The 72,089-nt window shown below is 44.4% G+C and overlaps 1 protein-coding gene across 1 annotated transcript; it reads right to left on the reverse strand.

Annotated features, from left to right (window-relative positions):
- Positions 1 to 1,875: 1,875 nt before the first annotated feature.
- Positions 1,876 to 31,865, reverse strand: LOC133340412 (uncharacterized). Its single transcript, XM_061548609.1, has 14 exons — positions 31,647 to 31,865; positions 26,433 to 26,698; positions 24,548 to 25,394; positions 22,757 to 22,956; positions 12,418 to 12,530; positions 11,464 to 11,532; positions 9,334 to 9,503; positions 7,981 to 8,116; positions 7,185 to 7,331; positions 6,499 to 6,594; positions 6,114 to 6,248; positions 5,425 to 5,536; positions 4,311 to 4,468; positions 1,876 to 2,975 (listed from the first exon to the last, which is right to left on the reverse strand). The coding sequence occupies exons 2-14, from the start codon at positions 26,554 to 26,556 to the stop codon at positions 2,877 to 2,879; spliced, it is 2,406 nt and encodes an 801-aa protein (XP_061404593.1). The 5' UTR covers positions 26,557 to 26,698; positions 31,647 to 31,865; the 3' UTR covers positions 1,876 to 2,876.
- Between the last annotated feature and the right edge of the window lie 40,224 nt (positions 31,866 to 72,089).

Below are 72,089 nucleotides of genomic sequence, written 5' to 3' on the forward strand. Positions count from 1 at the left end.
CAACATATTTTACTTTTATTAATTTTAATGTTTTACCTACGTGACTTTCCCGAAAAAACCTAAGAATATGAGCCCATTATTTGTTTATTTTTCAGAAGCGACCTGGCCACAAATGATAGCTCAACGAAGTGGCTTATCATGTGTAAATGTATAGCAGCCAAATAAATGCATGTTTAGATGCCCCACTGATTTCGAATGGCCCTCTTTTTTCACAACAGATGATTGAATACTGTACAGTCAACCCCCGGCTAACCCGGCTAATTGTTTTAAAAAATGCTCCATCTTTACAGAAGCGATTAGTGTTAACACATGTAACACCGTGCATGACGATTGGTAGCTTATGCAATGTGTAATTCCCGCCTATTATTTTAGTGCAGTATTTATAAATAAATGACCCTTCATAATCCTTAAATTTCTGAGATAAATGTTGAGTTGTATCCAACTATCTGTGTCCCTCTTTGCACATTGTGCAACACGCATGGTATTGTGTTCAATCGTGAGATTTCAGCAAGGGGTGCCTATTACACAATTTCCAGTGGCATGTAGTCGTTGGTTACGTAGGTCCTGTTACTTACAATGTACAGGACTGCACTTTGTATTCCAAAAGGGTTCTAATGTTATGCAGTGTAATTAAACAGTAACGTATCGATACATTGTTTCTATATTCTTGGGTCTTTCGGTAAAATCACGTAGATAGGTTTAAAGAAAAGAATAAAAAATAACAGAAAACTCAAGTTTTTTTATTTTTTCCTGTTGACGATTGCTTGTGTTGCGATCGAAACGTCGTAGTTTTTGGTTATTTTCTTTGAACCTATCTACGCGACTTTACCGAAAGACCCAAGAATATGAATTCCTGCAGTCACGAAAGCTGTGTCAACATTGTTTGTCGTCTATTAAGACCCTAGTTTACGTCACCTGCGATTGTGTAACAAATCATTAACTATAATTATCGTCGTATTTCAGAAGCTGAGCTGGGTTGAGCATGGTTAGTACGTGGATGGCAGATTGAATGCCAGGTGTTGTCAGCTGTGACTGAAAGATCACCAGATGGCAGCATAACAAGTTGAAACCATCTTTACAATCTTTGAGTGTCATCCCCCTCTGGGTACTTCAGTTTCCTCTCACATGCCACCGAGTAATGGAACTGGCCAAACATCCCAAAGCATGATCGTCCAAAAATGGCCTTGAGACTTGAGGCTTTTGTGAATGGGAATTGTTAGGTAAAGTACATTCATTGAGCTTTTTGAAGGCCGAGCCAGTACCCACCAGCAATAATCAATGTATCTTCCCTGGGTGTTACGACTCATGCATAGAAATGTGTTCACTGGTCACCGATCAAAAACCAGACTAAATAGTACACCACTGCCCACTTCCATCATGCCCTGGTATTTCAGATATTCATCAGGATACTCCTGAAGCTGTTCACCAACTAGCCAAGGACCCAACACACCAAGTCTCATTAAGTTATTTGGCAAATTACTATCACTTGCTTGGAGGGGGCAAAGATGGCAAAATAATCATTTTGGTAAATTTGGATTCCGATGCCAGTACACAATGGTCTACTATTGTGAAGGACAGATGACAGATGCTCCACATGGGAGCTTGCAGCATTCTGCCACTCGTCATGGCTGGAGACCACACATCCAGCACGCATCTTTCCACAGCAGTTGGCAGAATCTGGCCGAACTTCATGGCCGTTTGCGGCATTTCGATGCTTTAAACAATCTCCACATTGGCCTGCAGCCTTACCAGCTGAATGCCCATTCAGCCATGCGGATTCATTCAGCAACTCGCCAGTCCTCAGTGCAACGGTCGAGTGTTGGACTGAAGAAAAAAAATCTTAAATGCAGCACTCAAGTACGAAATTATCTACCAAAACATTTTATTTTTCATATTCAAGCACATTTCAAAAATCTCACAAAACTGTTATACATTTCAGTTTCCACAGATGGCACACATCCACTGTCAAATGCCCAGGCTTAACCCAATATGCACCTCTCAACCCGATTTGCAAACGCCACATTTCTTACAAGCAGCACTACACCTCCTTAAGAAAAAAAATAAACAATACATGATTTTTGTTAAAGATTGCCATCAAGCAATTTAAAACTATGTAACATTTACAGATTTAATAAAATGCAAAGCACTCAAATAAACACATATGGCAGTAATGCGTATCTATAAAACAAAGTGACCATGATTTAGCACTCCATCCAGCACTTGTTAAAAATTCTAAAATGTAGATTCATTGTGCATGTTGATTCATATTAACTTAATATTAAAGAGCCACGTATACATTAGATTTACTTAAATTCATGAAATATCCCCAAACTGTTGAATATGCAGCAATTCCCCACATACAAGCCTGAAAGTATTTTACAACCTTCAATAAAATAAAATACTGAACTTTAAAATAAAACTTGTCTTGGGTATGTTTAATTCAACAGATTATCAGTGCTTTCAACATGTGCTTCGACGAAACATGTACGTGTATACAAAGCTATTCTATTTTCCCTTTGATCATACAAAGAAAATGTATTGACAATCAAAATCAATGCTGGTATGTACATTTAATCTTGAAACATGTCATCACGGTATCTAGCATGTTGAATTTTGACAGACCATACATATTGCTTTACATTTTTTCATTTCTTACAATATAGTTTAGTAGTTGAAAATAATCTATGGTATCATGCACTGTGATGTGCCTTGAAATAAACACGCACATCCACAACCATCCAAGAGGATTTTACTTTACCTTAGTGTGATACAAAAATAATACTGGTTGTTAGCTATGGACAAGGCTGTTGTGGGAGACCATTTTATTTTCCAGTTGTCCAAGACTTCCTCGAAGCTCACAATGGGAGGAGGAGGCATCACTTCTTGTTGCTGTTGGGCGGAGTTAGAAGCATGCACGGTGTTGGAGATTCCTGCGATGATCTGCTCAACTCGAGCTGCAGGGCCTGTGCTCTTTCCTACAGCACATGTGGTGTGAAACGGACGGTACAATTTTATGTTTTGAAAATGAGTCACCGATAAAGAATGGAAACATTTTGCACTTGAGCATTCTCTAGTTACTGCAATATAGTACTATAATTGAAAGTCTATATACAATTTAGAGCAATAGATCAACTATTGCACGAAGGACCCTTGTAAATTGGGGCTCTATAAAGACAAATGCACGATTATTTTGCAAGAAAGGTATACAGAAAATCTACACAATTGGGGTTATTACCAGTAACCACATTGCAAAAACTGGTATAAAACCAGTAACCAGTTTACCGCACGCAGAAATGTGGAACAAACAAACTTACCCTGTGTTTGTCTGTCACCGTATATCTTTTTTAAATCATGTGCTATGAAGGGCCATTGGCCAAACGTTGCCCATTTCTGTACATATTTTCTTAAAAGTCCAGTGTTATTGACGAATGGAGCTGTTTGAGTGTAATGGTTAACACAATTGACTTGCAGACTTCAGGTGAACTACTCTTAGCCACAGTAATGTGGGAGACCAATTTTACTCTTATGAATTTGCCACACCACTTCGCTCATCAATCAAAACAAAAATCACAGATAAATAATCTGAGTAATGATGCGTTGTGCACACCAGGAAAGGGATCAGACAATAGCCATGGATAAACCACAGATATTTGCTGTCATTTAGCAGGCATTGACACTTATTCGTGAAAAATCGTGGATAAGTGAAGGTGCATTTCAGTATCTGTGGGGGGTATCGGTCTGAAGAGCAGAGGTGTTCGTGAACACTCGTACTGACAAACGTCTGACATGTGTCTGTGCTTCAGTCGCTCTCCATCTCCTGTATTTGTACTATACCTTCCCCTGTCAATATCTCCATATGTATCCGTTCATTACTATGTGTACCATGTAATGAACGAGTGAAGGGAATACATCGATACAGAATCCGGCACGAGAATACATTTTGGTGCCTTCATTCCTAACATTTCACAACAATGGTTGCTGGTTTTCAAGACATTTGGAACTGGTGTAATTAATGGTACCAACGGTTACTGGATTAGCAGTTGTCGTATAACAATCCAAAGAAAGCCCAAGTCATAAGGTCTTCTTTTCAGAATCCTGTAATAGTAATAAGTTGTCAAAATTCTATGTGAGTGAAGATGGAATATTTCACAATGCTTGTGGCCCATGTATCCAGCAGACTGAAAAGACAAAACTCAGAAATCTAGATTGCCTGTCTGCACAACAGACAGGCAACCTCCAAGATGTGACCTCGCAGTATCTAACCATTAGACAGAGAAAAAAATGAGACATGGGTGTATGCGGGGTCCCACCAGCAGCAGCATGCTGACAGAGTGCGTCTGGATGTTGTGTTGGTCCTCCTCTGGCACGTTCTTGAAACTCTTGAGCGTTGCCCGTGGAGACTCGCGCATCACCATGGCGAACGGCAGCGTCCACCGTACACACTCCTCCATCTCGTCCCAACGCAGCCCTGGGTCATAAGCGCAATGCATTTACGCTACTGTGGGCACGCGATGGTGCACCAATTGCGATGCTCACACGCTTATACTTGTGAGTGTAAGAAATTATCACTTTCATTTGTTTACAAGTACAGTCTTTTGATGGCATCCATGGGGTTATTTCAGCAAAAATCACCATGCTGGGCAGGGTGGGTTGCAAGTGAGAATCGTAGACATGTGAGTAGAGAATCACAGAAAAACAAATAGATTTTTCCACACGGACCTCTGCTGCCCACCACGTGCATTTCCATTTTGTCATACGCGGATACCCATCCAAGTACTATATAGGATCTACTCCATTTAGCATTCCGGGTCTTTTAGCCAAAAGCTCAATTGAATATGTAATTAATTTACTTGCTTATTGCAACTGTGAGAGGTGTTTATCACCAATGTAAAAAATACCGTCAAATATAAAGAACCCAAATGACAATTCATTGTGACGAATGGCAATCTGGCTGTATAGTACACTCATACACACCCATTAACATGTCACTGAGATTACACTTCCAATCGTATTGGTGTTTACATTTAAACAGAATTTAACATTTGCTATTCAAATCTCTTTTATAAAAAAACCTTCCTGAGGAACACATTTAAGATACGGTGTCATCAATTTAGATCAGTGTCATCATTAATTAAAGGAGGCTGAAATAATAACATATTTTATAGGCATAAGAATCCACTTGTAGAAGGAATAATTCTTCATATGCCAAATAGGTTAACACACATAGCTTTCCTTAATTTCCATACCATCTCCACGCCAAAAATAAACATAATTATATCCGAGCCATGGATATAGCGTTCTCAAAAAAAGGTATTTGGCAGCATAACCAAGTCTACCACTCAGAAATATGGTAAGAAATGACAATAACTTTATTGACACTGTTCAAATATACTTTAAAATATGCAGTGTGATGCTATCACATACCCGAAACTTTCTGCACTAGCTCCTGGCATGAGAAATGAAAGAGCACGGATGCAGCCAGGACACTATAGGAGAACTCCAGGCAACCCACATCCAGTATGCACAGGTCCAGCAGCTGGGATAAACACAAACCACAATGTAATTTCATTTCATTGACATTGGTGCTCCAGATAAGCAACGAAAAGGGAAATCTGCATCAACTAATTGAAATTACATTACAATAAAATGTAAAGCATAATAATACAACAAAAAGCAATGTTGATGCACAGCTTGAGTATGTATGAGAAAGACTAGGTACCGTCTTTAGTGTAAGACCAGTGCTTTAAATTCAAAAGCAACAATTCAATTAAAATGTAAGGTTCCAGTTAATGCATATGGCAGAGCATTAAAGACTGTACACTACTTATGAAAATGACTCGTGACTTTAAAGCATAATTGCCTTCTTAAAATACATCTTAAGGTGTAAAAATTTAAGCTAAACTACTCCAAAACCTTATCTGGAACGTTGGGTACATATGCATTAAAACCATCGATGTCAAGTTTCTCAAATACAGCCAACATCCCTTGAGCAAGCATATACACGAGATGGCATTTATGCTGAACTTCTTTCACGCTGCACGTAGCCAACCGTGCCAATCGGAGGTGCGGAAAAATCAGGTGTGGGCATTGAGGCAGGCAGCTTCAGTTCAGACCTGGGCTTTCTGTACAAAATCTTCCCGTGAGAACTGTGGTTCGAGGAGGTGTTGGTCATCAGCGATTGTGGCCACTTGCATGTAGAAGTTGAGCCAGAAATTTAAAGTAATGGGACACAAATTCCACTGCAATGCCTGCGGATATAAAGAGCAAAACATTTCAGGCAATACATTCAGGTGCTTGATTAACAGAAAAAAAATCACCCTAAATGCAAACATTCGTATCACAACCATGTAAGTTTAGCAAGATTGACCCTGGTTATTACTTGGATGAGAGACTGCCTGGTAAACCAGGTGCAGACCACAGGGTTGCTAAGAGATGGCAGTACTGCAGTGGATTTTTAATCCATCCCTGCCGAGCTCTCATCCCCTCTTCATCAGTTACCTTCAGCAGGTGAAGCTCCATAAGGATAATTTCATCTTCGCTGCAGGCGCCGTCTGTTATATAGGAAAATTCCACCAACTTGGGTGGATACATTTCCTACAGGGAAACATGTGTGTGCAGATATAGAACATTGCATTTACATAAATGGTATGAATACAGGGCGATCCATTTATTGAGATACCACACGGATTTCTAATAACTCCCTTCTCAATAGTTGATTTAATAATCTGAAAGCGATGGCTCCCCATCTTACTAAGGAGTGTTAAAATATGTTACAAGTATATTTATATTGGCGGGAGACAGAGGCTGTGAAATAAAACGTTTATATAATTTGGCCATTATTTAAGAGCGGTATTTATAAGTGGATCACCTTCTATTACACATTTCTGTACAGCATGTCCTTGCTTAATGCATGTTCACACGACACGTTTTTGCTATAATACAAGAGAACACTTTTCGCACAATGCGAAAATGTGCCTGTTACAACATGGTTTCTGAACGGTCGACGACTAACTACTTTTTGGAGCTGTGAGGCTGAGCGGTGCGGGAATTCGGGGTATACTCATGGAACGATACAGTAGACTGCGTACCCTCATTTCAGTTGTCCTGCCATCTTACTTAGCTAATATAAAATGTGAACCGTATGCTTCTTGACCAACCAAATAAAAAGCAACACGAATAGCTACCTCAGCCTTGGCCGCGATGAACAGAGCGGTTATGCCGATGAGCTGAAGCCGAGACTTTCCGACATCGTTCTGGGTGGACATGTAACGGTCGATGAAGTCCTGTGCCAGGTAGAAGGTCTCCCTGTGCATCTTGTACTCCTCGCACACCTTCACCAACACAAGACCCGTTTAACGGCACTCCATATATATACAGGCATTACGCCCAGAACGCACGAGTTTCTGAAAACTAGAATATAAATCGAAAGTACTTGAATCGAAGCAAAAAGATTGGATTGGAAATTAGAAACAGGTATCGCCAGACCGAAAATATTCCCTTAGAAACCATTTAGTGGGGCCGAAATGTTTGCAGTGATGGATAAGTATCATTTATAGGCCCTTTCAAATGGGTTAGCTTTATCTGCATGCAAACCATATAAAATAAAGTGGGGGGCTGAATACAGCCCGTGGGATATAAGTTTCCCTCGCCTGATATATACAAACTATACCTGGTAGTGGGGAACCACCCATTCAGCTCTTGTGAGAAGTAGGCAACTTGCAACTAACACTAAGGTTCTAGGGCAAGAGGAAGACCACGATCCAACTGGATGTCAAACATTCAACGTTTAATGGGATGGCAACTAGGTCAGTTGAAAGATGCAGTTGACGGGACAGTAGTGCAAAAGGTATTGCAAAGCGAGATATTCATCAAGTCATGACCCAACCGCCAACAAGGCCAAGGGACTAAAATAATAAGAACTGATACCGACCTATTGCTCTGGTGAATGCGTTGAGGAGACAGAGCTTGCAGTACCCTCACCTCAGTCAGCCAGTCCAGGAGGATGGCTCGCATCTTTGGTTCCAGCGACAGATGGTGTTTGAAAAAATCTCTGTCCCGTACGTACAGTTGCTCTCTCCCCAGGAGACTCGACCAAATCTCCCCACCATTGACCATGCTGAGGAAATGCAAAAAGATGTTAACACCAATTTTGCTACTCCAATTTTCTATGACTCCCATACCCTAGCCATCTGTTCTGTCGATTCCATACCCTGCTTCAAGTAAAAAATAATAATTGGGATGTGATACGTCTCAAAGAGCAATGCAGAAGCGATATAAATCCAGGTTCGATAGTATTATATATTAATTAAAGTCACTATCTATAAATGCTTGCCCTTATCTTAAGAGTAGCCTGTGAGCAGCAGGTTTTATGGGTCAGGACAGCTGCATAATATTAATGCCATTTATTTATCCAGAAAAGTCTCACCTGGGAATCAGACTCTTTTTCAGTGGCAATTCCATTATTATTGTTTTAAATGCAGATGAAATCGGAGTACATGGGGAAAGCCCCATCATGCAAGGGGCTAACACACCAAGGTCCATATGGGTTCACAACCTATTTACTGTGCTGTCATCTCATGCCATTCACAGCTCAATTCCGCACGATTCACAAACCTTTGCCTGCACAAAGTTCTGGGATTACGGACGTGGTGCCAACGTGGCTGATATAACTGTTACAATGCGCCAATGTTTTCTCCTACAGTTACAGCATCCACACTGGGGTACAGATTTCTATATTTAGAACCTTCTCCACTTATCTCTCATTAGATAGTGCACATGGTTTGGCAACTGCTCAGCAATGAAGATGGACTACTGGCAATTTAAGCAACATTATGGGGACCTCATTTGCCAGTAAAAATATGATAATTGGTTCTTTACCCTTCCATCTGGCAACAAAACTGACACCTTTTTGCAAGGAGTCATGTTTGCATAGACCGCAATACCTGCAGTCATAATACAAACAAAAGAACATAACTCTGATAATGTGCACTGTCCTTGAAGTTGATTGGTCCACACCCGAGACAGCTTTCCTTAGAGCCTAGTCTCATATGGGTTGGACCAGATGACGTCCAACCCATATGAGACTAGGCTCTAAGGAAAGCTGTCTCGGGTGTGGACCAATCAACTTCAAGGACAGTGCACATTATCAGAGTTATGTTCTTTTGTTTGTATTATGACTGCAGGTATTGCGGTCTATGCAAACATGACTCCTTGCAAAAAGGTGTCAGTTTTGTTGCCAGATAGAAGGGTAAAGAACCAATTATCTTAAGCAACATTGACAAACATATACGGTCTACGCAAGGGGTCGCAGACATTTGGAGTGAGGAGCTCTACCTGAGGATGAGCTGCGGACACGGCCTGCTGGAGGTTAGGAAGAGGTTTGCGAGGCGGCACTGGTCAAAGCGCGTGCCGGCCGGAGGAGTACAGTCCTCGTTCTCTTTTTGTGGCGTCAGCACAAGGCGGCAGACTCCAGGGTTGGCCGAGACCGCACCATCCCAGCATGCCTGAGCAGCACAGAGAGGCATGTATGAAAAACAACAAACACAGCCATGGAGCAGTGGAGATTTTTGAATTTGTGCCGTTTAACTCTTAGTATAACCCAAAAGCATATCGGAGGGCTACAGGCATGTTGTTGAAGTTCTCTAATTTACGGACAAATAACTCAACTCCGCTATAAACAACCACTTAAATTTAGACTAATTTGTTCGCAAAATGTTCGCATAGCTAGCGGAGACCGATCCAGCGTATGCATTCCGTGTTGGCAGGGCGAGTACGGGAGCCAACAGCCATTAGTTTACCAGTGTTCCTGGACTGCGTGCTCACGTATTTCATATTGTGGGGGAGGACAGCCTCGATGTGGCACTAATGAGTGGGAGAGGCAGCACCAATTAATTTCAGACGCTGAAGACAGGCAGTGGTTCTTAAATGGTGTGATTTTGATGTTTTATTACTTTAAAATCATAATTCGTATTTCGCGTGAAAAAAAGTTGTTCAAGAATGGAAAATTTAGGGGCTGAAATATAACTCAAGATTTTTTACATGGGAGTCAATGGGAAAACGACAATCGTTTAACGAGTTTTCGCTTACCGAGACATTTTCACGGAACGTATCTCGCTCGCTGAGACACGCCTGTATCGAAGAATGGATTCTTCCTATTTTCCACACTTTTGTAGATAAAGGAGGAATGACCCAGAATTTGTGGCAATGTCATCCTATTCACGTGGCGGGGCAGTGGGTGAGCGTACTCAGCTATTAAGCTGGTAAGACAAGTTAGATTACTGGTCTCGGAAAAACATAATTAAAGAGTGACATCTGAACTGGTCCTGGCACCGCCTGCAAAGCAACCCAGTGAACGACGTGAAGAATGAATAAACAACCAATGACTGGCACGGCCATCAATTATGAGACTGACAAAGTGATGTGAATTCAAATAAATGTTGAAGTGGTATCCCACAAGAGATTAATTAATTCTATTTGCATTATTGCAAGATAGCGATAGTAAATCAATCCTATTATCCATGGAGAACTATGCAAATATCTCGAATTATTTTTACACATAGGCACAGAGAAAAAAATACGATCCACTACCAGTGTCCCCCCATGTCGAAGGCGATAATCGGAGTTTCACTGCAGAATAATGGCGTTTAAAATAACAATGAGTTAGTCATACGAGAGTCTAATTGCTTAAACAGGAGGCCCAACTGCAAGCCACTGCGCACACCTGTTCTGCTTCATTGTGATGTTAGTAGGGCAAACACATGTCGGCACACATGCCTACAGGGCAGTCCAGTCCATTATTCATTAGTCATGCTTTCAACCCCCTCCTCTCAAGTTGTTAAGCACTGTATAGTTGTAAAACAAAAATAGGGTCCCATCCATTATTTTTTTCAACACCAACAGCACATGGAATATTACCGCAATGTACTGTGGTAGTTTACTTTGAAATCATAATGATCAATAATCAAGAGGTGTAGCAAAATAAGTAAAGCTTTCTAAATTATAGAATCAGCAGTCATTTCACATAACAAATTAATCATATTAAAACTGTCCAGGAAACAGGATGTGTGCTTTTACTTAAGTGGAATTATCCACAGCTCTCAAAACTTCAAGACACAAAAACGTTAGCATCGCTTTATGTGTTTAACTTCTTTCGCACCGTACATAGCCAACCATGCTAATCGGACATATATATAAAAACGCATAGTAATGTCCCCAGTACTACAGCACATTTCAGACGTATACCCTGCCTTCACTAACCTGCATTGACCAGTGCGAAGTATGGTCATATAACCCCCATGGTACATGGACATTGACAACATAGTTTATATGCGTGCAGAAATATAGTATACATCATTGGCTGTATTTGAAATTAATTTGCTTTGGGAAAGATAAACCAAATAGTGAAACAATATGCAACTCCACAAAGACTGAGAACAAGACACATCAAACACCATGCATTTTCACCTGCATTTCCAGGGACTTCACTTCATCATGGTCCTGTTGAGTGTGCTGTGTCCTGTGATTTGGAGGGGTCTGCAAAAGATACCATGTGGTCACATTACATACTCCAACACATGGGATGCTGTCGTGGTGTAATGGTTCGTACATTGGGACTTGCACGGTGCAGCAGTTGAAACTATGGGCAAGTTTTTTTTATATCTCACCCAGCAGAATAAATGAGTCGATGGAATCAGCAGGTCGCGCATGGTGCGGGCAAGTGTGGGCAACCCCCACTTCTTTCAAAGAATCCACCAGCATGGAAGTGGAGGCCAAAAAACTCTAGAGCACCCACTAAGTGTAGAGGCCCTTCCACCAGCAGTGGTGTGGGAAAGATATTGCATGGCTGCACGTTTATCTTTTTTACAGAACATAAGCCAATACAGTACTGTACACCTTTATCTGCAGCCCTTTGTCAATCCACAGCAAGATGAGGGCGTCTCCACACCATGCGGGTAGCTTGGGTTGTTTGACCATACCTCACCACATAGTGGCAACCAAGTTGATGAAGGCTGGGAGCATAGACAGACGTTGGGACATATACGTATAACAATACAGTACTGTCCCCCAAAAAATGCCAGTATAATACATAGCTCAGCTTTAAGAGCAGTAAGTTCCCAATTGTGATATCACAAGTTCTAATCAAAAAGGCAAGCTCACTCAATGCGATCACCATCCCTTGGTAGCCGATAAAATGGAAGTTCCTGAGGTGCATGGTGATATGGCTCAAAAATAGTAATTCTCGTTTGGCGAGACTGATTTGAGCCAGAGTAATATGTAATGGTCAGTCTGATTGAGATAAAAGCTCGGTATGGCATACACACACACACTCTTGGTCATATTACAAAGTTTTAAAAATAATAACTGATGTAAATATTGGGAGGGAAATGGCGAGTAGTGTTACATTTTAGCGCCACTCACTTTCCTCCTCCTCGCACGCAAAATGAAGGGCCCACTCTCTTCGGTCTTCTGTCTCTTGGCTTTCATCGGATCTTCTCCGACTTGCAAGCAGACGTGCATACTCAGATTGCTACCTGTACATTAAAAGAGACACAAGCAGAAATATTACCCCAATTGTTATGACGGCTCTGTATCGCAATAGTATTATTATACGCTCAGTAAAACTCGCTCCCGTGTCTCTCTCTCTCCCCTTCCTCATCCGAGTTCGGAAAATGTCGCCACACTTTTTTTTCCTCCGAGCGAATTCTCGGAGCAACCCGCGGAGTGCAAATCCCTCACCGCCCATCGCACACACACACAGACAGACAATTGGCGAGCACGACCCCCTCATCAGTAGTTGGGTATATTACACATCCGTGAGGGGGTATGCAACCCTACAGAGTTATGATGATACTTTAATGCGCACACAGCGCCCAGCGTCTGGAAGGCCACGGGGCTCCACACGTCACCAGGCCGCGAGGCCGCGCTCCCACTCCACAAGTCGACAACTTCACATTAAAATAACATCGACGAATGCCACAAACTACAACGGGGGCAGACGAAGCCCCGATGCTGCTACAGATCATCATTTGATCGGCATTTGTGGATGTAAAATTAAGTTTATATATTGCGAGCCGCGGGACCGGCCTTAGCGCCTGGTGATTTTTTGGCGCAATAACTTCGCTCTCGAGTAATTGGCGCGACTGCGAACGCCGCCGATTCAGTTCCCATCTCCCTCCAAAACAACAAAATGTAGTGGCACCGTTGACAACGACGACGATATCTCGCGGCGATAATTAACGTTGGTAAACTTAGCACAAAGCAGGCGCAGACATTTCGTCAAAAGGCTTTACCCGCCAACGTGGAGGCAGACGGCCGTGGTTCGATACAAGGCCCTGGGACAGGGCGCGGGTAATCCACGTAAGATTAAACGACTAAATTAGCCAAATAACCGATTACATAGCGAGCAGACGAGTGAATTACTTGTTAAGGCTAAGAAGGAATGAAGCCAAACGCTTCTTCGCCAAGATTAAACGGCGCCGCTTGCGACACCAGCAGCTGTCACTGGGAGCCTCTTAGGCAACTCTTTACCGGTGGCAGCTGCGAGACACAGCACGCTCTGAACGGGCGCTATTGTTGGTTTAATCCATCACAATCCTCGCATTTATAATACACAAGTCAAGCATCGCTTAACGTAGATGTGACTTTGCTTTAACAAAATCCAACGAGGACCACCCCCCACCACCACCACTTGCTTGCTTGCTTCAACACACGCTCCAGCCATTGTTAACACAGCAACAGCGGCAGCAGAGCGTTAATTACCCACCGATAACAACGACTACAGAGAAAACAACACACACATCTGCGACGAAGAATCGCTGTTGAGGAGAGAGAGATATGAGCAGATAAGGCGACGTGACCTACGAGCGCGAGAGACGAGCCCGTGGTGTAGCAGCAGCAGCAGCGGCAGCGGCGGTGACCTCCCGCCAAACTTCACTTCCCGCGTTTAAATCCCAGGGACCCGGCCCGTGACGTCACCACACTTGGGGTGGGGAACCTCCCCCCCCCTCCCCAACGCTACAAACAATTGTGTGTTTTTTTTAAATTCAGCATCGCGCGTGTCAATCGCTTGCGTCAATTTTCTCCGTGAATTAGCAAGAAGCGGATGTTTTTTGTTGTTGTATATTTTTTTTTTGGGGGGGGGAGCTTTGGTTTAAAGTTGTGGCGCACCAGGAGGAGGGGTTTGTAGGGGGGCGGAGCCGGGCCACAGCTGTGTCTGGATGCGGAAGTGCGCGGGCCACGTGGCTCGCGCGCGTAAACACGGCGACCTGAACGCCGGCTGCGGGCCGCGGGTTCGCAGCGCGCCGCGCGGAACGAACTCGCCACGCAACGCGGTTCGGTTCCCGACACCGGCGACGAGTAGCCGTGCCGGTCGCGGGCCTTCCCTCGGTCGACTCAGCGGTGTGTTGTCAACGTCGCCACTGCAGAGGCGCAGGCGGACGGGCGTGGTGCTGGGCTCCCCCCCCCACCCCGTGTGTCGTGCCGGTCACCCACACGCCCACCCCGTGTGCCGTGCCGGTCACCCACACTCCCACCCCGTGTGCCGTGCCGGTCACCCACACGCCCACACCGTGTGCCGTGCCGGTTACCCACACTCCAACCCCGTGTGCCGTGCCAGTCACCCACACTCCCACCCCGTGTGCCGTGCCGGTCACCCACACTCCCACACTCCTACACCGTGCCGGCCTGCATCGGTGCTACTCGCTAACAGCACTTTCCCCAACAGTCCGTTAAGGCAATACGGGGGATCTTTGTCTTTGGGGCGACTGCGAACCCGGTTTTAATTTCCCTTCGTGGAGGAGTTTTAAGTACCTCGGGGTCTCTTTCGCGTAGTGGTGGTGAGTGGGAGATCGGCCGGCGTGTCAGTGCGGCGTCCTCAGTGGTGCGGGCGCTGCACCGTTCCGTGGTGGTGAAGCGGGAGCTGAGTTCTCGCACAAAGCTCGCGGTTTACAGGTAAATCTACGTTCCCACCCTCACCTATGGTCATGAGCTTTGTTTAACGACCGAAAGGATGAACTCGCGGGTACAAGGGGCCGAAATGAGGTTACTCCGTAGGGTTGCCGGGCCTCACTCTTCGTGATGGTGCTCGGTAGTGCGGGAGAGCCTCCGAGTCGAGCCGCTGCTCCCTCCGGATCGAGAGGAGCCCGTCAAGGTGATTCGGGCACCTGGAACGGAACCAACCCCGAGTACTCTACCGGGCAGCAGCACGTCCCACTGGGGCCGGCCCAGGCGACTGCTGCTGGCGGGACGATGTCGCTCAGCTGGCCTAGGGACGCCTGGGTATTCCCCAAAAAGAGCTGTAGTCTCTGCACAGCAGTGTATATTGTCTAGTAGTGTATAGTGTGGTGTATAGTGTAGTGGTGCTGGAGTCTGTCGCCAGGGAAAGGGAGGTCTGGACCGCCACTACCGCACAGGCTGTTGCCCTCAATATGCGCAGAGACGTGATCACACAATGCGAGGGAGTGTGTTTTTTACGTGTTCCTGCCAACGAGAACCACATACCCATCATCGACCAAGACGTCAACAGTGGACCTCGCCTCTGGAATCGCGCTATGGAACAACCTACAATCTCGGGAGTAACTGGCGAACAACGTGGGACATCCGGAATAAACGGCTCATTCGATACCCAAGCACCATCGCACCTCCTCCTGGCTTTGACATTACTCCTAGAAGGCACTGGGTGTTAACCATCAACCGCATCAGGATGTCAACAAGCCGTTGCCGCACATCTCTTCGTGAATGGGAAAATGAAAGAAAAGCTGCCAGGACTGTCGTGCGAGTGTGGCCACCTAAACTATGGACCAGAGCCGGCCCAGCCACTAAGCGACCCTTGCAATTGCAAAGGGCCCCGTGGCCAGCAGAGGGCCCCCTAGAGTCACTGCTAGCTCGTGGGTGAAAAAAATCATACATCAAAGTGGCCTCCAACCCAAATTTTGCTTAGGGCTCCCAAAGGTCTAGGGCCGGTTCTGCTATGGACCGTATCATGGTAAACCACTGCAGTTTGCACTTCTTCAACAAAGGATCTCGACATTTGCATACTAGCTCCTGAACATATTGCCATACACAAAAAAATAATGATAGAATCATATATAATAGGTGACGTTTCGGGCAATCTCCCTTCATCAAAGCAATTGTCATTTCATTGTTGTGCTCGCCCAGGGGTCTGCAATCAATATAGCACGAGTCATTTTTTGTTCGAATTTACTGAAACTTATTTTATTTCACATGAAATCGCTCGATGGTGGATGGGTGGCCACCATGCATAGAGCAGGTGTTATAGGCTGCTGCTCGGTTACGCAGAAGGCAGGCAGTGCAACCAAATCCATTGTATTATACACATGACCCAACGTCTATGCTCCGTGCTGCCTTCAACCCACACTGACCAGCGTGGTGGACTGGTCAAATACACCCCAGGACATACACGACATGGGGAGGCTGTGCATGTACAACATCATTAGTGGCGCACATTCAGTCATGGATTCACTTGATCGTTGCCCCAATAACTCCAGATTTTCCATTCTCAATGGAGCCTCGACCTTACTGCAAAGTAATTACTTCAGCTCCATGTACAGAATACTTTAACCCTCCATGAATACTGTGTTTAAGAAAAACTTCCAGACATGTAACAACTGATTTGACTGTCATATCATGATCTTTAGAATAACTTTTTACTCTCGATCATACACTGTAATTGGACTGAATTTTCAGTGGTTTCATTACAGCCATGATCAATTTACTGCTGGATGAAGGCCACTCCAAGCCATTGCCATCTCTCATGATCTGATGCAACAAATCCCACACCTCCAACTAGCACACATCTTGCTTGCACACAGATTTCATCGCTCCATCTTTGTGGAAGGTGTCTTTTTTGGCTCATTCCCTCCTTTGATTGCTACTCCATCATTAGTCTTGACCACTGGCTCTTCTTCTTCCATCTCGTGATGTCCCGTCCATCACAGAAACAGTGTTCATGGGTTGTCATGACTTGTCTTCAGGATATCAGAGATGATGAATATTTTTATATACTGTATTTATACATTTCTAAAAACCTATATGTTTGGAAAGTATCTCCTCATGGCAATGAATAACTTTGACGAAAGCGTATATCCATGTCTGACTCTAACAATATGTATTTTGGTATTCTCAACGTAGGTGTTATTTAAAAAGAAATGGTTTACCTTTAATAAAAATAAGTTCCGTCTCAGTGAGAGCTTAAATGAATATAGAATTCAACCAGGTAAAAACGAATACATTTGTTTTATATACGGTACTGCGTTGGTAGTAGTACATATGCATGCATACCAAAAAAATCAGCACATTCATCAATAACACTGCCCTAAATGGAAAACACTGAAAAAATAATAGATGACATTTCGGGAAATATCCATACTTAATAGCACATATGTGCTTCCTCAATGTCTCTAGACTTATGGATATTAAATAATATCATGTCGTCTTTAAATCTCTTCATGGCCTTGCCCCACCATAGCATACCTCTTATCTCCTTCTATGTCCTCTCTTATAGTCTTCATTCAGTATCGTCTCTCTCTGTCCCTCCTCCTTGTGCCCAATCCCATTTTCAGTAATTCTTCCTACTGGAACCTCGCCACTGGAATCAACTTCTCTTGTACATTAAGCACAGTCCCCCTTCATTAACCTCCTTCAATTCCTCTCTTAAAGCCTCACCTCTCCTGCTCATTGTCTTCCTCTTCCCTCCACTCATTCCCATCCATACCCTACCCTTTCGCGATGCATAAGTACCCCCTTATCACTGTCACCCATTTCTCAACCCTTGCACGCCCCTGCCATCTAAATCATCCGATTCTGTCACCGTTTTTTTACCGTCAAGTGCCGGCAGTGAAGGCGCTCTATAAATATAAAATTAGATTAGATTATAAAAGGCATGTGGGTTACAAGGGGAAAAAATAATGAATTATCCCTCATACGCCAGTTTGTATATTTTTATGCTGCGTAGTGATGTTAATGACAAACTTGGTGCGAGTTTGGTTTTGCTAGCCAACACTGCACTCAGCTATGGAATCTCATTCCATAGGGATACAGTGCTGTACACACTTCTACAGAGGCACTTACTGAATAACATCGTGCATATTTACTCAGACTTAAAATAAATGCAATTGTCAGCGTGTAACTTTTGCATAGTTTTTTATTATTTGTTTTTTTTAAACGTATTTTAATTTTTTTTGTTATTTTATATTTTACAATTAAACAGTTTCGTGATAAAAAAGGCACAATTTACAGTGAACACAGAAAAAGGCAAGGTTACACAAAAAACGCCAGAAGCAAACGTGCTTGAAATAAAGCTGTACAACAGAACCCAAGCTCAAGAGACGCAGCAGCGACTCAACAGCTTCTCAGCCATTTACACTGCAGCACACACACGTACATATGTCAGAACATCATTTACACATGGCAAGCGTCAGGTTCATTTCTTGAACTTTCTCTAGTTACTTACAGACTCGACATATTCAAACGGAATAAAATGAATATAAAAGCGACGGATTATATACAGATCACCATCATTTGCCCATATACCTACTAAGCATTACTACCATAATCCAAGAAAGTTGTCGTCTTGTTTACATGAACCTTAAACCAAAGTTAGGTTTGTATAGTGGATACGTTCTAACGGTGATATGTGCTAATATTATTCCAATTAAGGACTCTACACATTGACTTTGGAATGTGTATATCCTTTTGCTGAATACAGTGGCATATTCAACTTCTACTGATCATGAGAATTTTAAACTTTTAACTTTTATACCACCTTACATCTTTAAATGTCGCTTTCACTCTTTAAATATAGAGTAGCGGAATGTACGGACACTCACAATCACAGTAATGCAGGCATAAATAAAGTGAACACCAAACTGCTTTCAGTCCAACAACCGTGTGTGCGCGACTGTTCATGTTACGGATGCACAACATTCTAAAACACGCACGCCATGGGTTCACCTCAACCATATGAGATATGTCAGCTCACCATAATGACCACAAAGCAAGATTCTCACAATGCCCTTTTCTGTTGCTTTGCTGAAACAATTACTTCCACACATCAAGTATACCCTGAGGTTTTTTTTGCTACACTGTACACATGCGATATTACACAATCGGACCAACCGACGCCAGACCACAAACACGCGTAAGTTTTTTAACAACTTTTTTTTTTTTAAACACAAGTTCGATTCCCGACCGGTCCTCAGAAAGAACTGCACTTTCTATATTTATGTTCATTTCCACCAGCATTTTGCTAAATTGTCAAGTATGACGCACTTCAACATTGTCGAAATCTTTAGGTCAACATTTCTGTGAAGACAGAAAAGGCTTTTCTGTAAACTGTGTTCTTGTAGCACCATTAACACAGAACCCGAGATTGTAGCCGATTGGCTTTAGAACCTAAACTACACAGTACATCAATTTATGTACACAAATACTCAAAACATGTTTTGTCTTCTCATAATATGACATTAAAACACAAAGCAATTGCGCCATATGTCTCTATTCAGTACAGGTACTTCGTTTGAAACTATGAAACTGGCAAAAAAAATATATACATTAATGCAGTGGGTCACATTAACAGCATGTTCATCTGCACTCGAGGGCCAAACCACGGTTTCCAGTGTCAGCCTGGTGTAGAGCTGACCTTATATTATCTCTCAATTTCTGCTTAATTTGATTAATCAAATACAATAAACTAGCATGTAATTTGCACAATTTTCACAAATAATGATGCTGGACGCAAGATTGAGGTAGGCAAGGATTAGCGATGTCGTCATCAGTGCATCACGCTGGGCGTGCACCGCTTTGAGTTTCCTGTGTATTGGAGACCAATTAGTTAAAATTGTTTTTATAATCAATGAATCCAATCGTTTCAACGAGAGTATGGTGCTGCAAATATATATAATAAAATACAAAATGATTTACTGGTCACATGTGCGCACTCAGAGGGCTCACATCTCCTGTTTACCATCCTGAGACAGTGTGGAAATGTCACATTCTTATGGCAGGGGCAAGTCTATCCATAGGACATCAACCGTTGACTTCCCCGCAGCGTTACTCATCTATCAATCCGGGGAGGGGGGGCGGGTGTTCAACCCCCAATCAGGACTTGAACTCGCAACCTTCCGCTCACGAGCTGATGGCTCTAACGTGGAGCTATCTGCAAGTCATGACTAGTCACCAAATGTCATTTTATTTACTGGCTAGGCATTCGAGTGGCACTCCGGAATAACCGATATAGCATTTACTACAGGTGAAGATGCTGGTAATTATTTCCCACAATACCCTTTCATTAATGTGCCATGCTTGCATTTAAAACAAAAATCATAATATGAAAACAAGTACTGTATTAAACAAAAACGTTTCAATCTAAATGTATTTCAGAGACGTCAATCACTCAATATTAATCATCGTGAAACATGCATTTTCAAAGCTTAGCATCAAATGGTAGTCAAAGTACAACTAATAAAACATTACTCAGTTTACAAAGATAAAATAAAGCACAATAAAATATCCTGAAAGTGACAAATATTAGGTAAACACACAAAAATTACCTTCATGAACCATAAAACGGTCAACAATCATTTCAAACAGATGATGCCAATGCAGTACAGTACTTGAGTACAAAAAACCTACATAATATGCTAGTAAAAATGTTACTTTTAAACAAATGTCAACAAATATATTCAAAAGCAACTGTAAGGACGCTGTGAAACCAGAATATTTAAATACACTACAGCACAGTATTAAATTAGAAGGTGCAATATTGGGGTTGATGTTTGACTTTGCAATCTGTTGAACATCTACTTTTCTTGTTTACACTATTAATTAATGACATTCCTGATTGCGTATTGAAATATATTTTCCCTGGAATATTTAACTAAAAGTAATATTTTACAGCCCCTAGTCAATTTACAGCTGGATGAATTGTGAAGGTTTAACCATATTTCATCGTACTAGCAAGTACGAGTTTATGGATCACATTGGCCCGGGACCGATTCATATATCACTCACCACTGACTGTGGCTGGAAATAGAACTCAGGTTGTTGGGTTTATAGCGCAGCACTGCTGCACCCCAAAAAGGAGATTATTTATATTTGCAATGGGTTAGACAAGAATGACTAAATATTCATAGCAGGTGATTCACGTTAGTAAATTGAAACCATTACAATATATTTTATTTATTTATTAAATATTCCAGTGAAACCAGATTGATTTTGGTTTTAAATCATATACCAAGCAGGGGGGGGGGGGGGGCAGATAAAATATTCACTAATATAGCCAAGCTACAAAACTGCACATTTTCCATGTTGCTCACATACGGCAATTAAACAGTTGTGCACTTTGACAATTGCAATAGTTGAGCCGTACATGACAAGGGTAAATTATATTATTAAGCTTTTTCGGAGATTTGGAGTGTAAGTATGGCCATGAATTTATAATTATTTGTTTCTGGCAGCAAGTTGAAGTTCATGTTATTGTTACATGGATCATCCCGTTTAGCCAGTTTCCTGACTATTTTACAAGGGAGATTCATGGTGCGTGAGATCCACGTGAACGATGTCCTCATGTTTTTTGTTTGTTTTGGCACTATGAAAAGCCTCAACTGAATTCGAGAACAGCACATCGTCACAGGGGCAAGTTACTTTGCTTCTACATTTTTTTGCAAGACATTTACTGGAGTTGTAAGGAAGTTTCTGGCCCGAGAATATTTTCTTTCTTCCAGAACATAACTATTCAATAAGCCTGTTTTATGTGTACATTAACCGTCACAGCAATTGCGTTAACAAAAACAGTTGCAACTGCAATTGAGTATTTTTCTTTTATCCTCCGAATGATTTGGAACATTGGGTGAAGGGGGTGCGTTTTGGTCCTCAGTCTTCAAGTCTCTCATCCTCAGCCTCTTCTGCTGCTCTGCGAGCCATGAGTATATTTCCACAGTCTTGTGTCGCGCCGGGTACAAAAGTACAAAATGTCCATGTGAACACTTTCAAATCAACACTATCAGTGCAAATTAAACAGGGGCAGGGCCTTGTGAACATGGTTCCATAAATAAGGTAATCGATTCAACATTAAAACGCAGACCCACCAGAAAAATAAACATTTTGATAAAATGTGCATGAAATTCTGACTCCCCCCCCCCCCCCACGTGAACCCGTGATGAAAGATTGACAACGTGAGAGGGGGACATACAAATGTAACTGGGTGGTAACAGGGTTCCTTGATTTACCAAAGAAGCATCACGCACAATATGGAAGAAAAATTATTTGAATATGCACATTTAAAACAGAAATGAACTATACCTTACGATGTAAAGGTACCTTTGCTTTTAAGTGTACTAACTGTATATTTGAAAGGCTGAACTCTATACAACCATTTTATGGTGTAATATTTCAGCAACAACTTGTCACTGGAAATCACTTCTAAAAACACAGCATTGCCTACCTTTGCGCCTGCTTGTGAATCAAGATCCAGGTGATGTTTAGTCAAGTCGTTTGGGAAAAAAAGCATGCAGCTCTACAAAAGTCTACTCAAATTCCAGACATTTACATCTTAAAAAGCACAACCACGTAAAAAACAATAAGCTATGTTCATAAGCACACACACACAGAGAATGACACCAGGGCATGCAAACACATTGACTAAAAACAGTCCTTTTCCCATGTAACTCATGGCTCCAGTCCCATCAAAATTTGTGAGACCTGAATCCGGGCTGCTTTATAACATTTCCCCGGTGCTTGCCAGAAAAGGAGGCCCGGTTCCTGGCGTCATTCTGCCTCTGGAGCTGGCGGCGGCTGGGCTGCAGGCGTGGGCTGCGCAGGCTGACGAGCGTCGAGCGGTGCAGGCGGCGGGCGTTTTCCAACAGGCTGCGGGCCGCGTTCGCTGCCACGCTTGCAGGGGAACGGCGTGGTGCACGGCGTGGGGAGCTGGGCGCTGTGTTGCTGAAAAACAATGTCCATTTTAAAGCTAACTGTAAACGACACAAGCTCATATTCGACGTACAGTAATGCGTATATAAGCTCTCCGATGTGTTTTCGGTTGACATCGCATGCTGTTCGGCACGATGCCTAAAAGGCCAAGAGCTTCCGTTCAGTTCCTGATGACAATAGCACAGCACATGCAGTGTCTCTCGTGACGAGAGCACAAAACTAAAAATTGGGTTGAACAGCGTATTGATTGACACGTCCGACGTTTCACTCCACGTGCTGGGAGCTTCTTCAGGAATTGAAGCTCCTACACGTGGAGCAAAACGTCACATCATGTCCAACACAACATGCAGTACAATCTAAAAAGGAAACAGATCTATACAACAGAATGACAAAAAAACAATTTTTGGTAATTTTACAAATTTTATCCCGATTGTGCTCTCGGTGTCAGATCATGCGAGGTGGAATCCATTTGGATCTCTCACAATGCGGTGCAAACAGTCCAGTTAGAGAATGGCCCACAGAAGCAAATACTACAAAGCTACCTCTGAGATTATTTCAAGTGACCTGGTCTACACAGTAGAGGGCAGCACTGTCCTATCAACACTGCCATGAACGTATTGTCACATGGTATTCTAACCGATATTTTAATTCTCAGAGCTGGAATAGCCAAATTAAGAGCAGAAACAAATGTTGCGTGACTATTTTTTGTACGCAGTTATCGGTGACTGGGCGGAAACCATCAACTCACTACAATTTCAAAACTAGTTTAATCAGCTTCAAACCCAGAATATCAGCAATGCCAGCTCAGCACTGTAACCTTTTCAGCCACCGAGCCACTGAACTTATTCTAGGTGTTAATTATGCATTTAATGATAACAGTTATAATATAATTATCGCATTAGTACACCATGTGAAAAACACAAGGCTCTTTCACCACTAAATGGGCACTGCTTGCCAGCCAAAAAAGGCACAAACTTGGTCCAGCCTAACTAATCCGCATGTAACGATGTACACATAGATTAAAAGTAATTCTTACGATCATGATACATGTATTGAATCGTGCTTGGGAGAATTGTTTTATATTCATACATGTTGTAAATAATTGGCTCATGTTATCTCTGTGGCCACTTTCGGTTGAATTAACAAGTTAGGAAAAATCATGCATACGCATGGATTATGTAACACTTTCCAACATGTGTTTCTCTTTGGAAGTATTTCATTATCAGTATGAAAGCCATTGGTAGCTATCAGGGCAAAACGCATTTACATCTTAGCAATTAATCTTTTTTATATCTGGTTTGTGTCTCCAAGTTTTGGGAAATTATGACCAATTTGGCCAATTTTCAATAATCTAAGTCCCAAACGGCAAAGGAACTTTATATTACAGGTTCATTCATATTGGATCATAAGAGTTACTGTGCCCTTCGGTTCTTGACTGACAGAGAGAGTTAATAAAGACAGAGTTAACACTTTCAGCCTTTATTGGAAACCGTAAAAATATGTAGAAAAATAAGTAGATCTTGAATCAGACCACAACCTTAAACGACGACAACACATCACATCGCAAGGGCACCGATTCGTCACACGCCGTATAATCTGTTACCTTTGCGGAGACTCTTGCCCTCCCCTCTGCACGGGGAAGCGTGTCCGATTCTCCGGCCTGCGGCCCTTGGCCTTGCGCCGGGAGGGCTCCTGCCGCGTCCCCCGTGCTGCGGCTGCAGCCACGGCACCGTGCAGAGGCTGCCCGCTGGGCCGGCGACGGCGGAAGGCGGCATACACCGACATGCTCGGGTGTTCGATGAGGAGGTTCTCCAGAGGGCTGCTCTCAAGGCCCCGATTGGAGCTGCCTTCTCCCGGTGCTGAGAAACACGGCGGGGGAGCGAGCAGCCAGCTCTCCTCCATGCCCCTCGGAGTGCTGGGCTCGCTCTGGGAGCTGCTCCCGTCAGAAAATTCCGCTGCCAATGCACGGCCGTCCGGGAAGGAGAAGTCCTCATCATCGTCGCTGCACTCGGGACAGAGCGGAGCTGGGGGCGAGCCCACGCGCTTGGGCAGAATCCAACTTTCCTCAAGTGTGCGTGGACCTTTAAGGCCACTACGCGCTTGAACCGTCGGGCACTCAGTATTTTTGGCTTCTATAGAACAGGCTGAGGAAGTGGCTGGTGGAGGCTCAAACCAATTGTCCACAAAAGAGATCAGCTCGGTAGGTGCAGAATCAAATGAACTGTCACCGCAAGCATTGCCGGTAGCACCAGGGAAATTCACCTGCAGTGGTAGCGTAGGCTGACAATTTCTCGAATCTTCTGCCTCTCGTGAAGTCTCTGCAGGTTGTGTTGGAGTGCCATCCTCAGAGTTGCTGGTATTGGAGGAAGTAGGTTGCTGGTGAGGAGGGTTAAAGCTGTCATTGTCAACTTCATCCGTAAGGGCATCACGGGTAATATTGCCATTCACGTCTTCTTCGTTCAACGTTGAGTTAAGATTCCAAAGTGACGTTGGGAAAAAGGACAAGCAATAAACATCACAATTAAACCCATGCATATTCATAGCAGACATTCATATAATAACAGCTTAGGTTAATTTAAATGTTTTAAAGAGCGATTAAAACAAAAATAACATTAACAGTATGCTATAAAACCGTGGGCTACATTTTAACTACATATTACACTCGTGGCAATGCTTATGTGATGGATCATTATACTAAATACCTACGATCAAATAATCGGCACGTGTCCAAACCCTTCAGATTTCAGAAGCTAAGCAGATTTTTGCCTGGATAGTCCTTGTATGCCAAGTGTGATCGGCTATGTTCTGCGAGGCTGCGGGGTGACAGTATCGTTGTACTGTACCGATAAGCTCGAAACATCTATGCTCCCCCCCCCCCCGTCTTCACCAACCCGCATTGGCCAGTGAGCAGAAGTATAGTCAAGTTATCTCCGCAGTTCGCATCGCGTGAGGGATGCCCTCATCCAGTGGATTGTCAAAGGGCTGTGCATAAACACTTCTACACACATACTAACCAAGATGTCACCTCACTAAGCATCCACATCAAGATTATATTCTCAACACCTATAGATTCAATCTTAATTTTGGAGCTTTCGTGACTGCAGGAATTATTCTTTGGTTCTTTCGGTAAAGTCACGTATAAAGATAAAATAATAAATTAAATAGCATACTACGACGTTTCAATTGCAACACAAACGTCGTAGTATGCTATTATTTAATTTATTATTTTATCTTTATACGTGACTTTACCGAAAGAACCAAAGAATAGAACCTATAGATTCTTAGCTGCATACTGTAATTCATATGAGTAAAGGTGCAGCCCTGCATGTGCTTGTTCACACCAATGCTGGCAAAAGGGCTTCAGCTAGAGGGATCTCGAGTCAGCTTTCTCAAGGCGGTATTTTGGTCTACACTTACAGGCTGGCTGGACATTATGGAGTTAGCATAATTCAAATTACAGTAATATAAGCGAGGTGCGTATCACTTGCCAGTAAGGTCGATGATTATCCAGCCTTCGTCGCCGTCCGACTCGGTCAGTGAAGATGCGCGCCTGGACTGAGGGGCTGGGTTCTCTTCCTCTGGGAACAAGAACCCACTGAGCCTCTGAAACATGGCAGGTCCCTTCACAAGTGAAGGAGGAATGTGTCCGCCCAGGTGTGGCAGGCTTTAGCACCAGTGGTGGCTTGGTCGAACCGTCCCTCGGCAAGTGAAGGTCTCCCCCCTCTCGAGGATGTTTTCATGCGACCCTGAGACACTGCAACAGAAGATGTAAAGCAACTTTTAACCAGCTGAAAATGTTTCTGTTCAATCTAAATGCCTTGAAATTAATCTTTGGGAGAAAATAATTAACATGTAGTATGGATGTTGAAGTAACTTATAATGAATTGATGTGAATTAGTTTTTTTTTTATCAAGTTGGGGAGGGGGGCTATGACAGCTCAAGGTTGGAGGAGACTCAAGTTTGTAATAAGGCATGTCTGAACAGGCCCTTTTCTGCTAAAGTCATCAGAATCCTTGCTTCTGGTGAAGCTAAATGTTATTAGTCACACAAAGTATTGCGCACATACAAATGCCAGGGCATGGAAGTGAATTTGATAAAGGTAAACAGACCTTTCTGCGTGTTCAAAGTTGTGTCAATGTTTCACAGTTATCGGCGTAACAATGTGCAGCAAAATTGGAAGGTGGATGACCCTTTGACCGCATTCTTTTTCATGGAACCAAGGAGCTGGGAGGGCAGATGTGACCCAACTGCGTCAGCTATTTTGTGATCCATCACTTTAATTATGCGCCCACTAACAGTTGGAACAAAAAAATATCACATCCCCTTGTTGTGTGGCTCTACCCGAGCACTTGGGGTGGTGTGAATAAACCTTCGCAGATCCATCACTATCTCCAAGAGCAGATTCGAGGCTGAAACCACAAAGCATTATCAGCATGTTACGTGGTAACCCTGGACCATGCCCTTTTTATCTGCTGCCCTACTAAGTATGGCAGGAAAATATCCCTATGCTTGGTTACGTTGATGTTTTATATACACCACATCGACATGTATGCCATTAAGCGGCTAATAACAAATTATATTCATTGGTGTTGTGGGCTTAAATCACGCAACTTTACCTCCCTGGGGATGCTCTGTAGTAAAGTATAAGAGACAACAAGAGGAAGGCATATGTGTCTTATAACTGGACCTTATTGAAGGAATGTTCTATATAAACCGCAGCATTGACATAGATGGGGTATGGAAAGGCATATCAAAGTAGCCACAAAATGTGGAAAGTGCCAAAAAATCCATCGACAACACGTTGCTAAGCTGTTGTGCAAGATCTGGAAAACAAACGTTAGTGCAAATAATTAATTATTTTAAGGGGATTATGACCATGTCTTTAATACCATCACACTGGCATAATGCGGTCCAACAGTTCTGTGTTAACCAAGGCCGTAGCCATGGAGTCAACATTGGGGGGCCCCAAACTTTCCAGGGGGTCTGGGGGTCCCCCCCCATAAAAAAAAAAATCTGAATTTGAAAATGAATTTCCTGCCTAAAATATTAAAAAATTCACCAACACATAAGATGGACTTTTTATTTATTTTTTACAATAATGTCTAATAGTGTATTGTATTACATTGCTCTGTTTTTTATTTTTTACCTTTTCTTGTTTCATCATATGTAATGGCAGAGATTAGGGATTAATAAAGTACAATCATAACCACAATCATATAAACAGAAATCTATTTTATAGCAATATATTGGGGGGGATGTTTTGAGCATATTTTAATATTGGGAGGGGATGTGTCCCCTCCAATATATATTATAATCACGGCAATGGTGTTAACAAGCAAACCATTGGCAATGGTGTTAACAGCAAATCATTGGGAGCTGCGTATTGTGTGAAGAATGAGCGTGATTCACACTGTAAAGGGTAGCTGAATCTTTGACGCATAAACACGTTTCATAACAGCGAGGTCATAAAAGCCATATATACACACACACACATGTAAACACAATTACAGGACCATTAACTAGTGCGGTAAAAGTAAAGTCTTATCGAAATGACTTTATTTGTTTGGGCCATGTGTTGTGAGACGTGTTTACTCCCCCAAGGTGTTATTGATCCGCAAGGGGACAAATGATCGATCACGTTCACGTCACGGTGAGGAGCCGACGTCTCAACTCTCGACCAATGGCAACGGCGACAAAACAAAGCACGTCACGGAATCCTGTTTTGAACCAGGCTCCAATTTTTATTCCCGTCTCTTTATTTAGCTGCAGTTTCTGGTTTGGCATGCCGCTCTTAGCGAAATATTTTTTGGGGGGTTACAAAGACAACAAAACGTTGCGTTCTAAAACTTGTGAAATACTTTTTCTCCCCCCTCTCGCTTTATTACTTATCGTACAAGTGTAATGATAAGATGTGCAAAAGAATGTAGCGCGATATATAAGTGTTGGGCGAAGCAGCTGCTGCTCGGGGCATGTTTGGACTCGTCCGCTCCACACGCAAGTGCGAGAGATGTGGTGGTGGTGGTGGGGGGGTCATCTCTGACAAGGCTACGACAGGGACTGCCAACAACAAACGTGGATTGCACCAGCCACCGAGAGCAGCCCTGCCCATTGCCTGGGACACCCAGCCCACACAGTTTATTTCTGCACCTCAAGCATCACCGTGAACCCTATATACCCAGGTCATAGCTTATTAAAATAAACATCTATTTTGCACGTAAGAATTGGGGATCAATAACTGTGATTTATCAGCAGCCATAATGAAATTATCCCCCAGTCTCCGTCTCTCACGGTTTTGTAATTCGCCTAAACACCTGCACACGATCTGGTTTCAATAATAATGTTCAAATCTAGAATAATAATGTTCATTTTAATCTAATAAAGCCTCACCTGATTTTTTTTTTCAGGAGGGTCCTACATTGGGGATGTTTCGTCAAATCCAATTATAAGTGGCTTGTGGGGATAAACTGTAGAACTCAGAAAACCACTTAACCACACACACTTGGGGATAACACTCAGAGCGCAGCAAAGATAGATTCAAGAATCTGTACTGTCCCACCATGCTGGCCACCTCGCAGCACACAACCCCAAACCCTGGTCCGCATCCTCTCTCTGGGCAGTCTTCCATCCAACTACAGTCACTAACCAATCCTGCCCCTACATCTTTACTCAATTCCTGCCCATACCCCCACCCACCACCACCACCCCTATCGTCACATCACCAAAATTCAACCCTCAAAATAACATCCCGTAACAGCCGCTCTCCCGAACCAGAACAAAACACTCAAACCCCGGCCTGCGTGCTGTGTCCCCCCCCTCCCTCTCTCTCCACCCCTGCTTTTCATTTATTATTTATTCGCTTTTTGTACACGATGTTCCGCAGGGCCCCTGTGTGCGCGTCGCTTAGCCCAGAGGACGTCATCCGAAACACTGGGAAGGGCTTCAAAAACCTCGCTCGCTCGCACGCAACCACCCACACCCAGCCACGCCTCCTCCTCCATCGCTCTCCTCCTCTGCCCTGCCGAGCAGAGACCTCGGCCCCATTCAGCTCTTTGCCTGCACACCCCCATCCATTGGCGCCTAGTAACAAGCATTATTCCGAACCGAGCTGCCCAATGATTGCTCAGCGTGTGGACGTTGCTGGGTCATATTTCTAGCCGGCGTCAGCGGAATCCGACAGCCACCACCAACCACCACCAACACTTTGTCGTCCACCACTACCACCACTATCCCCCACCATCAGCAACCACCTCTTTCTTCATCCCCGCCACCACCACCACCACCACAAATCAACAAGCCACTGCCCCCCACTCTCCTCCGCCCTCCTGCCCTCAAACAAAGAGATTTCCTCGACATCACCGCTGCTAAGGGACACGAAGTTCCTCCCCAGGATTATGGTGTGCAGCTTTAGGGACAAAGACGCACCTAATGTTATTACCCAGTCTCACGTGTTAACACACACACACACACACGCCCAGAATCAGCAGCTTTATTTATGCTGGGGGAATCCGATGAGCTATAAAGCTCTTTTGCACAGATGATGCCCAAACGCACAGTAGTAGTGTGCATAGAAATATATTTTCTTTTCAACCAAAAATGTGTCACTCTACCAGTGTGTGTGTGTGTGTGCGACACCACGCCAGCCTCACGTCAATGACCACCACAGTCCCGGGTTTATATTGAAGTGAAATCGTTAGCAGTCTCTGCTGTGCCGATTTTAACACGTTTTATTGTTGGTATTATCTTGTAAAACAAAACCAACAACCCACGTCTCATTATTAACGTGTGGACATATATGTGTATATATATGGGTATATATAGTCCTTCAAGCCAACGTGTGCCATGTACTGTATAATACCACAACAACAGCTTTTTATATAATTATTATTATTCTCACGCTCCGAACGCGGATGTATCCAGATACAATAACATTACGCAGTTGATGTTGACTCTGGAGTAACAATGTTGGCGATTGCTCAGGCCAAGCATTGGCCATTGCAGCAGTGAACTAGGAAGGGAGTAAACAACTCACGGTTACCGCAGTCCACAGATTATACAATGTACATACCCCATGTGTACACACGTACATACATAGTCCATGTGTGTAACATACACATGGGCGTACAGTGATGTGTTACAGCACCATCTGTAGGGCAAGTGTTGCCTAACGGCAGTCTGGTCTACCACGCTACACACACGAAGACAAAGATCGCGTCCTCCCCACCAACATCCAGTTCTTGCGAGCACCTATGAAGGCCGGCACGAATAAGTGGCGGTGTCGTACATGGTATGGCCAGTACCATCCCCGCCAGGACGATCTTGTCTCTCCCCAGGTGCTGGTGTTTACACACCGCAAGCAGGCACTCGTTTGAGGTCAAGTCGACCAAGAAGAGGCCCAGAACAAACGCGCACACACACGCATATTCCCTGCGCAATAACAAAAAAACCCAACCTCAAACGCACCAAAGTCAGTCAGCTGAATAGGAGCCAAGGGCAGGGGAGTCTTGAAAAGCCCAGAGCAGGAGGGAGAGACGCCATGGTGAACGAGAAAGTCGTAGCAAAGACAACGCCAGGCGTCTACGGCATCAACAACAGCAGCAGCAGCCACACACGGTGGTGGAGGGAGAAGACATTGGCCCGCAGAGCATAACCAGAATGCTGGGGGTTCAACCCCGGGACGTGTTGTGTGTGCGTGCGTCTCTTACCTCGGGGGGGAACAGTGCAGCAGCTTGCACCCGCCGCCGTCGTGCACCGCGATATTCGTCGTCGTCGATTTAAACACACACACGCGTACACAATAATGTAATAATTATAGATATATATTTAAAAATATGATTTTATTTTATTGTTTGTTACAAAAATACGGTATATTTCCCCGACGCTCCGAGCCTGCCTCCGCCTTTGTTTATCCCGAGCTAAGTGCTTTAATACTTTTCTCCGCTCCTTTTTTGTTGTGTTTTTTTTTTCCTGGAGCCCGAAACAGCTGATCGCGCATGACGTCACGCCCCCAACACCATACAAGGCGAGGCCGCGCCCCCCCCTTCCCTCCCCCCCCTCACAGCTGCTCGAGCACGCGCACCGCCCCCAGCACCATATAAGGCGAGACCACGCCCCCTTTTCCCCCATAGCCACTCACAGCAGCTCGAACGCGCGCAACGCCCCGCCCACCACCAACACCGTATAAGGCGAGGCCACGCCTTCCCTGTTCCCCGTAGCCACTCACAGCTGCTGGAGCGTGCGACGACCCCGCCCACCCCGTGTTTTTTACGAGGTCGTCGACACGCCCACCGCCACCAAGCTCGAGAGGCTCAGGCGAGGCCCCGCTCAGCTGTTCGCTAAGCCGGGGGGGGGGGGGGACCCAATCGGGAGAGGCGCGCACCCGCCGCGAGTTTACGGGGGTTGGTGGGGGGGGCGTGGCGATGCCGCTGCACCAATCAGGAGCCGCCCCCCCCCCCCTTTCGCGGCGACGTAACGGCGCGGAATGGGCAGCGGTCACGTGCCGTGCCCCGGCCACCGCGCTGTTGCTATGGGCGCGCGTGCGGCTCCCAGGTCTCTGCTCCCTTTCTGTTCCGCATTATAAGACGCACCGGAGAATAAGACGCAGCCCAAACTCGTGGCCCCGGTGACAAGTGATAAATCTTGTTATACCCGCACGAATACCGGATTCTTAGACGCACCCCCCCCCCATGATTTGCATAAGTTTATTGACATTGGGCACACGTTGGAAGCACGTTTCTCAGTAGCATACGGTGACAAAGAAAAATACAAAGTTGCCGTGCTGATTTGGCAGTGGTACTCTGCAATGCAGAACGTCTACTGCTCGAAACGTCGCCTATTATATATTTTTTCATTTTAGGACGGTGTCATTGATGAATGTGTTGAGGTCTTTTTGTTATGTGCATCCGTTTAACAAAAGTGAGTGAGCAGACTGCATTATCTGATCAGAATCTCAAGCATGCTAAGCATGTTGAAGCCTGGTTAGCACTTGGATAGGAGACAACCTGCGAATACCCAAAGCTTGGCAGTGATGTGGCCAGGGCATGGCAGTACAGCTATTATTTTATCCATCTGTGCGGAGTTTTTTTTTGTTTTACCCACTCGTATGCTTGATTACCTTCCATGTGAAGACAGAAACTCTTTAAAAGGAATTCACCAAACACCCCAACGCACGACCCTCCTACAAATTAGTATTGAGGCTCAGTGAAGGTTTTCTTGGAAACTAGGCATGTAAATACTACGAAAGGTCAGTCATGCAGGGACGGTGAGGAATGCATCTGTGCATAGGAATACAAACATCGCAAATGAAGTATTTTGTTTGAAAATTAGTTGTGTAGTAAAGTACTAAACGTTGGGTTATCTGAAAAATGTTGCCGTAGGAAGGGTTGGGTTTGCATCTTGAGAAGTACAATATTCGTAGAATTCGCTATAGAGCTGAAACTGGCTCTACCGTCTCCTTAGATACTGGCTAAGAATAGAGAGCTCAGTCACGACATCTATGCAATAACCCAAACCCTAATGTTAACCCTTTACTCTTTTATGAGGGTGTATTTTTCCATCACGACTGCATACGAACTAAGCATGACAAAATTCGACTCTTTCAGCACTGATGTGGATATTTTGGAGTTTATATTTTTCAATCGCTGTTTGTTTATCTCCCCGCCCCTCCGACTAAAGAAAGTTATGTTTGCAAAAAACTCCCATCCAAATACAGCATGAAATATGCCAAAAAATAAAAACAATAACACCACGTGACAATTCATCTGGAATCACTGCTTGGAAATGTTGAGTGCAAATGTGTTTTTGTTTATTGTTCTACCGCACTCATGTAACTTCTGTAATAGCTTTTGAAAATGTCCACCTTTCAAGTTGGGAAAAGTAACGTTTGTGATATATACCTTTGTAAACCAGGTCTCTTGAGGAAAGAGATGGTATTCTCAATGAGCCCTTAGTGGGTTAAAATAAAAGCATACCTACCTATTTGCACAAGTCCGAACCAATGGGAATGCGCCCACTCTCGTCAGGTCTCGGAAGCTAAGCAGGGTTGAGCTGGGTGGAACTTATTTGGTCGACCACCATGCATTAAATATGTTACAGGCTGGGGGCGACGTTGTAGACAGCAGAGGGAAGTGCAGCAACATCCATTGTTGTACTGCACTTCCATACTGCCGTGTTTATGCCCCTGCCTTCAAAAACCATCACTGATCAGCGTGGTGAAGTATGGTCAATTAAGGCCCGCTGCCAGGGATGTACGGCATTGGAGACGCCCTCGTCCGGCAGACGATTAACAAACGAGTAGTTAAAACACTGTGGGTTTAATTATTCACTGAATATTTTCCAGGTCGCTGACAGACTGGAGTCGGAGGCATGTGACTAGTGGCCACAGTCAAAGCAAGAGAATACACTGGATGTGATGTGCTGTGCGTGCAAACATTGTCGAGGCCATCAAGAGAAAATACTTGGCTGAAATTAAACCCTGCATGTACGCCTAATATAGCCTCATCACAAGCTATGAATGGATAGAATGTGAAGACACAGTGATTTTGAATTAAAGCATCTGTTGGGACAGAAGAAGCCACGCACAAAGCCACAAGCAGTGTCCATGACTCTTTTATTACCCAGCCTCAGAAGGAACAGTTTTGGCACGCGGTGATTCGAAATTGATTTTTTTTGTTCAGATTGCGTAAGTAAAATGTGTTGTCAACCCTCCTCCATCTGACACAGCCAATTCATAAAGTTGTCATGTGAACAAACGTGGCAATATAGTACGGTACTGCTTCAGCACACCGGTGTGTTAGAGAGCAATCCACATTTAACAATAGCAGTTGGAACAAGAAGGCTTGGCAATTCCATTATCCATGATATGGGTATTTCATATCAAGGCAGATAATCGAAGTGGAATATTTACTGAGGTTTTGTACTATAAACATGCCTACAAAGGTTATACCTGCAAAGGTTATACTCGAGTGTATGGTTACACTGCTGAGTGTTTTTAATTTTAGGTTAAACGATTTGTGGATTAATATAGATTCTCAGGTCCTTGATACATGCATTCAGTTGCTGGTGTAAATATCACCGTTTTACAATTTGTAGATATTGTATTAACTGGCTTCAGATGATCCCTGAAATCGCTAGAGAATGCTGCATTCAAGAAAATGTTAAACATATCATTGATATTTTCATGTATTCGTGACGAGTCCTCGAATCTACGAGGAGCGGGATTGTGGGCCTCAATTATTGCACCTCTGTTTTTCACATGAGCTTCACGATTGCCTCTTTTTTTGTTCCATTTTTAAATCCTTTATATTAAGTTCACTTGCTTGCTTGTGCGCTTACGACCGTGCAAATATTTCGGTCGTTTTTTAACCCACTTCCCGTGATCCAATCGAGCTGACATTTTGCACACAGACTCGTTGTGCGTGACAATTTATTTTCGTGAAAAAATTTCCTAAATTTTCCACTTTTTAGAAAAATATAAATTATATTTAATTACCAATTGCTTAATGGTGGCAGGCAATCATCTGACCCATAGGTGGCAGCCATCTCAAGCCAGAGGACGAAAGGACTCTAGCCGCCACGCATATAAAGGATTTATAGTGAAAAAAATTGTTTTTACAGGTTAATTTTTCGTCATTAATATCCATGTTTTTTAACCATGTCATTTACAGTAGGTAAATTCAGAGTAATTTTAAATATAGAGGGTTAATGCTTGTTGGAACATTACAGAATTAATGTTTATGCATAATCGTACTTCCACGTATAGGTACTGTTTTGGGAAAAAAGGGATGTCTACGCAAGTCAAACTCAGTCATGGGGCAATATTTGCCAGTGTGTCTGTACATCATGGACACGTTAACGTTGATGCTGATGTCCAATGGGGATTAGAGTAAAGCATATGTTAATTATTGTCCTTGATCATCCACGATTGCAAGTAAACTTTGCTTTAGAAGCTAAGGCGATACGAAGTGTAAATACTTCAGTGGAATCGAGTTTCGTGTACCAAAGTTATTCACGCAGGCGTGGCTCTCACGTTGCGTTTATTCATTACTCTTCGGTCCATTGTGTGAAAGACTAAAAGACAAAGATTCCCAGTGTAGCCTCAACAGACTGTTGGGGCAAGTGCTGTTCGCGAGCACCTATGAAGGCCGGCACGGTACACGAGGGGATGGGTGGCCAGCTCCATGCCCGACTTCCTTTGTTTCTCCAGTGGCGATATTTTTACACACCGCACCAGGTACTCTCATTTGAAGCTGAGTCGACCTAGCGGAGGCCCAGGAACAGTTAAGATAATCGTCACTGGTGTTGGCTGTGAGAGGGAATCGAACTCGGGTCGCCGGGTTCGTAGCGCAGCTCCTGCTGACACAATACACACCTGAGTTCAATTAAATAATTTCACCTCCCCGTCTACAACGTCATAGAACATTTTAATGATGAAATAACTGAGAGCCCTTTGTCAATCCACCTCCGAATAAAGGCCTCCTCCCCATGCCGTATTACGGGGGTGTTTAATCATACTTCACCATGATGGTCTGTGGGGGTTGTTGAAAGGGGACCCTACTACCAGTTGACATATAACTTACCACTGATGTTAGCCGTGGCCACGAATCAAACTCAAGCCAGTGCGCTAACCACTTCGTCACCGCTATAGAAAAACAACCCATACATTTTGTGCAAAATTATGGCCCATCAAATCAATATATAGGCTTCTGTTCATCTCTCCACACAACAATATTGTGTACAGTACATTGACTACAAGTCTAGCCTATCAACATATCGGTCTTTCATACCAATATCCAGGATATGTTTAAACAACAGATTCTGGACCAGTTATACCTTCAGAATACTAAATCTGGAGTTTGTTAAATCTCGTTGGCTAGAGCACCCATACAAGATTGGTCCCGAGTCAACATAAAAAGCAATGCTGCTCAGTATAAAAACATATATATATATATTGTTTATGTAACAGTAATATATAACTCAAAGATGGGAATTCAAAATAAACGCAAAGACCGTTAAAGTTGGTGTGACTTTAAGCAACTTGTAAAAACTTTCGTTTACTAACCATCCATGAATGTATGATTACTTACCTGTTGAATGTGTATTAACACATTTCGTCACTTATTAACATGTTTTCTATACCTGTCATTGACCCTCACTGGCCTGAGTGGTTACGTATGTTAAAATAACCCCCATGACCTGCACACAGCGTAACAAGGGCCTCATCTAGCAGTGGATTGACAAAGGGCTGCGCTGTATATGTACATCCAGCATGGGTAGATTTCCAGTGAACATGGAGTGTACTTTGGGGCTGCGGTTGCAACCACGTGCCCAAGTTGGCTCAACGTTTGCTCAACGTCAGCATGTTGACTGGGTGTACACCTACAATCTTTGATATGTAACGATCTTTTCCAAATCACCTTGCTCTGTACGGAAACACATTCATAATAGCAATGTCCACATGGACATTGCCTGCATTAGAATGTTTCTGCTGCCAAAAACACGGTGTTCTTGAACGTCGTATTTCTTGTTGTTGTTGTCCCACCCCCTCCCCCCCTCAGAGACTGGGATTGGTGGGCGTCGTCGGGGGGAGATTACAAACTTATACAAGCTTGTTATTGTACCGCCTTCCTCATACACTGTTTACATGCGTCAAACGCATGGCGTTTTCCTGCCCCTTAAACCCCAGCCTATCATGCAAGACACTACTGCGTACTGGATATGTCCTGTAACTATTTAACTCGTCCCCACCCCCCTGTATTTGAGGATGCTGGCTCCGCCGCGCAATGGTTTTCAAACTGGATTTGCCATCCACAGGTCACCGGTTGTACGGCAACGATCTCCCGGCGTAACAGTGGAGAACAATGGGGTCATGATTCTGAAACTGCTCTCCCTTCCCCCTCTGTACGCATCTCTCTACAAATGAAAACTGTACGAACGAGACACAACGACACGAGAAGCACTATGGATCAGACAGTTAAGAGGAAACATCGATTATTGATTATAACGGCAGCCTGAATCGCAATGGCTGTGAATATTGGACCCTATAGTCGTGTTGAACGCAGTCCCATATTTTATATGGACCACTCTTGAAAATAACATCTGGTAATCAACACGCCTGACTCGTCTGCTGGTGGGACCCAGAAATTCGAAACAGGTCCCGAGTTTGCCTGCTTAAACAACAAGCCGCTTGATTATATTTGGGATAGAGAGCCAATATTCTGATCGACTAAAACACGTTTTTTTTCTTTTCACGCGGAGATACAGACTGGAGTTCTGCTTTACATTTACAGAGAGTACAAATGAATAGTTGTGGAAACCTGCCGGTACTGCTTTCTGATGCAATTCTCATGCGAAGTGGCGTGCCCTCTGTCGACTGCTCCGGATCGTTGGTATGAGTCAATGCTATCGCCATTTGCGTCACCTTCGCGTGTTACACTTCGCCCTGGCCCTGAAGCACAACATTCCTGTCATGTTTTGTGACTGAAATTCAGTGCAGGCAAGTAATTTATATCGCGCAACCACATTTTTTCGTGTGTGAGATTCATTTTAAGCAATCCGCATTTCCAGTACAGTGATATCTAATAAGGTACACCCTTCAAATGTCTTTGTGTGACAAGCAAACAAACCAATCAATGGACAATTGATTCGGAGCTTTGATTGATCAAAGTAATTGATTCGCATCTCAGTGGGCTGTCGCATGGTTAAATAAAGTGCGTGACTCATTGCGTATACGTTCTGTTGTATATTTAGCGACTGTACGGAACATTACGTTTACACATCACCGGAATTCGGAAAGCTTTGGAAAACTTTTCACAGGCGCATTTTGCTTAAATTCCGTATGTGTATGTACCCTAGAGGTATGATGGTGGTGGTGGAGTGGTGAGCGCACTGGACAATACATCTGGCGACCAAAATTCGATTCCTGTTTGTGCCAAGTGGCGTCTTAACATGTCTTGCCCACTCATTCACCATTCCACACTGAACAGCGTGGTGAAGTATGGTCAAACAATAGTAATGATGTACACTTATTAGGCGCCTTTGACAATGTCTCAAGGTGCCATGCGTGTAAAGGTCAATGCTAATAGAGACCTGGGCGACAAGATGAGTGCCAAAGAGAGAGGTAAACAAAGCGAATGAGAAGAAAGATGTTTTTTCTTGCTGTGGACTTCACACCTGATGATGATTGCTTGGGTTGCAATTGAAACGTCGTGAGAATTTTATTGTTTTATTTTTATTATTTTATTATTTCCCTTCTACGTGACTTTACCGAAAGAACCAAGAATATGAGAAGAAAGAAATTTTAAAACGATGTGTTGTTGTTTAGTCTGGACTTAAACATATCAACACTGTCAGAGAGCCTGGTCTCTCACGGTCCTGAGTTACACACAACCACCACAGCAAAGGTCCAATCACCCTGAGCATGCGGCCCAGATCGAGGTTTGTAGATGTTGCCGGTGTGAGCTCATCTGCGATTAATCACACCGTGTATAATTGTGCACACTGTAGCATATGACGACCTAAGAAACCATTATGTATAGCTGCGGGTAGCGGGTGCAATGTTTTATTATGATTATACTATGCTAAAGATTTTTGTTCCTGGGTAGTAAGTGTTATTTTCTATTTGCTTATGCCTCAAAAGTATAGAAAATGTCTATTATTCCCCACAAACTTTGCTTTTGTGACCAGGACTTTATGTGAAGGAATGACACAACTGCACACCACGTTTTCTCATTGCAAATAGGTACATTTCTAAATATCACTGTCCTGGTCACAAAAACAAAGTTTATGGGGAATAATAGCCAGTTTCTGTACTTTTGAGGCATAAGCAATTCGGAAATAACACTTACTACCCAGGAACAAAAAATAAATAAATTTGTTACACAGTGTTATTCATGGAGTGGATTATTAACTTTGCTTTTGTATCCTGGTCACAAAAGCAAAGTTTGTGGGGAATAATAGCCATTTTCTGTACTTTAGAGGCATAAACAATTAGAAAAAAAACTTATTACCCAGGGACATTTTTTGTTTGTTACACAGTATTGTTTAAAATCAGGTAAATGGTGATCAGAGATTGGACCCCCGAGGCCCCCCACGCCCACAGGAGAGGAGGAGGCATGCCCCCAATGTAGATGTGGGGAATATCTTCTGGACCGAGGAATTCAGCTGCGGTGTTGTGACGTGGAGGGTATCTCTGATCGCTATTGCAGGTACACCATTTGCCCTTCTGAAGATGACTTTTGAACTAAAATTGTGCCGTTCCACACCCTCCTACCCTGGTGTTCAACCGTTGTCGAGTCGTCCACTTCTCCGGAGGACAGGACACAACGCAAAGTCTCTACTCATCGTCTCCGAACTTTATAATGTTATTGTCGTTGTTATTGCCGACCTGTCTTCCCCCTTGAAAGGATTCGCGACTGGAGGAGAGGAGACAGGGCTGACCGGCTACATATACAAGGGTTAACAACCCCCCATGAGCGACACAGTTAGAGACATTCATCTAGCAGTGGATTGACAGAGGGGCTGTAAAGTTCGCCTGACGTTCACGTTTTGGAACCTGAATAACATTGATGCGCATTTAAACTGAACGTTTAAACTATTCATAATGTTACTTGGTAAGGCCCGCTGAGCCATATAGCTCTTTTATCAGAAGCGGCCTGGCCACTACAAATGATAGCTCAACCAAGTTTGTCACCACATGGGAATGTGTGGCAGACGAATCCTTTAAATGCTTGCTTCTAAATGTGGAGGTAAACATCTGGAAGACCCAGAGAAAAAGCACGCAACCACTGGGAGAACACGCACAAACTCCAAATATACAGGCAATCAGGGGAACCCACGAATGTATACCAGGCAGGGCAGTCGACATCTCGCCACGACGTCCAGTCAATGTGTTTATTTAACACGTAGGCCTTCGCCACCAATATTATCCATAATAAAGATTTTTTTTGGGTTAGGATCACGTAAATATAAATGTGTCGTTAAATGTGATGACATCACCATTGCTCTATTGAAGACCGACACGGGAGGATTTCTACACATGTATGGCTATTCGCCTGATGAGGCTGGTTGTAATCACCAGCGAAACGTCGTACTCGAAATGGAAATGTGGGTTTACTCTCCAACACACAAGCGGTGTGTGGAGCTAGTAACTAACTGGCACGTTTTGTTTACGTAACAAACCTTACTAATTGGTAGTGGCGGGTTTTACGACACATTCGTACTTACGCGATCTAACCCAACACAACTGTATTATGCAGTGCACTTATTGTAAAAAACAAACATTTTGTTACATCATAACAACAGCTGCACTGCTGATCACACTGCATTATGAGATCAAGATGAATTATATACTGTTTTGGGAAATGTACTTTAGTGCAGTAACAGAGCAAATATATAGACTGACGTGAGGCATGATAACTATTCTTTGGGTCTTTCGGTAAAGTCTCCTCGACAGACTTGTTCTCCACCTGAGGACGGCTGCTTGCGTTGTGGCCGAAACGTCGTGAGAATTATTGTATTATGTTTTATTTTATTATTTTATTATTTCCATTCTACGTGACTTTACCGAAAAAACCAAGAAGATGAATCCCTGCAGTCACGAAAGCTTTAAATCGAAATCTATCTACGTGACTTTACCGAAAGACCCAAAGAATGGATTGAACCCAAAGAAAATGAATTCCTGCAGTCACGAAAGCTTTAAGAATGATAACTTCTTGACTTTGGAGCCCTGGAAATCTGAAACGTTTAAATAACGTTTCTATGAACGGTTTTAAGGCATTGTCAATGATGTTACATTTCTTTGATTTGTCCTCTTCACGCCACATTCTGTGTAGTCTCAAATGTTGTTTCGCTTCCCTAAGTCGTCCACATACAGTATTGCCGAGTTTATTTTATTTGTAATGATCCGTAAGCATTTCCGATGCAAACACATACCTTCACTGGCCGCTTCTCAACGTAAACCAAACAGCTGCTTGTCGAAAAAATTTAATGTGGCCGGTGACCCACGTGATGTAAAAAAGGCAGCCTAATGCGAATTGTACAAACACCGCATTTATGAAACTCTTTAAAAAGATTGCAGCACGCACGCATGCAACCCGGCCCACATATTTATTGAATTCTTTCATTATTTGTTTGTGAAAACTATACCCGGGATACACCCGGACTAGTGACACGCATCGCCAACGCAGTATAATCGTGTTAGCCGCAGCATTCTTACACGTCTAAGGCAAATTCCATCTTCGCCCAACTCTAAACTTAGACTCGCACATCCCACAGACAACTCCTGCAGCCTGCAGTGGCATTCTCGTGTCACGAGGGCCCTGCGTGTGTGCATGCGGGGGCGGCGGTGGCGTGAGTCTGGATTGGTGGCTCCTGGCTGGGATGACATCTGCACATTTAGACAGAAAGTCGGGTTGTGTGTGACTCTTAAATAAAAAAAAATTCAACAAAAGTGCGTGCAGATGCACTGGATCTGGTCCATGATTACCGAATTTTTAGTGGAACGCGAATGCGTGATGAGTCATACTCCGGTCTTGATTCATGGTCACAATTTAATTCTATAATGTATCCTTTTTCTATAATTTGTGCTTTAAAATAATATTTTTTTCGTCTCTTTTGTGCATTTTGGTTCAATCCATTAGCCTAAATGTCACAGCAGCACATCGTGCATCGTTCCATCCCTAGGTATCGCATTTCACACTGGATACTAACCAATTTACTCAGAAAATGTAATTGATATATCATCATATCGTAGGACAGATGCTGTTATCCAAAGTGGTAAAATAAATGAAAATATATTAAAAACAGCAATGTAACTTGTAAGTATTAATTTTTTATTGTGGTTATCCAAAATTCCAACACATTTTACATGTTATAACTTGGACATGAAGGTGGGTACCATAACAAGTTTTTTTTTAATCAACATTTTGGCTGCACCTGAGAGGTCCATAGCCATACACGAACGGCATTGTTCACACTCTCAGCTCTTCGCAGGCTGTGCAGGAAACACCCACGTACACCAGCACTGCTTACGTCTTCAACAAATTCAGCACACATCAATACAGCCAAAGCGAGGTGGATGCTAGTTGTAGATAACGCCGAGATAGTGGACATCAAACATCTGGGTCAGTATGAAGCTAACTTTATATTAATTATGAGCAAAAGACTGAAATGCCTAAAAGAGCAAATTGATGAAATAGGTGTCGCTTGATTGAATCACGCATGGACTAGCAGAGTAATGGGCAGTGGATCGGATGACACGATTCTATTCACCGCCATCGATTCGAGCAATGCATCTGGATTCGAGAGGCACTCGGAATGTACCACCGCCGTGCAACAATGGTTCACTGCACACAACCTAGCCCTTAATCCGAAAGAAGTCAGTGGCCATCATGTTAGGTACCAAGCAACGTCTCAATTCAGCAGCACTCCCCACACACATACACATCTTCGGTCACAGCATCAAGTTCACCGACCACTTCAGCTACCTCGGTGTCATCCTAGATTCAACTTTATCCTTCGACCGTCAAACCAACCATATCATCAGCTCGTGTAACTTTCACCTGAAGGCTCTTAGACACATACGCCCTCTCATCTCTACTGAAATTGCCAACACATTGGCATGTTGCATAGTTGGGTCTCGCCTTGACTATTGTAACTCCGTCCTAGTCCGGACCTCCGCTGGCAACCTAAAGAAACTTCAAAGACGACAAAACAACCTGGCACGCGTCGTCATTGCCCACACTCATCCCCGTCTCGACTCACTAGCTTGTTTCCGTGCTCTCAACTGTCTACCCATCGCCAGTAGGGTCACATACAAGACCGCCTGCCTCTGCCACAATGCCTTCACATCTGCCTGCCCGCCGTACCTTTCTTCATTATTGACAACTTGCAGCGCAGCACACGGCAGATACCTGCGCAGCGCGACTCACGACCTCCTCTTGATTCCAAGATCCAGGATGGTCACGTCTATGCGCCGCTTCTCGGTGGCAGCCCCAACAGTCTGGAACGATATCCCTCTGCACATTCGCAGCATCACCTCAATCGCCTCCTTCAAGAGACACTTAAAACTCACCTCTATAATCATGCTTTTGAGCGACTCTGAGCTTGGCTTTGCGCCTCTGAGTTGCGGCCACTACGTCTGCAAATTTGCGCGCGTTACAAATTGAACTATTATTATTATTAAGTGGGAGGAAAGGTTTTGAAGCAGAGAGCAAATTGTTCAGGAGTAGGTTTGTTAAACAACATCTGGTAAACCGGTAACCATATTCAGAATCAATTACCGATTCAGAACGTCAGGAACCATGAACCTTTTCGCTGTGGAAAGAGAGTAATTAATCCACTGATTTTACACGCGCGGGCGTACAAACCGCACGGCGGCCGAAGTCTTTTGACCCTCGTTTCTCACGTCAATGGTAAAGGTGTAATCCCGCAATGTCTTGCTCACGCCACTGCTGGCGGAAGAGCTCCGGATAGTGGGGGCTCTTGGGTCTATTTTGACTCCTCTTCCACACCGACTGAACGTCTTGAAACAGGTGAGTGTGGGCGTAACCCACAATTTACCCCATCACACGCAACCTGCCAAGCGACGAACTGTGACGCCCCCATTCGTACTGCTGGCTGGACAGAGGCAGGGGATTTAAAAAAAATTAAGCCGTAAAAACTAAGTTTTTCACTATAAATCCTTTATATGCGTGGCATCGGTTTTATTTTATTATTCATTTCTGTTTTTCTTGAGTAAGAGTTTCATTTTTATCACATTGGTATTTTAAATTAAATATTTTTAAAAAATGTTCCTAAAAAGTGGAAAATTTAGGAATTTTTTTCACGAAAATAAATTGTCACGCACAACGAGTCTGTGTGCAAAATGTCAGCTCGATTGGATCACGGGAAGTGGGTTAAAAAACGACCGAAAGATTTGCCCGGTCGTAAGCGCGCAAGCAAGCAAGCAAGTGAACTTAATATAAAGGATTAAAAAAACTCCCCGTTTCAGGTTTTAACTGTGATGCAGGGAGATCGTGTCAAACCAGCAACCTCTGGATTGCAAGTTCACTGCTAACATTAACACCATGACAGTTACATTTGTTTCTGAGTTAAAAAGGTAACATCGTCATGTTTATTACTAGACGTTTCTATGTTAGTGGAAAACAGATACTATTATTCATTTCGTTACCGGAAATGCTAAATATAATTGTTATTGATAAATTTTGATAAACAAAAAATTGTAATGCACACAAATTGAACTTATAAAACGAGACATTCAGAGGCCCTGGGGAAAAAATTGAGACGGAAGAAAGTTTTAAGATTCTGACAAAAGATCGACACCAACGTTGATGTGCAATGTAGTCTTATTCTTCTTCTTCCGTACGGTTGACGTAGACTTAGAGCATCAACTCCGACCTCACATCCAGGTGGCCAAGGCAGACACGCGTGTCAGGAGCAGTGGAGTTTATCCATGTAATGTCTCCGTATTTTGTGGATAGGGCATTGTATCCTTATATGTTGTATGGTCCGTTCTGGATGACCGCAGTCACACACCAAAAGGTTTTTAATCAATATGTGCATCAGGTATTCGCATCTTCCACGGTCTGTGCGGATGCTATTTAGGATGGACCATGAGCTTCGCGGAGTGAGAGAGGGGAGTGAATTCCAGACGATAGAGGAAGTACACACCATGTGATAATGGATTTCGGATCTTAGTACGCAACTCTAGCGGTTGCTATTTTACACACCATGCCAACGACTAACAAGTCATGCGCAGGTAAACACACGGTGACTGAAGCCGGTGGCGAACAGAGGGGCTGGGCAGCTTTTGCCATCTCCCGTGACCCATTTTCTTTCTCCGCTTTTGATGTCGGTCTCACACATCTTCGGTGCCCGGGTGTGTGCATTTCAAACGCCATGGATACCTGGGTCTACTTGGCTATGTGTTTATTTGAGGGTGTATATTTATATATTTACAAACAGCAACCAAAAACCCCTTTTCTATTTCCCTGCATGTGGCTTAACCCCCCCCCCCCTCCACCAATAAATGACATAGCGACTGGCTTTGCCACCACCACACACTGTTAATCTTTGTTATGTACGAGTGGACAACAATGACGTTCTGTTCAGTCTGCCTGGCAAGACCATGATTGAGATATAATAATAAAAAATGTCCCCTCTGATGTGTGCAGCTTTGCTTGCTTGCAAAGCTGCTGGAAATATTCTAATAATTAAAACAAGTGCAATTACTTGTACGCAGCCGACGAGACACAGTGAACCTTACTTCCCATGCCACCGACATAAATCAAAACGGCTGAGATTGGAATCGCCAGATGGGATTTGACAGAATGTCCTCTTTGTTTCCCTTCTCTTGTTTACATCCAACGAAAATCTCTATCCTCATGCACGTGTCCGCATGCCAGCACTTGTGAAACATTAGAAGAGAGACGGAGGACATGTCTATATGGAATTGTAGCACTGTAAACAAGGCAGGGATGATGTTGTGGTTGAAATGGACTCGCAATGCAGAGAGGTTCGATCTCCCAGCGTGCCAAGTAGAAACAATGGTGCCCAGTTATTAAATCCCACTGTCGCGGTTCCCACAATAGTATAAATGAGTGCACCGCAATTGAGTCGATCGGCAGGTTGCGTTTGGTGAAGTCAAAAGTGTGCGGTTCTCTCACGCTCTTCCAACACGTCTGTCCAGCGTGGAAGAGTAGGCCAAACACATTCTCCGAGGGGTTCTTTAGAACTCGCTCTGGTGGAGGACATTCCGCCAGCAGTGATGTGAGCATATCCTTTCGGGGCTGCACCTCTACCGAAGTGGATACATTTGTAGGGTAGACAGAGCAGTTACTGAGCGTGTGGAATTGTCTATGACGGTGATACGCAGACCTTAGCTACCAGTGCCACAGGACAATAACACAAATACGGATCACGTGACATGTTCTTGCGAGAAGCACGCTTTGTCCATGTTAAGGGGGGAACTATTCGACTCACCCCCTAACCCTACCTAATTCACTATATATAGTTATTATGTGTAATAATCAATAGTGTTGACGTTGTGACGAGTCTAGCTGCCGCTCGTGGCTGGAGTGGCAAAGTGAATATAATATAACGCATGTACTTGTTACGAATCGAACAAAAAACACCGCATTCATTCTTATGCTATCGTGAACTATATACAGTATCTCTTTGTATTATAATGCGTAAGACTAGAATCGTCTAAAGTCAGTAAAAGTTAAGTATTGACTCAGTGCTCTTCTCCCGTTAATAGCCTTGCGCCAGTGGTGGAAATTACACATTCCTCTGGCGAGGGCGAGTAGGAAACAACCGCTGCTGACTTCACTACAAAATGAAGCATTATTATTATTGTATCGACCCCGGAGGAATGATGATGGGCTGAGTCAACCCCCAATCAGGATTGGAGCTCGCAACCTTGTGATTGACAGCCACTCTCGCTTTACTTACTTTAATATGAAGCATTATTTATACACACTTATTTCCACATATACAGGCAAACATTGAGTTCAACAAATGACGGATGTTAGAATGATTGTAGTAGGTGCATTATTGTTCCCAAGTTTAATTTTATATATCGGCCCAAGCAATAAAATAAAATTGCTCAGTTGACTTTCATGTACATTGTCGTTTTCGCGTAACAGTCGGAGCCCTGTGGGAGTGCTCTCACAAAGAACTTCCCTGTGGAGCCATTTGTCAAACCACTGCTGTCCTGGTCACGGACGTCGTTTGACCATACTTCACCACGCTGGCCAGTAACGTGTTGGTGATGAAGAAACCCAGACATGGCTGGAAATCAATCGAGATGGTCTCGGGTTCATGGGGCAGTGCTCTGACCACTGCTCCAGTAGTGATGTCAGCCAAACCCAGACATATTTGCCTAACACGCCTGACCCTGCTGATGACACCCAGAAGGTTGACACCGGTCCAGAGTTCGCGTGCTTAAACACATTCTGTCGGTTAACGGCTCCCAGCCTTCACCAACCCGCATTAAGCAGCGTGGCTGAAATATGATCACACAACCCCTCCACAAATCGACACGGTGAGCATGGGTAGGCCCTCATCCAGCAGTGGGATGACAGGGCAAGGGCTGTTACGCGTGTAAATATTGTTAAACGCCAGAGTCGTGGAGGTACTGTGGTAGTAATAATGCATTTAATTTATTATAGAAACACACGCGCGCAGAGAGGGTAATGGTTAACGTGGAGAAATGGCCACAGCGCTGGAACAGTGTGTTCTCATTATGCTGCTGGGGGTAGACGCGTGGGGTTGGGTGGGTGGTGGGGGAGGTGGATGGGACGGGTACGGGTGATGGGTTGGGGATGCAGAGAGTCTCGATGTGGAAGGGCGAGCGAGGGGGTGTTAGGGGAGGTCGTGGGGGTGCACGGTGATAGTGCAGTAGTTAGCGCATTGCGCTGTGAACCCGGCGACCTGAGTTCGATTCTCGCTGTCGGCCAACATTGGTGACGAATGTCTGAATCGATCCTGGGTCTCCCCTAGGTAGACTTCAACAGACGTGTGTACAGCACCTGGTGTGGTGTAAATCTTGGCACTGGAGAGACAAAGGCGGCCAGGCGTGGTATTTCAGCCACACCACCCTCCACGATAGATGATCGTTCGCAGGACTGAACTTGCTCCGGTCGTCTGAAAAAAAATGGTTTTGGGGGAGGGGGGGGGTGAGATCTGTGTGTGTGTCGGGGTGGCCGTGAGCGCAAAGGATCATTACAAGAAGCGAGAGAGATAGAACAGAGAGTACTCCCAATTGCGTATAGCCGATTGATCCATCATCATCACCACCATCCAGACTCGCAGGCTGCAGAATAAATCATGCGCAGCCGGGCAATTATCGCAGCGGTCAATTGTTCTGTCCCGATCAAATGCACCGATTTGTCACGGACACGAGATCAAAACCATGCCCAGCGATTTGGCGGCACGCAATAGCCGTGTTTACACAAACGGGGGCCGAAACGATTACTCGTCGATTCACATCGATCCCCAAGCGAGCAGCTAGCTTAACGATCAGAGAGGACTCCACTATTTGGCTGAATATTTTCCAGGCAGCTGCTCTCAGTTGGAGCGGGGTGCATACTGGATGTGGTGTGCCGGGTCAGAAACCGTGTGGGTGTTTTTTCTCCCCCTCCCGGGTCGCGGACTCGGATTGAGCCGACAGAAATGAAGCCCTGCTTTATGAATTCAATCGAATCTCGTATGCAAACACAAGCTCACGTTCTATGGATTGGGGGCCGTGTGATCACCACCAGCCACTAGAGGCCGCTACAAAGAACCACAGGCGTAAATACACACGCGTACGGTTATTCTTGAATATAATCTCTACCCAGAATCACGACAATCGTCAATGTAGCCAGTCGGAAAATCGTCATGTGAATAATACAATACACTCCTAGGTCAATCTGCTCCGGGATGAAGGTCTGCCTGCGTCGTGGAGGTGGGTGGAGTGGGGTTATTGACCATACTTCACCACGCTGGTCAGTGCGGCATCGTTACAGCAATAATAGTGATTGTATCGCTGTGGTGTGTACTGTTAAAGGCACAGCCGATAAACCGCCCAGGCTGTAACTGTTAATGTGACAGCCACAGGGCACTTTATCTCGTGTGCCCGTGTGTGCCCAGAATGTTAGTGTCCCCTGATAACGAGGTCGTAACCGTGCCCTGCCCATGATCTCGTCGGGTATGAACCATATTTTTCCGACTATAAGACGCTCCGGAAAGTAAGATGCACCCCTGACTTTTGCCCGGTTGCAAAGTTCTACGTGAGAAAGATTTGCTGTGTCACCTTAACAGACTCTAGGGGCAAGTGCTGTTTGCGCGCATCTATGAAGATTATACAAATCTGGTCACACACACACACACCTGTTGTATTCAAAGACGAACCCCACATTTTTTTTAATTTAAAATACAAAGTAAAAAAGTGCGTCTTATGATCCGGAGAATATGCTACATGTACAGGTTTTTGTTGTTGTAAATCCATTGCTGGATGTCGCCATGTAGGCCGCCCCAGGTCGTGGGAGGTTTCTTTCACCAAACTTCAAGCTGGCCAGTGCGAGTTGAATGCGTGGGAGCATAGACAGTACAGTATAACAATTTAAATTCCGCATTGCCCAGTGCTGCACACTTGGGTTAGACGGATTATTGCATGACGCGACTGTGGGTGATTACGATGACTTAGGGAGGCCCTCATCCAGCAGTGGACAGATCAGGTATATATATTATCTGTATTTTTTGCAGCTGTTTATTGATCCCCTGCTGAATGAAGGCTTCCCCCATACCGTGTCACTTGTCAGGGGTGTCTGACCATACTTCACCAAACTGGTCAGACCAGAGAGTTCAAGTCAGTTTCTAGTCCTGCCTCTAGTAGACTGGAATAGACACATGATTCGTAGCCACAGCCATATGGAGATGTATACTGGATGCAGTGTTCCGGGTATAAAAATAATGTCTGGGTCGTTGTTGGTCAGCCACCTCCTCCTGTAACGCGAACATGGGCGGGGTAGAACATCTAAAATTATCGCACCCACCCGATGAGCCAGAGCAGAAACTGGCACCACCTAAGAGAGCACCATTTCCTGCTACCAGTATATTTGTATGGCTAACATCTATTTTAAAAGCCTTGCGTTTCGTGTGTCCGTCAACTAAATTCTAAGAGCCCTAATAGAAATTTGAACCTCCCTCCCACCCCCCTCCCAGATGTGGGGATAAAAAGTTAGTCCAACGTGTTGCCAAAAATTGTCGACAATACATCTATTTTGTGAGGTATGTATGCCTATAAGAGTTTTTTTGTTAGATCGCGTAAATATATAATTAGTAAGGGTTGTCACCTAAACAGAACGTGCCAATTCGTCACTAGTACAGCACTAACCGGTGTGTTGGAGAGCCAAGCCACAACATTTACAATCTGAGTACGACGTTTCGCCAGTAATTACAACTAGCTTCATCAGGCGACAGCCAGATTAGTGGAGAAGTCCACCTGTTTCGTTCCTTATCTAGAGGCGTAGATGTGGTGGCCACGCTTCTTGCGCTCTTGGATCAACGTTCATTATGCGTGCGCGTTGATCTTGTCCTATATGTCTACACACCCTACATACAATAGAGTCAGTAGTTTGGTTCTTTCGGTAAAGTCACGTAGAAAGAAAATAAATTAAATAATAGAATACGACGTTTCGATTGCAACACAAGCAACCGTCATCAGGTAGAACTACATTTGAGAGTCTCTGTGTGTCTGTTGTGTGTCTCTCCATGTGTGTCTCTGTGTTGTCTCTCTCTGCTTGTGTGTCTGTCTGTGTGTCTATGTTGTGTATCTCCCTGTGTGTCTCTGTTGTCTCTCTCTGCTTGTGAGTCTGTCTGTGTGTCTATGTTGTGTGTCTCTCCCGGTGTGTCTCTGTGTTGTCTCTCTCTGCTTGTGTCTGTCTGTGTGTCTCTGTGTTGTGTGTCTCTGTGTTGTCTCTCTCTGCTTATGTGTCTGTCTGTGTGTCTCTGTGTTGTGTATCTCTCCCGGTGTGTCTCTGTGTTGTCTCTCTCTGCTTGTGTGTCTGTCTGTGTGTCGATGTTGTGTGTCTCTCCCTGTGTGTCTCTGTGTTGTCTCTCTCTGCTTGTGAGTCTGTCTGTGTCTCTATGTTGTGTGTCTCTCCCTGTGTGTCTCTGTGTTGTCTCTCTCTGCTTGTGTGTCTGTCTGTGTGTCTCCGTGTTGTCTCTCTCTGCTTGTGTGTCTGTCTGTGTGTCTCCGTGTCTGTGTTTTGTCTCTCTCTCAAATGTAGTTCTACCTGATGACGACTGCTGGTGTTGCAATCGAAACGTCGTATTCTATTATTTAATTTATTTTCTTTTTACGTGACTTTACCGAAAGAACCAAAGAGTAATTCCTGCATTCGAGATTTGAAGCTTTCGTGACTGCAAGGATCCATACTCGTTGGTTCTTTCGGTAAAGTAACGGAGGTGAAATTTAGTTATTTCACTATTTTTTGTTATTCTTAATTTTTATTAAAAAATTTCACCTGACTTTACCGACAGAACCAAAGAGTATAGTAATTCCTGCAGTCACGAAAGCTTAAAATCAAGTTCGAGTCAGTAGTATCTGCACACATTCGGAGAGGGGGCAGAGTGGCGAGAAGCCCTACGCAGGTAGCGGTGGTCGGCCGCCGAAATTCTCGTGAGTAAAATGATGATCAGATATCTCGCTGTTACTGGGCACACACGTAAATTTGAACCACTAAAGTTGCGTCGCCTAAGGTGGCACTGTACCGACAAATGACATATCTGGCCCGGGCTGATAGACGATCAATGTGGTAATAAAGAGACTGAAAAGTGTGACGTGGGTAGACAAGGTATGACGTGTAGGTACGTTGGACCGGCCGACTCCGTGCGACTTCGCCGATAAGTTTGCTCGGGAACTCCCCGTCTGGGCCACGTGTGTGAGCCTGAGTGACGACACTGCAGGTCTCAACGCACACGCGCATCCATTGAACATTTACCTCTAGGCAATGAGACGATTACGACGACATTGCGTTTTATTTTTGTTCACTAGGCAACCTCGGACGAAACAATGCACAACACGGAGAGCGAAGATGGGGGAGAAAAACTGAAGCAATAAATCATGTGATAAACAAATCATATGCCCCCACATAGCAATGGATTGACAAAAGAGCTGTGCATGCACGTGATGTACAATAATGGGTGAAATGTTACATTTTGGCTTTCGCAACCAATATTATTCACGAGAAAATTGATGTGGGTGAGGTCACGTAATTGCAAATGTGTTGTATACACACCTCCACCCAACGCGACAACTTGAGTCATTGACTGTGTCGAGACGATGTGCGGCGTACGACACATTGACATGGACGCGATCCAACCCAAAACACTTTGCCATGAATAGTAAATAAAATGTATAATGTGCCTTCATACTAGGCATTTTAAGTGCTGCACTTCTCATAAATAAGTAGAGGGTTTGACAAGGGGAATGAGTCCAAGTATCGCAGGTCATTAACAAAACAAGAGAAAATAAAAATAAATGTATAAGGGAACGTCCATAAATGACGTCACGCGATTTTGGACGATTTTTTACCCCCCCCCCTCGTCACACGGCGTCACAAAAAGTCAGACCCCCCCTCAAACATGACGTCACAAAGCTCTGCCCCCCTCCCCAAAACCATATTTCCATTTTGAAAATAAAACGTGCTTCAAATCGCTTTAAACTATTGTCATTGTAGTGCGTATTTAATGTGGCGATGCACTCTGATGTAGGAGTGTTGTTATCACAATTATGTCGTTATAACAATTCTATATTTGTCTAAAGTTGCGCATTTTGATGTGATGTCACATTTCTCAAACCCCCCGTCCCTCGTCACACATCGTCACAAAAATCTGACCCCCCCCCTAGGTGCGTGACGTCATTTATGGACGGCCCCTAAGATTACACATTCCACCAACATCTATAATAGTTCATTTGAAAAATCTTACACGTGACTTCCTTTTGATTAAATAGTTTTAATGAACTGGGCCTTGTCAGATGTCAGATCTTAGAGTCCAAGCAGGGTTGAGCCTGGTTAGTTCAGTATTTGTAAAGGGTGACCCACAGGCTTGCCAGGTGTTGTGGGCATGTGGCTGCGAGGTGGCCAGGCGTACATTGAGAGTTGGCCTGACATCGCAATCCAAGCCATTCCTGGAAGAGGTTTCAGACTTCATGGGTAAACAATTATCACGATTAACGGTGCTTAATTTCATCCGGAGCAGTTCAGATCACTGTTCCGGGAATTTATTTTGACGTAATTTTAAAAATACATTTCGGCTACATAACCTGTTCATAGGAAGTATAACAATATAGGGTACCATAATATAGCATTATAGATCGGTGTACTTTGTAAGTGGCAGTACCTTATGCCAATAATCTAGGTCAGCCTAGCAGCATTCCAGTAATTGTCAAGTGAACAATCGCTCACCGGTTATTAATAGTTTGTAGGGAGTACTGCCGGAAATGCAGACATGATTACATCCTGCAGGATAAACAATGGCTTCGACTTCTCAGCATCCGACAGCGACCACCAGGTGGCGCTTTGTTTCCTGCCCTGGGGATGCGTTGATGGTGGTGGGTTGAGTTGACCTAGGCGTTGCAGTATTAAGCACTCTTCAAACCGACATTGGATCCGCAAATAGCTGAGTATACTCCACGTCAACAGGAATTCCACAATTTGTTGAAAAAAAGTTATGGTGCGCATTCCTGTAATCAATCTGGCTGGGTGTATCAAGTACCGTACACTTACGAAACTCTGAAAGCTGTTTGGGCCGTGAGGTGGCGAGGAGTTCATGAACCATGGACTTTTGAGTGTTTTGTTCTCGTATGTGTGACAGCGGCATATTATTTAGTGTTTACATGTTGGAGGAAACCCGCGCGTGCGATGGAGCAAGACGCTATCCCATACAAGTGGAAACTAAACTTTTAAAATTTTTATAACGTAAGGTCCACTGAACTATGTAGATCTTTTTCAGAAGCGATCAGGCCACAAATAATAGCTCAACAAAGTGGCTTATCATGTGTACATTTATACGAGCCACATACTCTAAACGCACGTTGATTCTAAATGTGGAGGGAAAAACCGGAGGACCCGTCAGGGTCGGTATCGAACCCACGACCTCCTGAACACCAAGTGAGGGAATTAACATCTTCCATTGTGGTTCCCAAACGGAACCGAATTCTCCAGGCAAGCCAGTTAGGGTTTGGACCGCATTCTCCAGGCAAGCCAGTGAGGGTTTGGGCACCTTCTGGATGCCCACGGGAAGGGAGTTTGATCCAACAACCTCAGCTACCTCCACGGTACTAGATGCAGGCATGCGCCACCACTGCGCAGCAAAAAAATATATATATTTGTAGTTCTAATAGTGTGGTTATATGGCTTGAAAGAATGGCAGAGGCTACATGGATTTAATAATTTTGCATTGTAGTGGATTTTACAATGTGACAAGTTGTGTAGACTACTGATTATTTCATGATGATACGAGGATTTTAGCCAAACTTGGTTCAAGACGTTGTTTTTCTTCATGTCGGTTCTGTTTGGAATGTTGGCCAGTCGTATGTCTTAAGGTTATTTTGGCGTGTGGGAGAGGACATTGCTTTAGCCAAAAGCAACCTCAAACACAGCAGAGGAAATTAAAACTTTGAAACAGACTGGGTCCGCAAAATATGCTACACCGCCCTCTACAGACACTCCGTTGCCTTTTCGCATTTTACATTTTTTTCAAAATATTAGTATTTTACCGATTTTGGTCAAGTATTTTGTGAACTGCATTGCATCGTACACGTAGTCCTTAATCGCATTACGTAATTAAAAGGGTGAACGTATTATCCTGCTTCTGACACAAATAATGTTAATCAATTCAATAGCTGCATACACTGAAGCCGAGAGAATAAGCCTGCCCGTGCCTTTGGCGTCATCTCGTGGATATTTTGTGTATATCTGTGGTATACACGGGGCTCAAATCTGTAGCATTGCGTGTGTAGCTTCATACTCAAATAGCCTATATGGCTGGTGGCAGTTACCTCATAATAATAATGATATCTGTTTAGACAGGAACGTCTCACGGAGTCTTAAGACGCCTATGCAGGAGGGTCATGCATTTATTTGATCGGACAATTCCGTGAACGAGTGATAGAAATGAGCACCGGAAATAAATACAAAAACCTGTTCTTATAAAAGGGTAAACATTAAGAGCTATGTACAGATCGATTCAATAACCCACTGCTGTGATGTCTTGTGGTAAACTCGTAGGCCGAGCCTATAATGCCTTGTATTCCTGTGTGGCTTCACATGCAAGTACTCACCAAAGGCTTAACCTTGCTTAGCTTCTGAAATCTGGTGAGATCAGGCGCATTAAGGGTGATATGGTTGTAGGCATGTCTTCAATACCTGCAATGCTAGTCTACGCGTTTTGATTTATATAAAGAATATATCCCCATACTATCAATGCAACTATTATAGGTGAATAATTATTACAATATTGAAAATGTTAATGTTAAAATTGTGAATTAATGATTGCGTTGTAGTATTGTATATTTTTTGAGTAAAAAGACACATTGGAAGTTAATTGCAAATACTTTTAGTTTTTCTCTTGAAAGTGGTTGTATGTGTTAATGAAACCAATCTCTTCGTAGCCATCATTCGACTCGGCAACTTCCGTCACAATTAAATTGAGTAATTGTATTAAACCATGGTCATTTAAATCACATTTACAAAGTATTACGTCATTAAAATTAAAGCCATACAGAACAACACGTAAAAATCATTGTAAATATATTTTGACAAGAAAATAAATGTATCACACAAACTATACAGTATCAATTTCGGCCACTTGTTCATAACGACATTGCATGTAAAAACAGTGTTTCCTGTATTTCCCCCCAGTTAAAACCCAAAAAAACCCTATACATATCAGTTCCACTCTTTCAGTTGTGTCTCGAATAAACAGCGGACTCAAGCTGGGGAGGAACGTCACCCATCCTCTATTCGCTTGTTGAGAAGGATGTGCTGAGAGCTGTAAGAAAAGATTTACATTTATTTTCCCTTCACTTTTCCTGAAAAAAATAATGGCAGTGCTGTTTCGTTTTGCTTTGCTTGGAATCAAACAGACTAAGGGGATGGAAACGATCGGAATATTGGCAATGGATTCTGAATACTGTAGTATCTCCTGAGAACAACACGTACGCTACTTTAGCATTGCGACAAGCATACACGTGGGTTTAAAGCCCTTAATCATGCACAATATAAATACACGTATAATAACAACATGATTTACAGCCCTTGGTCAGTCTACTGCTGGATGACGATATCCTCACGACTTTAATTTTTGGGGCGTGCGACTATTCCTCACCACACCGGCCCAGGGCAGGTTGAGGATGTCCCAAACGCGGCTGGTTCTATTTCTATCATTCACCTCTAGATGGCTACACCAAACTCTGCCTGGCATGTTGTTAAATACAACAGCTCGTGTTTCGTTCCAGATATCTACGTAGTTTCAGCAGATTCTGAAACATGCAATGTTTGTTGGTGAGTTATAATTTAGGAAATAGGCCCCGATAAACATTATTCTGGTCTTCGATAAGCAAAACAAGCCAAGACAAAACATGCATTGCAGCAACTAAAATAGATGCGGATAGACAAATCACATGAATGTGCTCTATCTCATCGGACCTTGGAAGCTAAGCAGGACTGAGATTGCTCTACTGTCCTTTATACTTGCATTGGGAGACTGGCTGAAAATATAGCAGGTGTCATATATAGTCTTCGGTGTCGAGGTGTCCGGGAGATGGCAGCACAGCAATTAATTATTTAATTTATCTGTGCAGAACTGTGAATGTTATCACCTCATTTCCATGGGTTTACTTCATATGCCAAAGACTCATACCTGTCAACCCCTTATCAGTGCCCTACATTATTATAGACAAATGCAGACCTTATAGGTCACCCCGTGCCCTTATAAATCGCAACGTTTATCCTATAAAGTCCCATCACAAAGGAAAACACAAACAAATAGACACATTTTATTTTTGCCCGTATTGAAACGGCTGTACACCGTATGGACCTGAAAACTCTATTTCCCTGTACAAGAATCCGGGTGAACCGTATGGGTTGACAGGTATGAAGACTCGTTAATGAAATTGGTCAAACATCCCATTGCTGATACTCATGAAAAAAAGTATTAAGGACTTTCCGAGGTAAATAATTGTCATTAGTTATTGCCAATGAACATGTTCTGCTATAAATGTATTGTTCATGAATTTCAATAAAACAACACCTGAAAGCACATGATGTACATTGCAATATTGTACTCTTACTATGTATGGTCAAACCTTGAAAACTGTGAAATGTATTAATTTCACTTCCCTGAAATGAACCTTAGCAAACAATGAACACGTGGTCTCGGTGTGAAATAGACACGTGGGAGGCATGTTGCATGTAAAGTAGCACTTTGTGTCTGGAGCGTGCACAAATTAAATTCCACAAATGATCAAGCCTTAGATCACCTCCAAAAAACCCAATTATCACCATCTTCAAAATCCTCCATGGATATTGAAGATCCTTCCCTTCCCGTCCGTGGATTTTGAAGATGGTAGTGAGCGCCACGGTGGCGAGCTGCTAACTACCTCACATGGTATGCCGGAGGTCTTGGGTTCGATCCCGATCGTGACGCCTGCTGTATGTTTGGAGTTTGTGTGTTCTCCCCGTTGTAGCGTAGATTTTTCTCCGGGTCCTCCTGTTGTTTCCTCCTCCCACATTATTCAGCTGCTATTAATTTCCACACTGATAAGCCACTTCTTTGAGCTATCATTTGTGGCCAGGTCGCTTCTCAATAAAGCGTTACATCGCTCAGTGGGCCTTCCCTGGTAAAATATAATATAGTAAAAAAAATAGTTAAATACCTCTCCTCTCTCATTTCACTCTATTCCCCTTTTTTGCCCTCCACTTCAGAAACGAAGGGCTCCTTTCAAAACCCTCGGCCAACCTTTGCCGAGTGGGAAGTCGCTCCTTCTCTCATGCTGTACCAGCGTGGACGGCACTCTCATGTTCACCTTTTGAAGCGCTCGCTCGTCACCGTGGCGTGCGCGATGACCACCACCACCACCACCACGTGACTTTTCTTTCGTGTTGTGCGTGGTGCTTTTAGCGCCACAGCGCGTGGATTTGTAGCGTTTATTTTCATTTGTTTGCTGGTGACTGTGTATTTCATATCGAAATCGCCTCCAGTGCTGTTGCTGCTGGCGGCAACAAAAGTTGTTTAAAAGTCAAAAGTGTCTCATGCTGCTCCCAATATCTGGAATTAAATTGGGGCCATCAGTATAGTTGAGACCCTTCCCTTGTTGAAGTCCAGACTCGAGACTTTTCTCTTCTGCGTATGAATGAGTGTCTATGTCTCTTTCAATTTGTATTACTTTAACAGAATCTCGATTCCCTCTCTGACATTCTCTGCCTTCAACTCAGCTGTCAACAAAATCCTCCCTTTTCCTTCAAATTCTGCAGATATTTATTTTTTACCGCAATTTGTACAGCATCTTAAGATACCTTTGCATTTAGACGCTTTATAAATCCAAATTGTAATTGTATTGTAATTGTCTGTGCGGTGGATTGAGTGACACGGATTAGGAGGCCTGGATTTGTATGACTGATGGGGATTATGGGCCACGATTGATTTTGGTGTTCAGCTACATAAAGGTCACGCTGATCAATACGCAGTGGTCGGGGATGAGAAGAGACGAGGTCAATGGAGTTATTCAATATTGCGTGCAAATATACGTACATGCACAAATAATATACGAGTTGATAGATAAGTTGCATTTTGTTATTATTTATATAGGCATTGCAAATACACCGTGGGTTGCACAATGCGCATGCAGAAAGTGAACGACACGCGTGCATTCCTCACAAGGATTTAGTTTGTTTTGCATAATCAATGCGATGTATCCAAGAATGTGATACCTTGTTAATTAAAGTGACAGCAAGGTTAGCTCCTTTTTAATGAAACCGGCAAAATGCAAATCAATACGCATACACCGCACCTCGGCGGTGCATCACTAACGTCGGCTCGCGTTCGTGCCAGGGGTGTACGGCCGGGTGGGTGGGTCGCTCTAATGAGGATGGATTTAGCTAATGCCGGAAATCAACAACAGGCCAGTCATGGCACTGGGTTGGTGGGCGTAGGGGAGGGCGAAAAGGCTGTTCCACCTCATTTCCCTGCCACCATGTAATTGTTTGTAATGCCAGTTCGCCGTACGTGAAGCTCTGCGATTAACAAAACAATTGACCTTCAGGTCCCTTTGCCCGGCTATCTCTGACCCGTCCTGAAGTCCCCAACCCATCTCGCCACCCTGGCCCCCAACCCCTGATGTCGATAAAATATTTCCCCAGGACGGTTTGGAAGAGTTGATGGAGTATTCTCTAGAAATGCATCTTCAGCAGCAACAATGCCTGTCGGCTGATCAATTCATCCAATTACAATAAACGCGCAGCTCATCCCATAGGAGATTCATATCCTCTCTGAAGGTGGCATTGTAAAGGCGTGTATTTAAAAAACACACACACGAGCACACAGGAGAATTCACTGTGGATGCCAGGAACAATATGTGCTGCAATATCAAATCAATTTCTGAATATCTTTCATAAGAATAAAGAAATCACCTTGGATTTTTGTTGTTTGATGTACAGCACTATGCATTCTTTGCACGTTCAACGTCGCCAATATCTTGGGTGACCGCGTGCGGTTGGATATTCATCAATGCGAGCGAGTTGGTTCCCGCGCAAAGGTTTGCCGTAAAGCAGCGCTCTTGTATGCGGAAATATGTATCCAGTCCTGAAATTTAGCCACTATCGATTGTGCCGTGCATTTGCCGCTAATGTGTTTAATGGCCCTGAACTGCCTCTCCAGATAAAGGCACTTTTCTCATCCCTTAAAACAATGGGAGCCTTACCCAGTCGGCAAAGGGGGGTTGTGGGACATGACCAGGGCGTGAGTGAGCGTGCGTAACCTTTATTACCACTGATGAATTCCCACCCATGCGAGCACCGTTTGCAGGGTGCAGCCGGCCATCTGAGCGGTCAGCAGGAGGTCGCGCCGGTCTGGCAGTTCAAATAATCCCGTCTGTGCTCGGCAGGCCGAATGCGGCGGGTATGATAAAGAGTGATCCGTTTATAGATATCCCATTAAAATAACAGGGGAGAAATTTAATGTTATTTCAAAGGCCTAACATGTCTCGCACCAATCTCAATACGTTTATTAGATCATACACTTATTACACCTCCGATCCTCTTTCGGACATAGGGCCATCGCTTTCACAATATTCAATCACCTGTTGATAAGAACCAGGGTCATTAGAAATCAGTGGGGCATCTCTAAATGGATCGCCGTGTATACACAATACCGTCGGCTTCAAAGCAGGCGCGCGAGATCCTGCGGTATGACTCGCTTGAGCAGGCCAACATTTACCAGCATCACAAACGCATTAAATGTGAACGTCACCCACAGTGGATAATTCAGGAATTAAATCGAATGAGAATTGGATGCTGTGCCGTACTTTTTTTCATTCAGTTACGTACGAGACGTGCGCATTTCAGTGGCTGTATCCCAGCATACATGTTTCAAATAAATAGAAAATAAACAACCTTCAGTCATGAGCACATTCAACCGCATTGCCTTCAAACCATAATCCATTACCCCCAGCTATGGTGGGTGAGGGAACCTCAAGGCAAAGCTTTTGAAGTGCCAATCCTTAAATTGACCTTTAAAACTGTGAGGCTCTTCAATATTTTATGTTAAAGGAAAATTAGACCATAAATCTGTGTCGGCAATATGCCGAGAGGGAATGGAGAAGGATGCACATTTGTAGGACAAATCAATGTTGGACAAGCTCCATTTCTTAAGATTATTGCTAAGTAATAATCTTGGCCTATCTTAACGTGGCTTATCTTAAGGACCCTTTTTATTAATTGATTGCACGAGCTTTTATTGGGAGGCATGGCTACAGCCAAAGCCCTGCACCTAAACGTGACCGACTTAACCTCTGCGCAATCGCACGTTCAAAAGATACGAATCGTTCGAGGCCGAGAAATTGACGTTGCATTAATCATTTTAAATGCTGCTCGAAAATTTACTTGAACAATAATTCCATCCCAATTTAGTGACCTTGTTCCTTAACGCAGCAATATGCTGGCGCCCACGAGGCTGCGACGGATAAACAGGAATGCATTAATATCGGCGGCAAAGTGGGTAATTCATCATAAGCCTCGGGGCATGCGGCCAAAGATCAATTCATCATGCCGTCACCTAAAAATGAATTACTTTATATTACTCGCTGGATGTACGAACACGTACGCGGGCAATATATTGCATAAGCCCTGCTCATACTTAAACTTATCCCATTACTTATTTAATTTATTAGCAGAGATTTTTTCTCTCTCTCACTCAGCTGTGCGAGCAGCTGCCAGCGTTGCCAATTGGCGAGGGCTTTTCGCGGGGACCATCATCGTGATCGTTTTCGTTCCCCATCTCTGCGAGCCAGCCTCGGTCGGCGGTGCAGGAGGGGGGGGAGGAAGAAGATGCATTTGCGGACCCCGTCAGTAGAGATCTGCGAAACAATCGCTCCCAATATGAACCTTTGGGGCTGCTCTGACTCCCTGACGGCCGGGAGGTCCCTCCGCGTGTTTTAACAGCCACGCGGGCCCTCCGAAGATGCCAGCGGACGTTTCCGTCGTGCGGGTGATGTCGACAGCAGGCTCAAGTGGTTGCTGCTGCTGCGCTCTGCTGCCTGGTGGCGCTCGCCCGCACAGCTGCTGCGGCAGCCCAGCTGGGGCTCGCACTGCGGTGACTTGGCAGCACCCATCGACGGTGGCAGTGCCACCCGTGCCGCACCACGACGCGGCGTGTGTCTGTGCCCGCGAGCACCGCGCTGCAGCTGTGGCAAGTACCTCTCCCTACCACCCGGGCTGTGAGAACTCACTCGTGAGGTTGCAGTTCGTGGGAGGCAATTTGCGTGCGGGGGAACTTGAAATGGTGTTTTTGTTAGCTGTTTGGGGGTGAAATATTACATTGCTAATTAAAACAATTATTGATTTTATGCACCACACCGGCTAAAGATCATATCATTTTATAGCAATTTAAAAAAATATTTGAAATAGTACAGCCTTAATGTACACTGTTGTTAAGGCTCATTGGTGACTGCATTTACTGTTAAGCTGACTACATGCCATAATTTCAAATAAGAGAATAAACTCGATTAGTAACACTACATGCCTTGCTTCTTTATTTGCGTAACATTAAGCTAAAGCTGTACGCTCCATCGGATGCCTCCAATCCTTGTCCTCGCAATCAGCTGGATTACGATGATGTATTTATGGGCTGCATAAGGCTAAGCAGGATAATTGGGGGTCCATCCCATAATCAAGTGCATTTAATTAAGTGAACTTACGACCCGTCATCTGCAGCCTTGTATAATTCATGACCACACACCCAGAGCACTGCCAGCTGCAGTAGCCGTGATGTGTTTTGGGAAGCCAGTCAATAGTATTGGTTTAATCTTCAACCACAATTAATAGATTACAGTGACTAAGGGTGCATGGGCATTTCTGTTAATTGTCATAAAGATGTAACAATTGATTTTGTCTAAATGAATATACATCGATTAGGCTGTATAATTGATTATGAAATGCATTCATATGTCTTCTGGTTAAAGTTAACCATTAAGCTTCCTCCGGTCTTAGCGTGAGAATCCATTTGTTAGTGTATTTAGTTAAGCATTAATTTTACCCCTGTATTTTCAGGACAACTTCCATTATGATTAACCAAAAAATATTACGATTAAGCAATTCCTTAAAGTATAATCAGTGAATAAGACAGCAGAGCAAGGACTTTGGAAACGGACCAGTCCAGTGTTGGCATGCGTGTGCATATGCATGTGCATGCGTGTGTGCGTGCGTTCAATGCGATGGGTGTGATGTATGGGTGTGTGTTCATCGTGATGGGTGTGATGGAGGAAGATGGGCTCTTTCATCATTGTCAATCAGGAATAGTCAATAAATGCCATGTAATGAGCAGAAACAAATGTCTTCTAGAGCACCCAATCAAGGCATTGGGGGCATTTAAATAGTCTACAAAAGCTTCACTCAAAATGGTTTTCAGGTCTCTCCGCTGACTCCAAATCCAATGGAGAAACATTTACAAAATTGTCCTCACTGGGTTCAAGGACATTCCTTGGACTATTTCTCCCCTCTTATCTCAACCTACTAGTTTGCCACATGGCCCTATCCTCCAGCAAACAGGGCTTACTGTCAAATCCCCCAGTCAATCTCCACTCAATGGAAGGTCACTTCTTCTCTGCTGCTGCGCCCACAGTATGCAACTACCTCCCCATGGCCATTTGCACTGCAGACTCCATCCCTCATTTCAAGTTTAGGCCTAAGGCCTTCTTCTCCTTCAGCTCTGACTGGCACTTTCCAGCTGTCCAAATGGCCGAATCAGCACTGACATAACATTTACCCGAACGTTTCCAACTTTTCACATCAAGATCAGGGAAGCAAAATTCCTCTCATTATCTCCCAGAATCTAGCAGCGTACACGTGTCTCTTACTTTTCTTTTTATCAAGAATCTTAAGAGGTGGTCGCATTGAGATGCTTTATACATTCAAACGATTGCAATTGATGCGCACAGCTGCCAAAACAAATATTCTGTACTCTTAATCGGTAATATATGTTTACGTGATACCAAACTGTCCTCTGTAGAGGAAGAAACACATGCACAACAAAGCTTGAGTGTACGTATATGAGACACGTACTCTGCTATGTTACGCATTCTGTCCGCACTTCAATGTGGTTACTCCGCGGGTGGGGTTTGCCGATCACTTGAGAGATGACGGCACTTTTGTTTTGTACGTTTCCTCGTCCCACTCGAAGAGGGCGTCGTCAAAGGCGTGGCGGGCGATTTTAAAGGTCTCCTAATGAGGGGTCACGGAGGGGGTCCCTCCCGGTGTCTCAGTGAATATTTCCCACCACGAAAATGTGCCTTCATACACACAACCCCAAACACAGGAGCCACCCCTTGTCTTACCCATGTTGAAGAGACAGAAGAAAACAAACGGAAAAGCGCAATGCACCTGTGCACGTTGGAGCACATTGGAGTCGTCAAACAATACAATGACGTGTAGGCTGCTACATGCACATAGACAGTCATTTTGTCAATCCACTGCTGGATGAGGGTCTCCCCACATCGGGCGGCTGTGGGGGTTATTTGGCTGTACTCTACAGTACCTGTCCTGGCTGGTCAGGGCGGGTTGGTGAAGGAGGGGAGCATATAAGTACGGTCCAACGATTGATTTTGCTGCACTGCCGCCATGGTAATCACTCGTCCAGGCACTGACGACCCAGGGTCAAAGCTGCTTGGCTTCCCAGACCTGACGAGAACAAACGCATTGCGGCTGATTTGGTGATAGGCGGAGGGTGGTAACCTGCTATTAAATAGGAGGCTCCTTTTAAAATGTGGTGCCCTTAGAAGGCCATTGGCTCTCTTGCGCCATGGGAACAGCTCTTTGAGAGTGATCCGGGCTAAGCATTGGTTTGGGCAGCCAATGGGAGCACCGCGTCCTATCCGAGACTGCGAAACGGAGAAACCCCAAATTGGCCTGAGCCCCAACTAAATGAAGGGATTGATCCCCGCTGGAGAGCGTGCAGCTGCCGTGCGGCACCACCCCCACTAGGTGGACCCCTGCTACCTCTGAAGAAGCTGCTGCACGCAGGCTTTGGGACGCGATGCTTCGCAGCGGTCGGTGAGCGGTGCTGGCATTCACTTGCAACGCAACGTCGCCAAGCGAACCTCGACGAGCTGCTGGGTGTCGCACGATAGACGCTCAAAATATCGACAAATGTCACCGGACAGTTGATCGAGCGCTGAACGTGGTAAACTGGTACCGGAACGTTAACACACATTCGTAAATATGTATAATCCACAATAGAGGTTTTTGGGTTAGATCACGTAAATATTTGTCGTGAAAAAAGCGCTACGTGTCAAATATGCATAACGTCCACGTCCCAGAAAGTCGCTAGATTAGTCGCTTTCAAAAATGTTGCCCCTTGGGACCCCCTCCCCCCCCCCCCCGTAAAAAGTCTATAAATCTTACTGACGACATCGCAGAGATGGCAACACCGCCTGTGGAGCGGAATTCTCTGCACGTTGCGTGCATCGCGACGCCACGGCACTCGGTTTGCGCGCGTGCTCGCGTCCTGTAATCGAGTCCGCTGGTAACGCGATGCACTCCCAGCCAGCCCAGCACGCTGGGGGGGCCCCCCACGGGGCCCACCCACCCTTCGCGCAAAGTCGCCAACGTCGTTCGATCTGCGCCGTCGACGATGATAACGCAACGAGAATGTCATCCTACAACGGGCACGTGTGTCGCCCCCTCGGTGATGGCGAGGAGGAGGGAGGGAGGGCATCATGTTCCTCTGGTCGTTCCGTGCTCGTTGCGTTATTACTTGGCGGTGCAAATATACCAAACAGCATCGGCAGGTCACCGTGTGCCCAGTGTGGTGGCTGCATACTGAACGTGTTCCAGTTTGGCAGATTACGTCGCCTTTGGCATTATTCACAGGCGGTGGTGCTCTTTAAATAGCGGAGGTGGATCAGCAGCTAGAAAGGTCTGTGGCGCATAAACACATCGCACAAACGTAACAAGCAAAAATGTACATACTGTGTGCACTTGCAAAGACAAAAAGTAGACGCATATTTTACAGCTGTTGACGCGCATCTAAGGCGTAGGCGTTTTCATCAGTGCTGGTAGAGAGGCTCTTCTACACCTTGCGGGCAATGAGGGATATTTGACAATACTTCACCGTCCTCGTCAGTGCGGGTCCATGACGTTTGACGTGAGTATCGATCAGCAATGATTGTTCTGCACTGCCCTCTACTGCCCACAATTCCTATTACACCTGCCTTGTATGCATGGTGGTCCCCCATCCAAGCACTATCCAAGCTCAAGCCTGCTTAGCATCCGAGATGTGATGTGACTGGGAAGATTCTGGGTGATTAGGACACGGGCCAACTACGTCACACAAGTCCATAAATGTGTGCACATTATTGAACTGATGTTACACAATGGGACCCATTTTGCCAGTATCAAAATATTAATAATTGAGAATATGTTTTACCTTTTCTGGCAATAAAACAGTTGTGTTAAGATGTTCAAACACCAAATGGAAGCGTGCTGTGACAATTATATATGAATTGTCTTTGAAATTGATTGGTCTTTGTACCGTTCGCCTTCTGGCGTTCTCTGGCCTGATGCTGATGAGACAAGGCCATGGGGAAGGCTGACTCCGGTGTGGTCCAATCCATTTCAAAGACAACGCGTAGATTATCAGAGCATGTTTGTTTGCATGTTCACCACAAGTACGTGTGGTTAATGCAGACACGAGTCCTTGCAAAGGTTTCCATTTGAACCTGTTTTATTGGCCTGAAATCATGTTAATCAGTGATACACGCCCAAGCGTGCAAGCGTGTCTGTATTATTGACACAATGCGTGCTGCAATGCGTCACATGACAGAAGCGGTGCTGTATATCCATTCCTTGGTATGAATATGGATAATGACAATTCAGAAGCTGGTTTAGTGATTGACTTTAATAGTCGACCTTTGCAACACGCAACTCAACAATCGCGCAGGCCTGATAGCTGGAATCATAAAAAACATTGGCCCTCGTGAGTGCCAATCCAATGTCAAAGGGCTCTCCACTTATATTGTTGTTCGCGGCTGGCATCTAACACGAGCAAACGGGAGTTCACGATGAGCACAGAGAGCAAAGGGCAATGTGATCAGGCCAGCTGCCCTCTTCCCTCTCTCTCTCTTCTGCATGACACTTGGCGAATATATCAAATCGGGCTCTCCAGTAATAAAAACAAGGAAGCATTTCAATTACATATTACACATTTTATTTCATGCTTGGATCGCCGAGAGCACGGGGTTATCCACTCCAGCCGATGCCTCCTCTTGGCTAACTTCGCTCCCGACGGGGGCTGCGCTACCCCGAGAAGCCGAAGCGGCAATATCCAAGATGTCTCAGCTCATCGGCAAAGGCATACATAACATGGGTGGGGCGCGGGGGGGGGGGACCAACGCTCCCCGCCGCTCCCGCCTTAAAGGGGAAAAGATTGCCTATCGATCCATCGCTAAATATTCAGCACGGGATTCTGGCAGGGCGATGGCGAGGCCTGAAGGGGAGCAGCGATCCCCATCTCCCCCTCCCCCCACCACCCTCGTGGCAGGATTGGGGAGATGCTGTCTCATCCAGCAGTGGAACTCGGCACAAACAGACCGAGCAGAAGCTTAGCGGCACAAGCAGGCCAAGGAAATCCGGATTGAGGAAAAAATCAGGGGTCATCTCAAATTATAATCCTAACACCCACAAGAAGCTAAGTAGCATAATACATACATGAATTTATCTCATCTCTATCTTGTCTGCATCTCTCTTCTCTCGTCTGACTACGCCATCTACAATTTCGTCGACAACTTATCACGCGTCATTACATCTCGCATCTTCTGTCATCTCACGAAGATTTTATACATTGGAAATGGAGGGGGCCCACCCACCCACTCACAAAAATAATCTCTGTTTTGGGCCTTCCCTCAAATGGCCTGGAAAACACCGCCGCTCTCCACCGCGGTGGAGAGATGTTAACTACCGCGCCTGGTACACAGGAGGTCGTGGGTCAATCCCGATCCTGACGCCTGTATATTTGGAGTTTGTATGTTCTCACCGTGATCGCGTAAATTTTTCTCCAGATTCTCCGGTTTTTCCCTTTACATTTAGAAACATGCGTTGAGAGCATTTGGCTGCTATACATTTTCACGTGATAAGCCACTTTATTGGGCTATCATTAGTGACCAGGTCGCTTCTGAAAGAAGAAAAAGAGACCAGCTGTATAGCTCAGTGGGAATTACCTGGTCAAATAAAAAAAACACCAGTTTAGTTTTCAGGTGCCGGGAGTCGGGGTGGCCGCAATCGGAGGCCGCTCCCTCTCGCTGCCTCGACTCCACCGGGCACCGGCGTGGGCTCGGCCCGCGGTTCCCCGCGACACACGGCGGCGGCGGCGGGCCGAGCGCGGAGCGGCGGTGATGGAGGGTGCGACGTGACCGCGCTGACAGCTTTATACTTTCGGCTTTAAGCCGCTGATGTGTTATTAAATGTTCCCGTCAGGGCGCATTTGGGTGCAGTGACGAAGTGACGCGCGCTCCGAGTGCATAAAAGTTGCCGAGGCGTTCTCACGTGCGGAACGCGCCGCAATCATCGCAGAGTTTGGGCCGGTGGCCGTTGATAGATGTCTACTAAGTTCACGTATACTCCGTGAGTAACCCTGGAATAATAGGGTTGATAAAATATACCGTAATCATCATTAGCCATTTTCTATCCAGTGCTGGATGAAGGCCTTTCCCGCACCGTCGTCATCTCTCCCGGCCGAGTGCTGCTTCCATCCACCGCTGATCCCACCCAGCCTGTGAGTGTCACCTTCCGGACGCGTTCCCTCCTCTGGCTCCCATTCCAGCACCGCTCTCGACCATCAGCTAATCGTCGCATTTTGCCCAAGCCCATTTGCTTTACTTAATTATTTCAGTACAATAGGGTAGGTAGATTTTACGACAAATATTTCTTCGGGGAACCACTGTGCTCCCCCCCCCCACACACACCAGAATAAGGAAAAACCTGCTCGCGAATAAAATGTTTATTTATGTGCAATACTCCTGGCAGCTCGCGCCTCTGCGGATTTTCTGCAAAAACAAACAAACTTAATAACGCGACGTTCAAGTTGAGTGTCAGCGAGCATACGGATAATGTACTGTGGGGATTTTTAATAAGCCATCATATTAAATAGGTAATTAGAATAAAATGTGAGTCGCGTCGGCTTATGTTCCCTTAGACAATGCGCGCGTTCTTCCCCCCATGCCCCTTGAGAACACTCATAATTAAATAGATTTGCATAACATTTTAAAAACCTATCAGCTTTTAATTAGCGTGCCGCTGTAGAGTGCGCTTGCTGCTCTGCGCGAGGCGCCAGATCTACATTGTAAACTGCTAATTTACAACTGTTACATTACCAGCTGCAGCGGCTCATTTAGACTTCATAACGCAACTAATGGATCTCGGCACACAACATCACAATCGCATGTGCTCCGTGCACAGATGTTGCCTGAAACGTTAACGGATTAAAAAAAAAGTCTTTCCTTACTTTGAGTGTTTGTCACAAGGGTGAGAGGAATTCTGCTGAGCTATCTTTACCAACATTGCCTGAACGTCTGTTTGGACTTTAAACTTTTATGGAACTATCTTGCTTGTTAAATTTGGTTTTTGTTTCTTTGATGCTTTAACATTTAACATTATTAGTGAGCTCACGGCATGTAAACTTGACAGAATATAAATAATAATAATCATCGTCATCATCACCACCATCAGCCATGGTCAGTCCACTCCTGGATGAAGGTTGATTGTTAATCTGGTAACATGGCACGTGCAGAGTTTCACGGTTCGAACCCAGCGGCCACCCTGATTAATACTGCAGTTGTAATAACTGTAATAATACGCACTGTTTGCTTCAGAGTGGACGTTAGGACGGCCTGATGTCCGTCGCAAGAGTAGGCCATTGTGTGTCAGCGTCAGGGTCCAAATTTGCCATATTTTAAAATTAATTCTAGATTTGAAGCTTTCGTGACTGAATATTTTAAAATTACCCGCAATGTCCTCGATTGGGATTACCGGGTTAAACAAAGTACACTATAACCTGGAAGGATCGTAATTGATGCTTTGTTAATCACTCACTATGCATTATTAAAGTATAGTTATAATAACTACAGGTAATCTTGATTAAATATATCCTATAATAATGGAATAGTTGTACATATAGAGCAATAGCTATAGATGAAGTCATGTGGGGAAATTGCTGGTTTATTTTAAACTTTACTGACACATTTGCCTTGGAGACCAACTGCTTTAACATTGTTATTGCTTCATATAATGTACGTAAACGATGTATTTGGTAATTTCTCATGTTTTCTGTGCAGTATCACATTGCTTTAAAACGTGAACTTGCACTGCTAATTCATATTGTATTAATATTCAAAACATGCATATGTGAATATCAAATCTATAAATACATTGTTTTACATGAACCTCATATTTCCTATACGATGTATTCCTTACATCAACCTTCACAAAGATGTCCTCGATTACGGCAACCAAGACGATGAATTGTGGGTTCGAATGTGAGAAAAGTTAAACAGAATGAAACGTAAAACATACAAATGAACGCTGTTAACAGATTCACAGTTATGAATCTATGGAAATTGTCTTCTTGGTTCTTTCGGTAAAGTCACGTAGAAGGGAAATAATCAAATAATAAAAATTAAACATAATAAAATACAATTCTCACGACGTTTCGGCCACAACGCAAGCAGACGTCCTCAGGTGAAGAACAGGGCTGTCGGAAAGACAGCGTCCGAATGACGTGACTTTACCGAAAGAACCAATAAGATGAATCCCTGCAGTCACGAAAGCTTTAAATCGAAATATGGAAAATGTGTTTACACAGGACGGTCCCTGCTGACATTGGATTGCACCTGGATCCCAGCAGCACAGACTAAGCAGCACAACAATGGACACACGACGGCTCCTATTGCATCGATATCTTAGGCAGACAGGCTACCGACTGCCTCGTCCACCGTGACATCTGGTCGACGCCATCTCTGCACTCGCGGGCTCATTCCAGCGAGATCTGGGTTGGCGACCCGGGAAATAATTCCGCACCCAGAACACCACATCCAGTATACTTCTCGTGATGGTTGTGGCGACTATTCACGCGTCCCTACTCCTGTCTACCGGTGGCCCAAAAACGATTCAGTGAGAAACGAAGCCCAGCGTATGCTCGCTTGAATGTGTTCGCTCGCCGTGCCCGTGTACAGCTGTTTGTCAATCCACCGCTGGATGAAGGCCTCCCCACGACGTCTCCATACTTCACCGCGGTGGAAAGTGTGGGTTGGTGATGGCGGGGTCCGGAGGACCTGTTTAAATATCACCGTTAGCTTTGGCCGGGAATCAAACTCGGGTGATCGGGTTCACAGCGCAGTGCACGAAACTGCTGTGCCACCGTTCTCACACCTCACTTATTGAAGGGAGGAAACAGTTCAGTTGGTAGGGCAGTGCATCCGCAGTGTTGGTGGTGACATCTTAAATCTCAGCCAGGGACAATTTAGAACCGCCCATTGCTAATTTCAACATGGACACGCCGACTCGTTTTTGACGATTCATTTATTTGCTTACATCCTAACAAGTTAATTAACATTATGTTTTGCTCTCGATTTTAATTTGTGGATGGCGTGGGGGAAGGGGGATTGCATGTGACACGTGAAGCACGCTTGCTTACTTGCAAAATAAATAGCGGACTGACCCAATTTGGCATTCCAATGCTTAAGTAGCGCTGTACAAATATGTCCGTGTGATGGACGCACAGAGGCGTACATTGCAGGAACTCCATTTGCACAACACGTGTTGACATTGCCGGACGTTCACGTCGTCGTCGTCGTTAGTACAAAGCTTTGCCGTCAGCGTAATTTGCTCGGCAACAGC

The sequence above is a fragment of the Lethenteron reissneri genome, chromosome 9 (assembly GCF_015708825.2).
Source record: "Lethenteron reissneri isolate LAM-NWPU_2019-01 chromosome 9, ASM1570882v1, whole genome shotgun sequence".
NCBI classification, from domain to species: Eukaryota; Metazoa; Chordata; class Hyperoartia; order Petromyzontiformes; family Petromyzontidae; genus Lethenteron; species Lethenteron reissneri.

What these genes read in the sequence shown, in the direction of transcription:
- LOC133340412 (XM_061548609.1), bottom strand. Translation starts at nt 26,556, where the DNA reads ATGTTTCAGAGGCTCAGTGGGTTCTTGTTCCCAGAGGAAGAGAACCCA. An exon ending in GAACCGGGCCTCCTTTTCTG is followed by an intron (nt 12,531 to 22,756) that starts GCAAGCACCGGG and finishes TTTAATGTACAG; the next exon opens with GTAGCAATCTGAGTATGCAC. An exon ending in TGGAGCTTCACCTGCTGAAG is followed by an intron (nt 6,249 to 6,498) that starts GTAACTGATGAA and finishes TTATATCCGCAG; the next exon opens with GCATTGCAGTGGAATTTGTG.